Source organism: Manihot esculenta, chromosome 13, assembly GCF_001659605.2.
Source record: "Manihot esculenta cultivar AM560-2 chromosome 13, M.esculenta_v8, whole genome shotgun sequence".
Classification (NCBI taxonomy): domain Eukaryota; kingdom Viridiplantae; phylum Streptophyta; class Magnoliopsida; order Malpighiales; family Euphorbiaceae; genus Manihot; species Manihot esculenta.
The window spans coordinates 8,244,812-8,316,900 of record NC_035173.2 but is presented as its reverse complement, the minus strand read 5'-3'; the positions used below and the strand labels follow the sequence as shown (position 1 = coordinate 8,316,900).

At 29.7% G+C, this 72,089-nt stretch overlaps 4 protein-coding genes across 6 annotated transcripts in view; 1 reads left to right on the top strand and 3 right to left on the bottom strand.

Annotated features, from left to right (window-relative positions):
• The first annotated feature begins 27,817 nt into the window (after positions 1-27,817).
• Positions 27,818-29,414, top strand: LOC110629005 (1-aminocyclopropane-1-carboxylate oxidase). The gene is made up of 4 exons (XM_021775838.2): positions 27,818-27,984; positions 28,141-28,367; positions 28,479-28,812; positions 28,900-29,414. Exons 1-4 carry the CDS (start codon positions 27,883-27,885, stop codon positions 29,191-29,193), a joined length of 957 nt encoding a protein of 318 aa, XP_021631530.1. The 5' UTR covers positions 27,818-27,882; the 3' UTR covers positions 29,194-29,414.
• Positions 29,415-34,970: 5,556 nt separating this feature from the next.
• LOC110629330 (tyrosine-protein phosphatase DSP1) lies at positions 34,971-40,870 on the bottom strand. Of its 2 annotated transcripts, XM_021776244.2 has the most exons (6): positions 40,475-40,870; positions 40,240-40,333; positions 36,077-36,134; positions 35,932-35,975; positions 35,707-35,822; positions 34,971-35,601 (listed from the first exon to the last, which is right to left on the bottom strand). In XM_021776244.2, exons 1-6 carry the CDS (start codon positions 40,723-40,725, stop codon positions 35,586-35,588), a joined length of 579 nt encoding a protein of 192 aa, XP_021631936.2. In that variant the 5' UTR covers positions 40,726-40,870; the 3' UTR covers positions 34,971-35,585. The 2 variants fall into 2 exon arrangements, with proteins under 2 accessions (XP_021631936.2, XP_021631934.2); XM_021776242.2 differs by having other exon boundaries at positions 34,971-35,822.
• A 27,343-nt stretch (positions 40,871-68,213) lies between these two features.
• On the bottom strand, positions 68,214-70,657 carry LOC110629605 (pentatricopeptide repeat-containing protein At5g08305). The gene has a single exon (XM_021776650.2). It carries the CDS (start codon positions 70,396-70,398, stop codon positions 68,782-68,784), a length of 1,617 nt encoding a protein of 538 aa, XP_021632342.1. The 5' UTR covers positions 70,399-70,657; the 3' UTR covers positions 68,214-68,781.
• Positions 70,658-71,051: 394 nt separating this feature from the next.
• The window catches only part of LOC110630154 (zinc finger CCCH domain-containing protein 3), a 6,481-nt gene continuing 5,443 nt past the window's right edge, over positions 71,052-72,089 (bottom strand). For both annotated transcript variants that reach the window (XM_021777500.2, XM_043949706.1), the window contains exons 6-7: positions 72,023-72,089; positions 71,052-71,642 (exon numbers count right to left, since the gene is read on the bottom strand). The exon at positions 72,023-72,089 is cut by the window's right edge and continues 209 nt beyond it. In XM_021777500.2, the coding sequence (XP_021633192.2) occupies positions 71,286-71,642; positions 72,023-72,089 (424 nt within the window). In that variant the 3' untranslated portion in view covers positions 71,052-71,285. The remainder of the gene's footprint in view (positions 71,643-72,022) is intronic.

Here is a 72,089-nt window from a genome sequence, read left to right as displayed (position 1 = left end):
ATTTGAGAACAAAATTGGATTTAAAAATTTTTTTCTTTCGTACTTTATCTCTTTATAACAGAAAAATGATGGACAGACTATTTTGTTAACGAAGAGAAAAGATAAAAACGTTTTAATAGATTTTTAAAAATGTAGAGACTGATTTATTAATAATGACAATATCCAGAGACTAAATAGCAAATCACCCTAATAGAAAAAGAAAAAAAATAATTTTTTTATTCATAAACTTTGAACAACAGCTTATCATTACAATTCTGAATTATCACAACTGAAATTTTAATTCTAATATTGGGTCAACGAAATTGCTTGGAATATCAAAATTGTCTCGTAAGCACTTGGCTAATACGTGTAGTTAAATTAACACATGAAAATTTTGATTTTCAAGTTGTAAGTAACGTCCGGAATCAGCGAATGGAAAAGATGAGTCTGAAGCTTTCATCCATACCGAGAGATTGAAGAGAATAAAGGAGTAACATCCTTATCATCAAAACATTTTTTCATTGCGAGAGATCCAAATAGACTAAATTATCATATAAAACAAGCACATCCAGAACTTGGTCTGAAAATTACCACAAACTAAGGATTTCCCTTCAGCTGGGAGCATTGAAACACAATTCAGAAGGCAAGTGTAAATACCTCACCAGATAAGAAACCAGCTCCAAGCGTTCCATGAAAAATTATAATGGAGAAATAGCACCTTGGGCATACATTAGCATCTTGGTCAATTAAATTAATAGAGGAAAGCCAACTTCTTGTATAGATCCTCCCATGCTAAACAAGCCAAGTAATCAATTTAGAGACCGACGTGCTCCACGTCCATGTCACGGCCGCTGCAGTCAGGCCAGAGTCGTTGGGCGAGCATGTTGCGGTCAGAAGGACCACTCGCACGTCCGCCAGTGGCTGGCACTGATGCTCGCCGCAAGTGGTCTGCGACAGTGTTCTTCATGAACGCTATTAATTTTTTTAAAAAACATATATAATTAAATTTAAAATCAGAAGTCAAAACAATTTTGATTTCAAATTCCACAAATATTCCAATAACACTGACTTTTAGCACACTAAATTTAATAAAATTAATTCAATAATAAATATAATTAATTATTACACATTAATCATTTAAACGGACTATGTTAAATTTTAATTGAATTGATAAAAACGAAAAAAATAAAAGAAAATTTTATCGATATGGACTACATTTAAATAAAAAAAAATAACATTAAAATAAAAATAAATGCTTTTTATTTTCCTACACCAATATTTGATTGTTTTGATTGAGTTATTGGCGGTCTATAACGATGTTCAAACAGAATAGCAATAGAAAAATTCTAGAATTATTCTAAAGGTTTAAAAAGGAAAGAGTTTTTTATTGTTAACTCTCTATCCTTTTTATAATTCTAAGACTTTCAAAACTTTTGAATCATAAAATATCATTTTATATTAAAATATTAGAATTTCAATATAATAATATTTATTTATTTATTAAAATAATTAAATAAATAAATTACAATTCTAGTTTAGAACTTTAATAAATAGACTATATAAATTTTAGACAATTTTAATTAAGTTACTACTTAATTAATTAGATTAAAATAATAATTTTTTTAAAATTATAATTTTATTTCGATATCAATTTATATGCAATTAAGTCCTCCTTGATTTAACTTCTCATCTTATTTTCTCATACAATTCTTTATGTGTATTACTCTTTAGGTTCTAAATATGTTGTAATAAATATAATTAACTAATTAATTAATTTGAAGGTCAAAAACATTGTCTAGCAATGTGGCAAAGACTACTCAAATATTCTGGATGTTAAAAATGGTTTAACTTAACCTTTCAACACATGGTTTCTCAGTATAATTAATATTCGTTCATCACAAATATTTCGATTTAACATTTAATTCTTGAAACATGTCTGTAACGTTAAATCATATTAAATCTCATCTATTTGTCATTCACCGATTATATGAAATTTCGATTCTTATTATTTATTAATTTCATTCTAATTTATACAAAAATTTTATGATCAATACTAGAAGAGAATAAATAGGACATTGTCTAATTTAAGGTAGAGTAATGAATCCATCTCAATCATTTGCTAATTTCATTCCTCCTTATATAAAAATTTTATGATCAATACTAGAATAGAACAAATGGGATAGTATCTAATTTAACCAACGGTGATGAAGAGAATAAATAAGATATTGTCTAATTTAACGGTGATAAATCTTATCTCAATCATTTGCTAATTTCATTTCACCTTAGCAATGATTTTATGATCAATATTAATAGAAAGTAAATGTGACGTTCTCTCATTTAACCTACGGTGATGAATCATATTTCAAAACATAAATAATTTCATATAGTTATTAATATATCCAATTCATCATCGTTCATTAATTGAGTAATGTATAAAATGAATTAAAATATAAAAATGTTTATATAAAATTATTTATTGATTTCAAGTAAAATTCTCCAAAAGCAAAACAACCAAAACCAGAAGAAATCATACCAACAAACGCAAACACATGATAAAACCAGAAACAACAAAGCAAAACACAAATAGACAAGCCAAAAAAAACCCTCTACCAGGCAAAGGAGCCCGATGCCGACACTCAACCCTTTCACACCCTTTCTCTATCTCTCTCCTTCTCTCACTTTGCTCATTTATTATTTCCCTATATTAATATATTGTTGAGTGGATGCTAATGGAGTTTCTGATGTTGCATTAGTTAAGAACGATGCAGGCTCCACTTATGTTGAGTAATTGAGCAGCCCATTTATTGTCTCTTATGTGGAAACTCTAGTTCATTGAATTGGCTCCGTAGCCTTCAGTGATGTGTCAAGCCAGTTCTTAGTTTTCAGTAATTATTTTATCTCATTTATAAATAATAATAATAATAATAATAATAATTTAATTCGATTCGATTCGATATAAATAAATATTTTTATATCCGTCTATCCATAGTCCAAGAGCACGCTGTAACAAATATTAAAATAATAATATTGTTGAAAATAGATTTAAAATGCACCCAATCATATTGTTTAAACAATTTAGAGTTCAATCATCATGACGAAAGGGGACATTTAATTATTATTTTGAGTTTGAATTGATTTATTTATTATAAAAATAATTAATTAAAATAATGTACTCATCATCATTATTACTATGACCTTCATAATTTTGAATTTATTTTACATATGAAGGTTATCGCATAAAGGAAACTAAAATAATGAAATCAAGAAAGTTTTCTCTTTTTCGCCAGCAACACAATAGTTGTACGTCATGGCTGCTAGTGACAGCAAATTTTCTATAATAAATTTAATAACTCTTATAATCGATATAAGCATAAATCCTACGATAGTGGTGTAGTTAAAACTTTAAGAAAAATAACTAAAATAGCCACCACAATAATACGAATACTCCATCATAATTTGGAGTGTCTATCGCTAAAAGTATTACACACAACATCTTAATTATATTCACACATAATAAAAAAAAATTAATTACAAATGCTAAAATAACCGCTACCCGTATAATTTGTGCCTCTCTTATTGAATCAAACAAGCACTAAACTTTTAAATAATTTCATATACCATTTTATCGTCGTCATTTAAATCAACCACCACAATAATACCAAGTAAAAAGAATCTTTTTAGGCTAAAATCACAATTGAACGTGATGCATCCTTTGAAAATAGGAGTCCAAATAATAACATAAAAAGGACTTGATAGTAAAAACTGAGAATCAGCCAAAATATCAATTTAGCTGTAACGACCTCAAATCAACAAAAATATGTTACGATATAGTAATAAAATCAAGTTGTAACGGATTGGAATGATGTTTTTTTCTTTTACAATTTGATAAATTTAAAAAAAATTGAATACATAAATTAATGTATGACTTCTAACAAAAAAAATAGTTCAAAAACACTCTCAACTAGTAAAACTTTCCTTCAATTTTCATGCTACTCAGATAGCAAGCTTCCATTTAATTTTTATTTTCAAAAATTATGTTGTGAGATGAACATCATAATTTCATTGAACTTTTTAAATACATAATAGTTAAACTATTGTTCAGCGATTCAAAAAAACTGAAAACAACATGTAGAATATCCATAAAAATCACTAAGTTTTTACACTCGTATAATATATTTAATATTCAAATCCATCTCAAATTAATCTAATTTAAATTTATTTTAGATTATATGAATCCAGCTAAAACCCAATTTGTATTATTCAAAAATATCCAAATAATTTAATTTTAAAAATTTTAATTAATAATTTACATAAACTACATTTTAAAATTTAATAATTTCATAAAATTTAAATTCTATTTATTTAATATATATAATTTTAGATATTATTATAACAAATATTATATATATAATTGAATATTCGCAAAAATCCGGTCCATTGAATCCGTAGAAGAAGCATAGAAAGAAAAATCTCTTTAGATGTATGGAGTTACCAAAGAAGAGATAGACATGATGAAGTGAAGCAAATCAAACAAGTCAAGTGCATTTGCTTTTTTTCAAAAGTGAAATTGCCAATGTCTCCAGTGAAGTCCACCTGCCCCAATTTACCCACCAAAGAACTTGCCCATCACAATATCCTTTTTTTTCTTGTTGTGTATTGCTATATAAAATAAATAAAGAGAGAGGGCCCTCAGCTATAAAGCTTTCTTACTTAATACCATATCTGCAATGGATCGTGAGATTTACCTAACATAAGTGTTTAATTTGCATTCTTTTATTACTTTTTCATGCAGTGTGTCTGTCATATAAAGAAGGAGAATTACACAATTTGGAAATGAAAATCCTTTTTCCCTTTTATTATTAAGAATGTAAAAATATATACACTAAATTCACATCTGTTTAGGAAAAACTAAAAAATATAAAACTTTCTATTCCGTACAAACTAAATTTCCTATATTGTACAAGACAAAAAAAAAAAAAAGATTTCAAATTAATAGATCGTTGAGACGTCAGACATCAATATATCATAAAAACGTTAGATAAGTCGATAGATCATTAAGAGATAGAATTCTCAAGACATCTGGTTGATACTGATCGATACTGATCGATGGGTTGCTTCCAATATATCATTTTTTATATATACTGATATAGAGTAATTAGTCTTAAACTTTCCAGTAGATTTGGACTGACCCTGACTTTTATTGCCGACGTTCGATAGAGACCCATAATAGTTTTTCGAAAAGGAAGTTTCGAGACGCACGACTTTCAAAAGTGTGACGAGGGTTGCAGAATTTTGTATTTTAATTATTTTTTTTAATATTTTAAATATTTTTATAATTTGACATATTAGAGTTTTTTTTCTATTATAAATAGTCTTCCTTAATTATTAGAAACTCATTTTTTAATTTTTGAAAAATTTTAATAATATTTTTCTTCATTTAACTTATCTTTTCTCTTATTTTATTTTAACCAAACGATATTGATTAAAATTTATAACGGAGTCTAAATAGTCATTATCCATATATATATATATATATATATAATTCATGGTTTCTCATTCTAAATCAGACTTCCTATTTTCTTTTGACTTTGCTTATTCCTAATGAAATCTAGGTTTTCAGTTTTTTTTTTTGCTATAAATAGATTTTTGTAATAGGAATTTCTTAGATTTGGTGAAATAGTTTTTGGAATTCCCCTTAAATGGAGATTTTAAAGAGTTTGGATTGTGAATTTTTTTGGGAAAATTTTATTTTTTCTTTTAATTTTCAGTTATTTTAAAATGAATGCATATCTCACTATATTTTTAAAACTTAAAAGTTTAATTTTTATATTTTGACTATTTTAAATTGAAAGTCCTTACGCTAATTTTTCAATTTATATTAGAAATTACTAAAATGCTATTGAAGATGTGCTACTTTTTCATCTTTGAATTATATTGCATTTAATATTTATATCTTTTAATTTTTGAAGAGTTTTTAGTTTATGCATTTTCAAACTTACAGATTATATTGTTTTTTATTATGAATAAAAGAATCTTTTTATTTTTGACATATTAAAATACAAAGATTAATCCGTTGAATTTTAAAAATATTGGACCATAGGATAATTTTTATTTAAATTAGGTCAACATGAATTTATTGTATAAATATATTAATTTTATATGGACCAAATATATATTTATACCATGTATATAAATATTTTTCTTGGACCATATATTTACTAATTTTGATATAATTTAGAAATAAAAATAAATTACTATTTTTATTTTAAATTAGAAATGTTGAGATACATGTATATATGGGTAATCTCAAATTATGGTTTTCTATATAGTTTAAAAACTAATGATTCTATTAATATATTTTAAGTGTTTGATTAGTATGTAAAATGATTAATAAAAATAAATATTAATTTATTATATTAATAAAATAAATATAAAAATATTAATTTATTATATAATATATAAAATATAATTATTTATTGTACATATACATAATTTTTATTATATAATAATAAAAAGTATAACTATCTTAATTATTATTTATAAAATATTTAATTTATTATTATATTTTTATTTTAAATAATTTGTTAACATAAAAAATAATTAAAAATATTATAACTAATAAATTTTAAAAACATAGTACGGTGTAAATAAAAATTAAAGTTAAAATAGCTTATATATTGTGAAAAATAACTCTATAATTAGAGATGATATATCTCATATGAGTTGTCTATAGCTATCAGCTGAATTTTTAAATATTTATTAAATACTCTGGTTTAGCTAAATACTTCCTTAATAGAGAATATCACTACAACCAAAAATTTTGTTAAAAAATGAAAATTTATTATATATTCCTTATATTATAAAAAAACTTATTAATTAGTCTTTTAATTTTAAAAAATATATCAAAATATTTTCAAACTCTTAAAAATTTATTAATTTGTTCATCCATTCATTTTAACAGTTAAGTATTGTGAAAAAAATTAAAAAATTCTGATTACGAAGAGAATAAATAGTAGAATTTTTTTATGTAATCGAGAGATTAACTAATAAATCTTTTTATATTATATAAATTAAATAATAAAATATTTAATTGTTAAAACTAATAAAATAATTAATTAACATATAAAATTTCAAAAATATTTTAATATATTTTTAAAATTGATGAACCAATTAATAGGTTTTATCGTTAGTAAATATGTAAATTTTTTATAAAAATATAAAATTTATAACTATGAATTTATAATAGTAATATAAAGTTTCTGTTACAAAATTATGATAATGCATATTTTATAATAAAATTATAACTATTAAAAAATAATTATTGAAAATAAAAATATTATCACTTTAAAGAAATTTTTTAATTAATACTTATAATTATAAATACCCACAATTATATAATTTTATATATCATTAACAATAATTATTCATATTATTATTATATATTTATTTTTATAATAAAAAATTAATATCGTTATAAATTTTTTCTGCTAATATTTGTTGTATTTTCCGTTCAAATTCAAAACTAATTGATGATCTGAGATCTAGAGAATAGGGTTTTACAAGAGTCCTGTAGACTTTGCCCCTCCCTTAGGAGACTGTTTCTCCTTTTATCTGTTTTCTTCTGTCTGCTAGTGACGTATAACAAACTGTCTACCATTGGTCCACCTGTCCCTGCCACGTTGATACGAACGTACGAGGAAATCAGATCCATGCCCCATGCGTAACGGTTTTTGATTCTCCCTAAATGCGCATACGGATGGACCCACCGGACAGATGGGTTGGTTTCCTTCCTGGTTCCGGGCCGGGTCGGAAGATAGGATTAAAGCTGAGCCTAGATAGGATTTGTTTAATGGACCGCGTGGACTGGGTCGGCCTGGTTGAGGAAACTAACTGGAGCTCGGTCTTAAAGCCGAGCGGACTGGACCTGGCTCATGCGAGAGACTTGAAGGCTTCCAAATAATGGGCTGGTACCATGGGCCTGACCCCAGACCGAGGTGAAGAGATCTAGCGGTTATCAATTGCCCCTTTACCTTCTCATCGGTTATTGTCCGACTGATGAGGGGGTAAATATCGAGAGTAATAATGACCACGCCGCCCCAAGACAAAACTGCTCAAAACATCTTTTCGGCTTTTCATTGTTTCAAATTTCATTTCCTGTCAGTTTCCTCAGAACGTTTGCTCTTCTCTGCTCTACTGCTCTATTTGCTTTCCTTTGCTCATCCGCCCCAACCGTTTTTTAGGTACGCCTCTCCTTTTACCATGGATAGTTCTAGCCTCCCCGATGTCGTCAACCTAGAGTCTAGCATCACCCCGTCCAACATTAGGAGTTTCATCTCCAGGGAATACCTGGATACCCCTCTTTTTCACATTCGGGCTCCTTACCGGAATGAGAGGATCGTCCTCCCTGATCCTTCTCCTCCTGGCCTAATCGACCCTCAAAGAGACGTAAGTCTAGTCTTCTTTATCAAGCAGAGGGAGTATGGTTTGTCCTTCCCCTTTTCTCCATTTTTTAACGAGGTCTTCCGGTATTTCGAGATCACCCCTCGAATGCTAACTCCTAACTCCGTTCTTTTCATGTCTTGCTTTGAATCTGTGTGTCTGAGCTGGGGGTTCACACCCACGGTTCACCTATTCGTCAGCTTCTTTAGGCTGGTCAAAGCGAGCCAGAAATTTTACTACTTTGCCCCTCGCGGAGGGTTATCTATTTTTACGGGCTATAAGGACTCCATCAAGGGCTGAGTAGAGGGGTTTCTGGTGGTAGAATTGAAGAAGCAGACGGGGTTGGCTTGGGAGCTCGATCTCCCCTGGGAGGATGTCTCTCTGGGTTGCAACGACCTGCCCCAGCTGAGCCTCACTGACCAGGTCGGATATCTTCGACTGACTTATGTGGAGAAGAAGTATGACGTCGAAAAATGCTTGTTCGCGTCCAATCTTCGGGATATTAAGGACGCGGGTATCTTATCCTATTTGCCTGCTTTAGCTTTTGCTTACGTGATCTTTGCTGAGAATTGTACTGACTAGCTCCGATTTTTAATTCTGCAGCCTCCGAGGTGAAGATGGATCAGATCAAGCCTCTCAAGAATCTCATACTGTCCCGGGAGAGCATAGACGCTGCTCTGGATGCCCTCCTGGCTGGACAGTCTGTGAGGGAGGCTACTCAAAGGGTGGCCGAGGTTATTTCTTTTAGATCGGTTACCCAACCTCCTCCTCCTCCGGTCTCCTCACAAGCTCCTAGGCCAAGCTCCCGACGTAGTAAGTCGTCTCAGCCCTCTAGCCGCAGCAGATCCAGCTCGGCTCACCAGTCCTCTCAAGCCCCCCGGCCTCGACGCTCTTCTACTGAGAGGGCGAAAGAGGCTCCAAGAGTTACTTCTGCAGTGATTGAGGACACCGGGCTGACGAGGACGGGTCTTGTCTCTCCTTCCGAGGGAGCTCCTAAAGTGCGACTGGAGGCTCTCGTCGCTGAAGAGGATGCTCCGGAGGAGAGAATGGAGGTCATTCTCATAAGTGAAGGCGCCCAGGAGGCCCCTGTCGGAGTTGCCCCTGCTTCTGAGGGTGTTGGTCCCTGTCCTATTGATAGCGGGAGTATCGGAGAGAAGGTTGGAGATAAGCGTCCTGCCCCCGCCGAAGCGCCTGCCCCGGCTCCTGTCCCAAAGAAGTCCCGGGCTTCTAAGAGGCCGGCTCCGGCTCTCCCTCCTCTTGAGAAGAAGAAAGAAGCTCCCGTGATTCCTCTGTTGTCAGCTCCTGACAACGATATCTTGAATGCAGAGGACATCACCCACCAGTCTCCCGCAAGTGTAGTCGCCGAAATTATCAAGGAGCGAATGTTTGGTGGTGTCACAGAGGCTTCAGACCCGCGCTTGCTTGCTCTTACTGGTCTTCTAGCCAGTTCCACCAAGGAGCAGGCAGCGTTCCGGTCTCGACCTCGGGGGGAGCTGGGAGACACGATCAGGGAGATGCTCCTGATGGTGAGTCGTTCCGATTTCTGCTCGTATTCTAATTTTCTTTGTTTCTTTGTTATGACAGTTTTCTCTTTTTGCACCAGGTGATGGGCCTCTTCATGGAGGTGGACGCTCGTGACCACTCTCTCCGGGAGTCTATGGATCGCCGGGTTGAGGAGGCACATTTGGAGGAAAACCTGTCTGCCACCGGTGAAGCCCGAAGCAATTTAGCCGCGGCCCATGAGCATGCCAAGTCCCTAGAGGTGGAGTTGTCTCATGCCCGGAGGGTTCTCAAAGAATCTGACGAGAGGGCAGCTGCTGCTGAAGTCCACTGTGAAGAAGTCCTGAAGCAGCTGTCCTCCACGGTAGATGCCCTTCGTGAAAGGGACAAGGCTATAAACCAGAGGGACAAGGCCCAGCGTCAATACGAGGCCTTAAAGGCTAATATCAAAGGAGCCCAAGCTCGTCTTAACAAGGTGGAGGTCCAGAAGGAGGGGGCGCTAGCTCGGGTCGAGGTTCTCGAGCAGGAGCTGAGTAAGAGTTCAGATCGCATCAGAGATTTGGCCTCAGCAGTAGAGGAGTCTAGACTTCTCAGTCAAGGGCTCCGCCATGAGGTCACGGCTTTGGAGCATAGATGCTCGGCCCTGCTCGAGGATGCCAAACTGGTCGAAGATAGGATTCAGCTAGAGTGTAAGAGGCGCTTGATGGAGTATAAGGAGTCTTCCAAGCTGAAAAGAGAGATCGAGCAGGCCTATGAAGCTCGCCTCCAGGATTATAAAAGTTCTTCCGAATTTAAAGCCAAGATAGCTGAGGCCTGTGAGAAGCGACTTGCGGAGTTCCGAGGCTCTGATGAAATGAAAACTGCCATATGGAATAAGGTCTTCCGCATGTTCGTCTCTGGGTATAATAGAGGTCTGAGGACAGCTAGATACAATCCCTCCACTCCTTTGGCCGAACTCCGAGGCACTGAAGAAGACTCTGATGGAGAGGAGGTACTTTATGGGGAAGATGACAGACCTCTATCCAAAGGAGCTTCTCGCACTGTAGCTGGGCCTTCTGAGGCAGAACCCGAGCTGGGGAACGACGATGCTGGGCCTCAAGGGCAGGAGATCGTGCCTTTCATGGGCACTGGGGGGTCTGAGCAGGAGGATGCTGGGCCTCCCACGGACAGCAATGTAAACAATGTAAATATAGATAATGTAGACGATAATGTAGATGATAATGCCCCTAGGCATGTAAGTCCTTTAAGGACTGTTTTTCCTTCAATAGAGTAGACCGTAATGTATTTTTCTTTTAATGAAATTTTCATTTTCGAACTGTGTTGGTACTTAGAGTTATTTTGATTGTTATTTATTTCTCTGGCTTCATCAGATAATCTGTCAAAATCTATTGAGTTAATGTATTAAGAGATAGCACTTAAGTCGTATGCCTAGTGATCCCTCTAAGGCCCTCGAGCTAATCAAGACTGACAATTCAGTGAGAGACTTGCTCTTTGACTTATGAATTTCTTTAATCTTGTAAAGGTATTCTTGCCTTTAGCCTTTCTTCGAGCTGGATTTATCTTTCATTTTCTTTCCATTGTTTCATACATACGAGCTTAGGCGTGCATCCTTTATAACCAAAGCGAAATGTATTATGTTCCTTTTAAAGTGGTGAGCGGGGCTGGCCATTTTGTTTTTAGTTCTGTTCTGACAAGAACTGAAGCTGGGGCCTTATCTACTCACGCCATTGAGTTTCCTCTCGGATCACAGGAGGCTTGTTGCCTTTCGTTTGCCTTTGGGCTTTTTGAGCTCGGTTCTCTTTTGCTTTGTTGTCCGAGTTTGTGTTTCCAGGTCGGCAATTTTGGCCTCTTGTTGTCTTTGTCTTCTGATGATTCAGTTCTCGGATATGCCTTGGCGGGGTTCTTTGTTGCTTAGATCTTCCTCTAGGTTAGCCGAGCTGGTTTAGTGCTATCAATCAATCTTTGGGGTCGGTGTCTCACTAGCCTGTAATCCGAGTTCGGATTTAGACTTTTTATATCTGCTTTAGTACATTCTTGAGATCGGCATGGTGCTTTGCCTCTTTTGGTTATCGTGTGAGATCTGAGTCCCTTTCTCTTAGGACCTGAGCTTCTTTGGGAGGTCGGGGTCTAGCTTTGCTCCGGGAGATCTCGGGGATCTTCGCTGGTCTTCTACCTCCCTGAGGTCTCTATGTCTCAGTTCGGTTATGCCAGGAGATCTTGGGGATCCTGAGTTTCCACCTCCCTGAGGTCTTTATGTCTCAGTTCGGTGTTGTTGGTGCCAGGAGATCTTGGGAATCCTGGTCTTTTACCTCCTTGAGGTCTCTATGTCTCAGTTCGGTTATGCCAGGAGATCTTGGGGATCCTGGGCTTCCACCTCCCTGAGGTCTCTATGTCTCAGTTCGGTGTTGTTGGTGCTAGGAGATCTTGGGGATCCTGGTCTTTTACCTCCCTAAGGTCTCTATGTCTCAGTTCGGTTATGCCAGGAGATCTTGGGGATCTTGGGCTTCCACCTCCCTGAGGTCTCTATGTCTCAATTCGGTGTTTTTGGTGCCAGGAGATCTTGGGGATCCTGGTCTTTTACCTCCCTGAGGTCTCTATGTCTCAGTTCGGTTATGCCAGGAGATTTTGGGGATCCTGGGCTTCCACCTCCCTGAGGTCTCTATGTCTCAGTTCGGTGTTGTTGATGCCAGGAGATCTTGGAGATCCTGGTCTTTTACCTCTCTGAGGTCTCTATGTCTCAGTTCGGTTATGCCAGGAGATCTTGGGGATCCTGGGCTTCCACCTCCCTGAGGTCTCTATGTCTCAGTTCGGTTCATGCTGCTCCGGGAGATCTTGGGGATCCTGGTCTTCTACCTCCCTGAGGTCTCTATGTCTCAGGTCGGTTTATGTAACTCCGGGAGATCTTGGGGATCCCGGCCTTGGTCTTGGGCATTTATACCTGTTTCATTTTATTTTTTTTTGTTTCTTTCATGAAAGCAATGTGAGTAGAGACAAATAATGAATTGGGATGATAATCAACGTCTGTTTTATTAACATGCTTTAAAATACAATAGGTCTTTTACATTTGATAATACCTCAGGGGAAGTACCTTTTCAAGTGCTGGATATTCCAGGCATGGGGCTCAGGATTTCCCTGTATATCTTCAATTCGGTATACCCCTGGCTTGACCAATTTTGCTATTCTGAGGGGGCCCTCCCACGATCATGTTGATGGTCCCACTGGACCCATCATTCACTGGCCTCGCTCCCGCTCTCCTGAGTGTTTGCACTGCTAGGTTCGGCTGAGGCCTTTGTTCCTCCGATTTTTTCACAAAGTTCTTGAGATGTCCTCTCTTTATCAGCCTCTCGATCTCAGCAATCAATTGAAAGTAGTTATTGGTATCATGGCCGTGTATGCGGTGATACTGACAGTATTTGTCAGGATTTCGTTGATCTGCTTCAGTTCTCATAGGTCTAGGCCATTGTAGGAACTCTTTGTCCTGGACGGCCATGAGCACTTTGGCTCTGGAGGCATTGAGTGGTCGGCTTCTCTGGAACCCACGGAGGGAGTGGATTCTGTTCTGAGACCCGAGGAAGGAGGGGTCTTTGGTCCCTTCGCTCCCAAGGCTGTCGGTAGGGCTCAAGCCTTTTGCCTTGCTTCTTCTCTTGCCTTTCCGACCTCCTTTCTTCCGGAGCTTTCCCCTTATCGGCTGCTCCCTTGGCGAACCTGCTCGTCACCAAGGCATCATCCTACCTGATGTACTTTTCTGCTCTCTTCATTAACTCTGCTAATGAGGTTGGAGGCTTTTTGCTCAACGAACCGAAGAACTCGGGCGAGGTCATCCCTTTCTGCATTGCCTCCACCGCTCTGCCTTCATCTAGCTCGGGGATCTGCAAGGCCTCCGTATTGAAACGGGCAACGTACTCCCTAAGTGATTCATCTCTTCTCTGCCTGACTGTCTCCAGATAGCTCGTCTTTCTGTCTGCAGGCACCCCGGCAATGAACCGGCTGATGAAACGAGTGGCCAGATCTCCAAAGCTTCTAATACTTTGGGTCTAAGGCTATTAAACCATGCCCGTGCTGGCCCTGAAAGCGTCGTTGGGAACACCTTGCACATCAAGGTATCTGATAAAGTCTACAGCTCCATGAAAGTCTTGTAGTTCAAGACATGCTCCCGGGGGTTCCCAGCTCCGTCATATGCGGCCATGGGCGGCATCATGAATTTTTTAGGGACGGTCTCCTGTTGTATCCACTTCGAGAAGGGTGAAGAGGTGGGCAGGAGAGCTTGATTCTGATCCTTAGTTCCCAGCTCGGCCAAGAGCTGCTCTCTCATCTTTTGCAGCTTCTGGTCTATACTCTCCTCCTCCTGCCTGGGTTTCTTCTCCAGGTGGTACTCCTCCTCTTCTGCTTCGCTTCTCGTCCACCTGGTTGTTCCGGCAGAATAACTGTCGGCCCCATCATTCTCAATCATCTCCCTCACCCTCCTTCCATGGACCCTAGCTTCCGGTTCCTCCTTTTCCACGGCCTTTCACCCCCCATCCCTGGTTTCTCAGCTGACAGTTTGGGGATGGTTGAAGGTAGGTTGGGGTTCATTGGTCCAGAGCTCTTCTACCACTGGCAATACATTTACTGGGGTGCTGAGGCCCTGTTGTTGCATTATCTGCCCCAGCCAGTGGGCGGTGTTTTGTAACTGAAGGGCGATGGTTTGGAGGTCTTGGTTGGACAAGGCAGCGGCGGACATATTCCCCGCCGGGCTTAGCGAGGGGTTGAAAGGGATGGGTAGTTGATTGTCTGGAGTTTTAGGACTGGAAAAAGAGAACTGCTGCCCCTCTTGGGCAGAGCTCAGGTCATTGGGAGTGTTAAGATTGTTGTTTTCATTGTGATTAGCCATCGTGGATCTCAGTGGGTTTTGTAAGAATGGAACTTCCGGTGATGAAAAGATCTCCTTCGGTTCCCACAGACGGCGCCAATTGATGATCTGAGATCCAGAGAATAGGGTTTTACAAGAGTCCTGTAGACTTCGCCCCTCCCTTAGGAGAGTATTTCTCCTTTTATCCGTTTTCTTTTGTCTGCTAGTGACGTATAACAAACTGTCTACCAGTGGTCCACCTGTCCCTACCACGTTGATACGACCGTACGAGGAAATCAGATTCCTGCCCCATGCGTAACGGCCTTTGATTCTCCCTGAATGCGCATGCGGATGGACCCACCGGACAGATGGGTTGGTTTCCTTCTTGGTTCCGGGCCGAGCCGGAAGATAGGATTAAAGCTGAGCCCATATAGGATTTGTTTAATGGACCGCGTGGACTGGGTCGGCCTAGTTGAGGAAGCTAACTGGAGCTCGGTCTTAAAGCCGAGCGAACCAGACCTGACTCATGCGGGAGACTTGAAGGCTTCCAAATAATGGGCTGGTACCATGGGGCTGACCCCAGACCGGGGTGAAGAGATCCAGCGGTCATCACTAATCATTTGGATTAATTTAATTAATTTGAAATTAAACTAAAAATTAAGTTAATAAAAACTAATATTTAATATTTAAAAATTATCATGACTCATAAATTGATTTGAATTAATCCAACATTATTTGTGGACAACAACATGATAAATAACACATCAATCCCACAATTTGAAATTAATACCTTAAAATTAAACGTAAATATGTTTGATTTATTTGTTTATCACCTCTAATTCAAAGATCTAATTTTAGCATTAGAGTTTATTTGATATTATTGTCAAAATGACTGCCAAAAAATATTTTTAAATAAAAAAATTAAAAGGTATTATAAATAATTTAAAATTAAATTTAATAAGTTTTAGACGTAAAAACATTAACATAACAAAACATTAACATAACAATACATTTTTTAAATAGTATTTTTTCAACAAAAGGTTTTTTTTTTTACTGAAAATTACAATGCTTTGATAATATGTTGTTTTTCACGTAAGAAATTGAATAAACGTGTGTGCAAAATACACCAATTAAAGAAATTTGACCGGAGAAAAGTTAAAAAGCAGCCTAGATCTGAGTCACCCTCTGTGTCTTTCTCATATGCAATTTGAGAAAAAAAAAAAAATCCTATTGCTCTGTGATTAGGACATAAAAATAATAAAAGAAAGTATAAATTACAATAAAATAATGGCATTCACACGGTATTTGCAGTCCCCACAACACCCACTAAAGTTATGTCGGCTTTCATAGGTTACACGACTGCCCTTTTTCTTTGTGCCTCAGACTTTTCTACTCATCTTTTCTAATTTCTTTTTCTTTCTCATCTTTTCTAATTTCATGAATTCAGTAATTGTACTTCTTTTTTTTTTTCAGTAATGCTACTAACAATAAAATTTAATTATTAAAATAAAAATATTAATTCTATCAACTAATAAAATTATCAATTTAAACGCAATACACTGGCTTAAAAAAATAGTTACAATAATATAATAATATTAATCTAATACAAAATATAAATAAAAAATATGTATTGGAGTCGAAAATATAAATTCATTCATTTTTCTCCAGGTAGAGGTTATATATAATTATTTTACTTTTTAGCTCTATTTGAGCGTAATCGAATGAGATTCTATACATGTTAGATATGATGATTGGCCGTGTTTTGTAGTCTGGATCAGAAAAATGATAATACAATTTTTGTTGGATATTCTTAGAGTCTTATTGTCTTTTTTTTTTTTAGCTTGTTTCTTAGTTAGCTTTGCATGCAGAAGGAAAATAATCACTAATTACCTATTGATGGAGAATGGAGGCACAACAAGGTATGTAAAGAGAGTGTGATACTCTCATCTAGATTGTTGGATCTATTTTTTCGTGAGTTAAAGATAATATTTGAGTGGTTACGGATTTTGATTAAGCGATGTCCTTATTTATTGTAATAAAAGAGCAATTTTTCTTTTCATCTTTTGAAACAATAATATTTAAAAGATCTTAAAATGATCATTTCTCAGTAGGTTGCCTAGCTAATCTAGGATAATCAAACCAGCATCGACATTCTTCTAAGTGTGCTTGCTCCAAATCTTTGTTCTTTATGCTTTTCTGTCTTAGTTTAGAGTTTCTAATGTATAAATTATGGACTTATTTATAATCTCTTGTAATGAGTTTCGATTTTTCTCTTTTTTAATAAAGTTATTTTTCAATAAAAAATATTCAACTTATTACTTTAAGAAAAAATATATTTAACTTATTTCTCTTAGGATTTCACTAAAAGTAATTATTGATAATAGAGGTGACCAACAATTTCTTTCTAGAAAATTTTTGCACACACTAAATATATGCACTAATCCAATCTAAAGTTGATAAATTATCTAAAATTAAAAAAAATATTATCCAAAATATAGTAGGATCAATATATTAATATAACATTTTAATTTTTAATTGATGGGATATATAAATTGATTTGTATATTGAAATGTATGCAAGAATTTTTTTTTCTCTAATAATGATCCTGAGACTATTACACAACATATTTTAATACCAATCAAAGCTGACAACAATCTAAAAATCTAAATTTGACAACTTGCCTCTATCATATTTTAGACTTTAAATAATTGTATTTTATTAGTGATTATGAAATTATTATTTTAATATTTTAAAATTACAGTTCAACGATAATTTAAAATTGTTGTCAAAAGCAAATCACTTTTATATAATATATAATAATATATTTTAATAAAAATTTATTTTATATTTAATAAAATATAATTTTAATCGTATTTTCTATTTATTATTAAAAAAAATAAATTATTACTTTATATTGAATCGATACAATAAATTTCAAATTATTACTATTAATTTATATTTATAATTTTTTTTAAAATAACAAGAAAACTTCATTAATTCAAAGAGAACAAAGAAACAATATGAGGAGGAGGGATATCAATTCAAACTCCTTGACCTGACTCAGAATGAGCCGATGTTACTAGAATATGAGCGACATCATTCGCAGATCTATGAACAAAAATACACTTTGCTTCCTCATAACTAGATAGAAGCAATTTACAATCTTGAACCAAAATGCCAAAAGACGATAAATCATCTAACAAAACACAATTAACTGACATCACAAGTAGTACATGAACATCCAATTCGAAAAGAACTCGATCCCATCCACACTCTTTAATCCAGCTCAATGCTTCCCGGAATGCTATAGTTTCAGCACACTTTGCATCCATCTGGCTATAAAAAGAGTCTGCTCTAGCAGCCACAAAACTCCCATTATCCTTCCGGATTATACAATCAAAACCTACCGAACCTCGTTGCAAGTTTAAAGAGGCGTCAATGTTCGCCTTGATCCAACCGTGCGGCGGAAAGTATATAAATAACAGTTTAACCAACCGTGCGACGGAAAGTATATAAATAACAGTTTATAACCGTTATTTTGTATCCATATTTGTAGCAGTGTACTTTAATATTCATTACTATAAAAATCTATCAAAAATCTTTCGGTAACACTAACTGATTTACTAATAAATTTTTAAATTTATTACTAATTTTTAATTAAAAAGGGTTTTATTAGATTTACCAATAAATTTTGGCATTCATTGATAACTTGTAAGTGAACAAAGAAAATGAGTTGAAATTTGTTAACAAATTTTGAAATTTATAGGTAAATTATAATAAATTTTAATCTATTAATAAATTTTTTTAAAAAATAAATGTTAAAATTACTAATAAATTTAAAATTTATCGATAAATTGCTAATGGACTACAAATGAATTTAAAAATCCATTTGTAAATTTCACCACCAAATATTTGTATTCTATTATTTTCTCCCATTTTGTCTTTTATATTATTTTTTTACTTCTATTATTTTTTTCTCTACAATTTTCTTTTCCTATCATTTTATCTAATTTTCTTTTTTCTCTTATTTTATTCTCTCTCTTTTCATTTTCTTTCTTTTTATTTTTTTTAATTATTTTCTCTTATATTCCCTTTTATTTCATTTTCTATTTTTCTCATTTCATTTTATTACCTTTTTTTCAAATAAAACATTTCACGTATTATATTAAATTTCTAATAAATATTGAACACAAAATAAAAATATATTTATAATAAGAATATAATTTTAATCTTACTAAATTAATCTAATAATAATAAATTTATTATTTTAATTGAAATAATTTGTATTTATTATTTCTTTAAATTGCCAGTGGATTTTGAACCCATTGGTAATTTACCAGCATATTTCATATTTGCTGGTAAATTTTGCTACTTTCTCTTAAATCTCTTTTCCTTTTTTTTTTTTTCAAAATTTAATAGAATCCATTAAAGGTTTCCTTGCTACCTTTGGCAGAACTACACTCTTGAGGGTTGAAATGTGGGCAATTCTTGAAGGCATTAAGCTTGCCAAACAGCTTGGTTAGCAATTTGACCATTGAGGTTGATTTTCTGGAGGCAGTGGAGATTATTATTGGTAATATGAAGCCCACAAGAGACTTGAACACTGTGGTTCGAGCTATTCAATGAGAAAAGCATGTGAGTGAGCAGATTGAGCGATCAGACACATAATTAGAGAGGCCAACATAAGTGCTAACCGGATTGCTAGATTAACTTATAACACTTTGGATCTCTTTTGTTAGAGGAGCTCCCTAGAGGCCTTTCCGCCCCGCCCGTAGCCTCGTGGCATTGCTTCTGTGCGCTGCTTCTCACCAATGGATTCGTGACGCCTTGCTGCTATGTATGGATGTTGTGCTCAGGCATTCGTGCTTGAGGCGATGTGTTGGCGAAAATGCGAAGTATTGAACATGGTATGAATTCCTGGTGACATAAACTTTTGAGACGTTTAGGTCTGACAATAGGGCTAAAGCTATTGGGGTTGAAGATTTTGCCTGAACCTATCTCGATTCAAAATGTGCTTAATTTTGCTAATTCTTGACATTTTGGATAACAATCTTTAATATTTAGATTAAAACCATATTCCACAACAATATTTAGTAATAATATTTAATTTTGAAGTTTCACCAAAACACTACTTTTTATTATTTATTGTTTGGTGATTTTTTTTTTATAGTAGTGTTTAATAGTTGAAATAATAGTTATTGAAAAATTACTCTTTCCAAAGTTTAGTGTTTAATAACTATTTATCGTATTTTTTCGATACTTATATTTTTTTATTTTTTATTTTTTATAATTTTATAAATCTAAAAGTTTAATATATAAATTCTCCTTATTATCACTTTTCACTGTTCTCTATAATGTATCATCAGATTGTTACATTCGTAATAATATTCCTCATTGTTTGTAACATACTAAAAAATAGAATTAGCTTATTAATTTAAAAATAATTTATATTTTCTATCAATGATTTATTGAGAATATATTGATTTCTATTAGTTTGTGATTTATGTCAATACTTGAGTAATATTTATTTATATATATTTTTATTTTATATCTAATATTTTATATCTAATATCCAATTTAATTTTTATCCTATACTGGATATTTATACATTCTGTCATTATATAAACAATTAACCACTAATAATTAATATCTAACAGTTAACCGTCAATGAAATAATTAACCGTTACTAAAACAACCAATAACTATTCAAACGGCTAAAATACCAAACAGAAGACTGTATTTAGTAATAATTTTAAAATGGTATTTAGTATTTTTACTTGTTCAGACCACTATAACATCTAATATTACCGAATAGGACTCTAGTGGTAATTTTTTAATTTTATGCTCATTTTTATTCTAAAAAAAGTTCATAATCAATAATAAAAATTATGTATTAACCAAAGTTTATGGATAAATTAAATACAGCATACCATGGAACAATTAATAGTTTTTAATTATGTTACAGGTTATATAGGAAATAAATATGTTAATATAGAAAATAAATATTGATAGATGGGTTAGTTACTTAATTTTAGGGATTGTATAATTATAGGTTTAATTTTCCTTTCTGTTTAGATACTATCTCTCATGTATAAATAGGTTGTAATATCTATTGTAAAATATAACAAAATATTATATTTCTACATAGTATCAGAGCTATTCTCATAGAGATTTATTTTTTTGTCTCGTCAAGTTTTAAAATTTTTGGAGACTTAGGACTCTTGTTCTTTTGTGTTACCCATCTAAGGTAATATTTGTTTCTCATCGTCCACCTGGAGAATACGCCGAAGTTGCCTTACAATCCGCTTGTCAGATCTGTGGTTCATTTGCCGTTTAGGTGTTGGGTGGAGGCGTTTAGTTGCCTTGCAACCCGCTTGGCAGATCTGTGGTTCATTTGCTGTTTAGGTGTTGGTTATCTTCCTTTAATTTGTTTGAAGGTAAAGGAATATAGAGTTTTGGTTGAAATGGTTTTTGACAATAAAATCCATATTATTAAAATTATCCCAACGTCTTCAGTAGCAACTGAGTCAGGTAAAACGTGTCTTATTTCCTCTTCACATAAATGGGTCATGGATTCGGGTGCTACAGATCACATGACAGGTAATCCTCATATTTTTACTAGCTTTCAATCTCATAAAACACATTCTCCTATTGTTATAGCTGATAGGTCAATTTATAATGTTGAGAGTTCTGAGACTGTTAAACCTACTCCTTCTATTACCCTATCATCTGTGCTAAGTTTACCTAATCTTACATTTAATTTAATCTCTGTGAGTAAACTTACCAAAGACCTAAATTGTTGTGTTTTCTTTTTTCCTGATCATTGTCTCATTCAGGATCTTGTGACGAAGCAAATTATTGGTAAAGGACATGTATCTGAGAGTCTCTACATTTTGGATGCATGGGTGCCTCAGCCTGTTGCCTGCTCCAGTGTCGTGTCTCCATTTGAAGCACATTGTCGGTTGGGACACCCTTCGTTATCGGTTTTGAAGAAGTTATGCCCTCAATTTCATAAAGTATCTTTACTAGAATGTGAGTCATGTCATTTTGCAAAACATCATCGAATCTCTTTAAGTCCTAGAGTCAATAAACGAGCTGAGTCTGCTTTTGAATTAGTTCATTCAGATGTTTGGGACCTATGTCCAGTTGGATCTAAGACTAGATTAAGATATTTTATCACTTTTGTGGATGATTACTCTAGAATGACTTGAATTTATTTTATAAAGCATCGTTCAGAAGTGTTTTCTCATTTTTCTGCTTTTTGTGCTGAAATCAGGACTCAATTTAATGTTCCTGTGAAAATTTTACGGAGCGATAATGCTAAAGCATATATGTCATAATCATTATAGGCTTATATGACTCAACATGGTATTCTTCACCAATCGTCATGTGTTGATACATCCGCTCAAAATGGGGTAGCTGAAAGGAAGAATCGACATCTTCTTGAGACTGCTAGAGCTCTATTGTTTCAAATGCAAGTTTCTAAACAATTTTGGGCTAATGCTGTCTCTATTGCATGCTTTCTCATTAATCGCATGTCCTCCATAGTACTAAACAGTAATACTCCTTATAATTTCCTCTTTTCTAAGAAGATATTATTTCCTCTCGAACCACGACTGTTTGGCAGTACTTGCTATGTTCGGGATGTCAGACCTCATGTGACTAAACTTGATCCTAAAGTTTTGAAGTGTGTTTTCTTGGGATATTCTCGCCTTCAGAAGGGGTATCGTTGTTACTCTCCAGACCTCAACAAATATCTGGTCTCAATAGATATAGTCTTTTTCGAAAAAGTTCATTTTTATCCTGTTGCACAAATCTCTTCTAATCAAGAGGATGATGATAAGTGGCTCATCTATAGAATCATATCTGATGGTGGGACCTCTTCGAGTATGCCTTCTGCTGCACAATCTGATGGTAATAATTTCCCTAATACTCAGCCTCTTGTTAATCCGTCAGTTGTTCAAGTTTACTCTCAGAGACTAGTACCTGATGGTACATGTCCTGCACCAAAATCTTCTTCACCATTAGATCCACCACCGACTGACCTTGACCTCCCTATTAGTCTTCGTAAAGGTAAATGACAATGTAAATCTATCTATTCTGTTGCTAATTTTCTGTCTTATGATCACCTGTTTCCTTCTTCTACCTCCTTAATTGTCTCTCTAGATTCCATTTCTTTGCCTAAGACAGTTAAAGAGGCCCTGACTCATTCTAGATGGCGTGATGCAATGTTTGAGGAGATCAAGACTCTAGATAAAAATCATACTTGGAAACTAGTTGATTTACCCTCTGGCAAAAAGGCTGTGGGCTGTAAATGGGTTTTTGCCGTCAAAGTCAATCCAGATGGCTCCATAGCGAGGCTTAAGGCCCGTCTTGTCGCCAAAGGTTATGCCCAAACCTATGGCGTTGACTATTCTAATACTTTTTCTCCTGTGGCAAAAATGACCTCAGTTCGCTTGTTCATCTCCCTAGCTGCTTCTCAGCATTGGCCTTTATACCAATTAGATATCAAGAATGCATTTTTACATGGTGACCTCCAAGAGGAGGTGTATATGGAGCAACCACCAGGGTTTGTTGCTCAAGGGGAGTATGGAAAAGTCTGCCATTTGAAGAAATCTTTGTATGGTTTGAAGCAGAGTCCCCGTGAATGGTTTGAAAAGTTCAATGAAGTTGTTCAAAAATTTGGGTTGAAAAAAAGCAAATGTGACCATTCAGTCTTCTATAGAAATTCAGATATTGGTATTATTCTCCTTGTTGTATATGTTGATGATATTGTCATTACAGGAAATGATAGTACAGGGATCTCTTATCTCAAAAACCACTTGCATGTGAGTTTTCATACCAAAGACTTGGGTCAGCTTAAATATTTCTTAGGAGTCGAAGTCTTGAGGAGTAAAAAGGAAATTTTCCTGTCTCAAAGGAAGTATGTCCTTGACTTACTTACAAAAACTGAAAAGATGGGAGCTAAACCATGTAGCACACCAATGATTCCTAATATATGTCTTACAAAAGATAACGGAGACCCTTATGATGATCCAGAGAGGTACATGAGGTTAGTTGAAAAGCTGAACTACCTTATGGTAATGACTCGGCTAGATATTGCTTTTGCAGTAAGTGTTGTAACCCAGTTCATGTCTGCACCTACGGTGAAACATTGGACTGCTCTAGAACAAATTCTATGTTATCTAAAAGGGACTCCTGGGCTTGGTATACTCTATAGAGATCATGGACATACTGCACTTGAGTGTTTTTCTGATGCTGATTGGGCGGGATCCAAAAGTGATAGAAGGTCGACTACAGGCTACTGTGTATTTGTTGGAGGAAACCTAGTGTCTTGAAAAAGTAACAAGCAAAATGTGGTATCCAGATCCAGTGCCGAGTCAGAATATAGGACCATGACTCAATCGACTTGTGAGATTTTGTGGATAAATTATCTACTGAATGAAGTTGGTATGGATGTTGCATTACCCGCAAAACTTTGGTGTGATAATCAGACTGCTCTTCACATTGCTTACAATCCAGTATACCATGAACGGACTAAACATATTGAAGTTGACTGTCATTTCATCCGTGAGAAAATTTAAGAAAATTTAATCTCCATCAGTTATGTGAAGACATGAAAGCAATTGGGTGATCTATTCATTAAAACTTTAAATGGGCCTCAAATAGAATATTTTTCTAACAAGTTGAGCATGATAAATATCTATGATCCAACTTGAGAGGAAATATTACAGGTTATATAGGAAGTAAATATGCTAATATAGGAAATAAATATTGATAGATGGGTTAGTTACTTAAATTATAGACTTGATTTCCCTTCATGTTTAGATATTGTCTCTCATGTATAAATAGATTGTAATATTTATCGTGAAATGTGACAAAATATTATATTTCTACAAATTAAAAATAATTAATAAGTAGAAAAAACTAAGAATCATAAGTAAGAAGTAGTATTGATTAATTGAAGCAATAAGTAAGCAAATTCTGGATCTCATGTTAGCAAATGGCAAAATTACAAAATTTCCACTTTTGAATAAATAATTTATATGTAGAAGTTTATTATTATGAAGAGATTGAATTTGAAAAAAGAAGTTTTCTTTTATTATTATTTTTCTTATTAAGTACGTACGGGGATAAACATTCCACAATAAGTCATAATTTTAGTATACAATTTATTAGAAAATATACGAGAATTTGCTAATTAGAGTAAGGTATAATCTACAATAAAGTGATTTAAATAAAAAAAAATTGATTTGATTTCTTTATTTGTTATCTAATAATACAATTTGAGTAATTTTTGCCTTTCCTTATTTCAAAAACCCACAAATTATAAGTTCTTGAATTTTCTACGGAGTTGACAAGTGAAAAGCATTTGATATTAAATGGATAAAATTACTGGTAATTTAAATTTGATATCCATCTAAATTATTAACCTGATGCCGCAAATTACATGGTTTTATTTAACTATAATTATTTTTTTAATGAGAATTCATTCCATTAAATCAATATTTATCCATTTAAAAAATCAATATTTATTATCGTAATTGATATGATTTTTTTATATTATTTTAAATTAATAAAAATATATTTTTTAAAATAAAAATAAAAATAGATTGTTCAAATACATTAATAATCACTACTACATTTTAAAATTTAAATAAAAATATTTTAAAAATTATTATAAAATTTTTTAATAGTATATAATAATATATTTTAATTAAAAATTTATTTTATATTTAATAAAATTATAATTTTAACTATATTTTTTATTTTTATTTCAAAAAAAAATTATATTTTTTATTCATTATAAAAAATATTATTGTCTTATTAATATAATAATAGAGACAAGATATAATGATTTTTAAATTATTATTATAGACTTATAATAATAATTAAAATATATAAATAATAATAATATATTATTGAGATAATAAATAATTTGATTTTATCAATTTTTCTGATTAAAATTAAATTAAATTAAAATAATAATAAAAAATTAAAAATAAAAATTGAATTTAACTGATAAAATAATAATTAAATTAAAATTTTAAATTAATTTAATTTTATTAATTTTTTTAATTTAAATCGAATATTAGTCGCTAATATGGAATACGAGAGAAATAAAACCAGCAAAAACAATAGCATTCCAATTAGCTTCACACCAAATATGGGTAACCTTCACATAATCAAAATCTTGCGATATCATATAATACAATTTCGTTAGTAAAGCACTTTTAATTCCAATTTTGTTAGTAAAAAGTTAATGATGGAATTGGCTAAAATAAGAATATTAAAAAATAAATTAAAAAATATATAAATAAAAGAAATTTATGAATAATAGATTAAATAAAAAAATTTATACATAAAAATTTTTTAAATAAAATTGAAGAAAAATAAATGTGATAACATACATCAAAATTTTTTTAATTTATCACAATTATAATTAAAAAAAACTAAATTGAATTTATATAGATTAATGATAGGTTACAGTATAGTTTCCAGAGTTCTATTTGAATAATAAAATAATTTTTAAATATATTTATATTTTATAATAATATTATTTTTAATTAATCTCACTATTTACTTTGAGTTTTCACTTTTATCTAATATCATAAATATTAATAAAAACTTAAATATGAAAAAAAATTAAAATTTTACAATTTAAAATATTATTAATAAAAAGTGAAGTTTTTCAAATATAAAAAATATATACATAATTTATAATATTGAGTATAAATATTAGTAAAATATTTTAATATATATATATTATTTATATATGATGTTTTATATAATATAAATTTATTTATAATAAATATTTATTAAATATAATATATTTAATATTACATATAATAAATATAAAATATATTTAAATTATGTGTTAAAATAGTAAATTTCTTAATATTAGGGATTAAGTAGTTATTTTTTTTATTTATTAGAGAGGAGAGATTTGTGCAGGGTGCCGTCAGGATGTCAGAGGTGCAAGAATTTGGTAGCTTCCCATATCGCTTTTAGGTTTTAAATGCATTATCGTCATTTTCTTTTCTTTTCTAATTTTTTATAAAAGAGAAAAAGAAAATAAAAATGGTGCCTGCATGGAAGGTGGTAATATAATTTTTTTTTTTTTTCTGTTTAAATGAAAATAAAGTACAAATCAAGAAAGAGCCATCAGAGTAGGCCCAGTTTGGCTACAAGTGGAAGGCAAAGCGACCTTGGCAATGGATTTGGCCGAACTTATGTCAACAGGTCCACCCTTTAACTCAAATGGTCTTTAATTTTATATATTTTAATTAATTTATTTTTAAAATTAGCATTTCAATTCAAAATCTCATCATCTAAAACTAATAATAAAATCAATTGAATTTCTTTTTTTAATGGTTAGAATTTAAATTAGGAATTATTTTAGTAAATTAAAGAATATATATAATAATTTTTGTGGTGGAAAATGAAAGAAGGTGAATAAATATTATAAACCTTTAGAGTTAGGACCATTAATGTTGTCAATTTTTCCTGGTCCAAAGATGATGACATTGTAATTTTATTTTGAAATTTTAAATAAATATCGAAAAAAAAAGCAACAAAATTTTCAATTTCCACTAAGAAAATGCATCACAATTAGGCAAGGAATAACTTTTAAGAAGAATATTCTAATATAACAAACCTGAATTTTTCATATTCTTAATTTTACTAAATTAATTATTTCATAAATTATCATTTTTTATTTATATAATAAATGGAAAATGCAAATGTTCTTTTTTTTTAAACATGGGAAAATTCATTTTTTATTTGATATTAATCTATTAAACTGGTAATTTCATGATCACTGAATGCAAGACACTTCTCATTGAAAATGGGCAGATCTATATACGGGGAAAATTTTATTGCCTGAAAAGTCGTCGGCGGTGGCCGGATAAGTAAAAGGGTAAATTAGGAATAGAAATATGAGTTGCATTTGTTTAGGTATGATGACATTTTACATAATAATATCTTATGGACCCACATACTCATTTCTCAAATTACAGCTATTTGTGTCCTCTTATGCTTATAGCCCCTATAAATATCATTCCCCAAGCTTCACTTTTGTCTCAACAATCGCAAAGCCGATTCCTTTCAAAGAGAGAGAGAGAGACAGAGAGAGAATGGAGTTTCCAATCATTAACTTTGAGAAGCTTAATGGTGAGGAGAGAGCTGCCACTATGGCTAAGATCAAAGATGCTTGTGAGAATTGGGGATTCTTTGAGGTACATATCTTCAAAAAAAATTTCATCATCCTTTTTTTTTACAAATTGGATTCAATGGGAGCTCGAATTTGTGACTTTTTAGTCTGAAAACGACTCGTTCATTGACAATGGGAGTTTAATATTTCTCGGTTTATTGTTGTTTTTTTGTTTTTAAAGCTGTTGAACCATGGAATAGAACCTGAGTTATTGGATGAAGTAGAAAGAAAGACAAAGGGTCACTATAAAAAATGCATGGAGCAGAGGTTCAAGGAAATGGTGGCAAGCAAAGGCCTTGAGGGTGTCCAAACTGAGATCAAGGACTTGGACTGGGAGAGCACCTTCTTCCTCCGCCACCTCCCTGAGTCAAACATCGCTCAAGTCCCTGATCTCGACGATGAGTACAGGTAAAAAAAAAAAAGAAAAAAAAAAAAACTCTTTTCTTTGAAAATTATTGTTAGTTTATGAAAGTTGCTTGTGGGTTTTATTTTATCATATTAAAAAGTGATTATATACAGGAAGGTGATGAAGGAATTTGCAGCAAAGTTGGAGAAACTGGCAGAGGAGCTTCTGGACCTGTTATGTGAGAATCTTGGTCTTGAGAAAGGTTACCTCAAGAAGGCCTTCTATGGGTCAAGGGGACCAACCTTTGGAACCAAGGTCAGCAACTACCCACCATGTCCCAAGCCAGATCTCATCAAGGGGCTCAGAGCCCACACAGACGCTGGTGGCATTATCTTGTTGTTTCAAGATGATAAGGTCAGTGGTCTTCAGCTTCTCAAAGATGACCAGTGGATTGATGTGCCACCTATGCGCCACTCCATTGTTGTTAACATTGGAGACCAGCTTGAGGTAATACCCATTAATTATCTTATTAATTTGATTAATCACAATTAATTTATTGCTAATTATAATACCAAAAAAAATGAAAATATATAGGTTATTACCAATGGCAAGTACAAGAGCGTTGAGCACAGAGTTGTGGCTCAGACAGATGGTACAAGGATGTCTCTAGCTTCCTTCTATAATCCTGGAAGTGATGCAGTGATCTACCCAGCTCCAGCTTTGGTGGAGAAAGAAGCAGAAGAGAAGAAGCAAGTTTACCCAAAATTTGTTTTTGAAGACTACATGAAGCTTTATATTGGGTTAAAATTCGAAGCCAAGGAGCCAAGATTTGAAGCCATGAAAGCTGTGGAAAATAATGTCAATTTGGGTCCAATTGCAACAGTTTAAGTAATTAATTATAGGTTGTTTTTAGAGGAAATTAAAGAGAGGATTGAGAGTATTTTATTTATTATAATTATTATTATTATTAGGGTGAGTTATTGAAAGAGAAAAATAAAATAAAATGAAAGAAAAGAATGGCATGTGCTTGCTTGATATAGTCTAAGTCATCAGTTTGTTCTCTGTAGAAAATTATATAATAATAAGATTTTTTTTTTTTCTAAGAAAAAGCTTTGTCTCACTGTGCAAGTTGTTAGTTCTAAGAAAAAAATTCTAAAAAGTAGGAATTAAATGATTGAAGTGTTTATTTTATAATATTAAGATTAATTAGAAAATAAATTATATTTCCTGTGTATTCTATTGTTTTTTCAATTTTTCCATAGACAAATCTTGTATCTGGCTAGAAGAAAATCTCCATAAAAAGTTTACTTTACCGAAAGTAGACCAAAATCATTCGTCACTTGCAAATATAATATTCAGATTAAAAAGTTTTAAAAAAATATAAAATTAATCTTAGCATACTAACTTATAAATTTAAACTTTTAAATCAAAGTAGTTTCTTGATAAATTTATTTATTTTAATTCTTATATATTCTGGTGATAAATAAACCAAACCTAAGTGTTCTAAGTAGCATTATAGACAATGATTGAATTTTTTTAATTGCTTTCCTAATCATATGAGGGGGTTATATGAAGATCCGTAATCAATTTTTCATTCCAATATTATATAAAACTGTCTTATTTTAAGACTAATCAATTTATCAAACAATAAATAAAAGTGTATCTTGAATTTTTTATGAATTAGGGTTTTGTTGGTGTGGATGAGAGAGAGATTCGATTTTAGATTTTCATTTTCATTATGCAATATATAATTTTGCCTCTTCTTTTATTGATTGGTGTTGTTTAGAGACTTTTTGAATTTGAATTTATTCTTTTTGTATGATTTTGATTTTTTTTTTATCATTTTGTTCCTGCTTGAGGAAAGGGCTACTGTTGGTTAAAAATGACATTTCGCGAACTGCGCTACTACCACTTTTGTTGGTCCTTGAGAGACTATAAGCTCTATCATGTCCTCTTCTTGTGAATGTGTTTGATATGCCGATACTTCAACTTCTTATCTGCCGTGGTTTTTTAGATGTTTGGTTTGATGATCGAAGGTTTTGCATGGTAGTTTTTTGTTTGTTTGTAATTTCTGACTTTACTCTTTTGGGTGTTAGGTTGTGTATATCTCTATTTTAATATTTTTTTATTTTTTATTATTTTAAACATATCGATCGGTCAAATTTTTTATACTTCTTTCTCTTTAGTTGGAGCATAAATAAAAATAGTGATGATATTGATGGTGTTAGTTATAGGCCGCATCGATCTAGAGTTGTTAGTCTATGTAGGGATATTGATGATGTTAATTATAGGCCGCACCGATTTAGAGTTTTTGATTAATGTAAGGGTTGAACTTTGAGATTAGATATATATTTCTGTTTTGAACTTAAAATTTTTTAATTGTATACTTAGCTCACTGGACTAATAAAATTTGCATTTTAAAATAAAAACTTTCTATAATCATTCAAATCTTAGAATATTATAGTAAGAGTGTATTTTAATTATTATTAATTACTAGACATATTCAATACGTCTTATTTGGTTGAGTTAGTAGACTAAAAAAGCTGAAACTTTTAAGAAATGCATAAAACCCTTATTTATTTTATATTTTCAAATTAATTTTTAAGAAGTAAAACCATTTTTCTCTTATCTCAAAAAAAAAAATTTACCTAATAGCGACTTAATTAGTAATATAATTTGTAAATTTTATTCTTTAATTTATTAAATTTTAAATATTATTCTTTTTATAAGTACAAAATAAATTTACTGAGAAATTTATTTTTATATTCAATACAATATAATTAATCATTTATTTTAATATTAAATTTATTTATAATAGTAAGAAATAAATTAAATTTATTTATAATAGTAAGAAGTGGTCATTATTACAATGATCAGTGATGGTAATAATGGTAATGGTGGCGGCTGCGGTGGTGACAGCGGCGATGGACGATAGCCATTAGAGTCTCTAACAGTAGTGATGGCAATTTCTAAGAGACATTCATTATCTCTTTCCTAACTGAGTAATCACTGCCACAAAAATTTTAAATATATTTTAATTAATTAATTAATTAAATATAAATGAGTAATTCTAAAGAAAATTGCAATTTTTTAAAAATTAAATTGATACATCTAAAGAAAACATCACACAAAATCTGAGCCACAAGTTTTGTAAGGTGCTGCGTAGGAGACAATTGAATAGGCAAGACATCAAGATTTAAATTATTTGTTTAAACAATCATTTGATATGGTGGGTGTTGCAGATGAATTGACACTTGGCATAATCATTGGCTTTAAGAGTGAGTGTGTGTGTGTATGTGAATATACTGAGCTTCACCAATACATAGAGAGGGGTGGGATATTAGGTTGCATTGCACCATCTCATAATGAATTAGTAGATTCTAATAATTAATTTTTTATTAAAATAACACAAAATCAAAATATTATATATTTTCTATGTTTAATTATTTATAATAATTTATAATTATATCCGACATTTTAAATGTTAGATATAATTATTGATAAAATAATTAAATTGAATTTGTATAAATGAATGGTAAATTATAATATAGTTTTTAAAATTTTATTTTAATAATAAAATAATTTTTAAATATATATTTTTATTATAACAATATCAATTTTTATTAATCTTATTATTCATTGGAAATAGAAAATATTAATAAAAACTTAAAATATAAAAAAGAATTATAATTTAAAATATATAATATTTTATTTTATTTAAAATATTATTTATAGAAAGTAAAGTTTTTCAAATATAAAAAATATACACATAAGTCAGTGAAATATTTATATATATGTTATTCATATGTGATGTTTTATATAATAAAAATTTATTTATAATAAATATTTATTCAATATAATATATTTAATATTATATATAATAAATACAAATTATGTTTATTTTCAATACAAAATTTAAATTAATGAATTATATATTTTATTAATAACATAAATTTTAAGAATTATATTATAATTTATCATTAATTTTTCATATTCAATTTAATTTTTTTGTAATTATGGTAAATTGGAAAGGTTTGATGTTATACTTTCAAATTTAAAGAATTGAATATAAATATGAATAAATGTAAATATTTAAATTTTTTTATCCAATCCTACTTCTTTTTATTATTTGGAGTACAATCATCTCCTTTTTGAGAATAATCGTCCCCTCCCCTACCTGATATTATATTTCAATTAAATCTGTAAAAAAGTTTTATAATTTACTATTTCACAAAAATGGTATATTTTTGCATAATATCATCGTAGAAGTTGTTAAATTACGTTAAATAATTAAATTTTTTGCAATACTTTAAAATGTGATATAAAATTTACAAATTTATTTAATAAATTTAAATGAATACATGACAATATTTTATTTAGGATTAATCTAATTTAATATTTCCTAATATTTATAATAAACCTATGTATTTTTTAATTTACCTAAATAAATATTATTTTATTATTAAATTTGTAACTTTTTTTTTAATTTGCTACTTTCACCATAAAAAAAAGGCATATTACCAGCGATGCCTTTAGCGACAAAAATTATTTCCATCAAAAATAAATATTAGCAATGGAATCAGCAACGACTTAACAATGATATATTTTCGATAGATTTTTAAAAAATTAGCTTTCGTTGCTAACTCGTCAAAAAAGTTAAAGAATACATAAACAAAAAGAACCCTAACACATCTCTTTCATTTTTAAAATTTTCAGCCGCACTCGCTTTCCTCTCCTCTCCTCTCCCAAGCTTCTGTCGTTGGATATTATCATTGCAACTGCTGGCCGCTGCAATGTTGCTACTGTTGGATGTTGCGATGCTATTAGATGTTGTTGATCGATACTGCCGCTGCTATGTCAAGAGCATAGAGTTTTCAGGGATTAAAACTGTAATTTTTCAACATTAGAGTTTTGGAAAAAAATATTATGATAAATTAGTAGGAAATTAAGGATCGGGACAATTTGTTGTAATTCATTTTTATGTATTTATTAGGGTGGTGTCACTTCAAACATATTAATGTCTCCTCTTACCACAATTCATTTTATTCCTAAAACTCTTTAGGGGAAGTGACTAGTTGACCACTAGCAAGAACTGTGCCCAGTTGGCTACTATAGGCCTATGGAGTTTCTGAGTTGTACTTTTATTCCTTATAGACCGTCCTCCTGTCTACGAGGGAGGTAAATTATTGTAACGATTATGTTGATGATAATATAAGTATTATTTTGCCCCTAGAATAAAATAAGTAGCATGTTCATGAATTCTTTTGTTCACTTCTTTTATTTGGTATCAAGTGTCACGGGCTCATATTTTGGCACTCATTTGGGATCGTGTGACACTTGATTTGAACGTTTTCAAGCCAAGTCAGTTTTAAAAATCGCTCGATACTAGGGTATATCATTTGAGACATGTTGATGTCTCCTCCTGCCATAAATCTATTTGTTTCTAAGACCTAATTGGCTACCAGCAAGAGTTTGGTCCAGTTCACTACCGTAGGCATACGGAGTTTTTGAGTTGTCCTTCACTCCTTGTAGACCATTCCACGGCCTACAAGAGAGATAAGGATTATTGTAATGATTGTGTGGATGATAATGTATAGTTATTATTTTGTCCATAGAATAAAATAAGTATCATGTTCATGAATTCTCAAATCCAATTGTTTCTCTGAAACCTCTTATGAGGTTTATGAGTATATGTTGCTTGTTAATTTCGTTATTTGCTAATATAATCTCAGCTAACATGATTGCTTATTATTACATATTACTAAGTGATTTTTCAGGCCGACTTAATTTGAAAAAAATTCAAATCAAGTGCGGCATAATTTCAAATAAGTGCTAAAATCTCAAGCCGTGACACTATGACACTGCCACTGCCGCTGTTGGATGGCCGCTGTTGGATGCTCCCCTCCACAACGCGACGCCGCGTTTGTCACCGTGGATATAGATATATATGTTTGTGGAAAATCTTTGATGTTTTGAGTGGGAGGCTCAAATTTTTATGTTGGCTATCGAGTTTTTATTGTAAAATGTGGTGCTCATTGATTTAATGATGTGGGGAAGGAATAGTGATCTTAGGAAGAGTTTGAGATAAGGATAAAACTACATTCTGCCAAATTAAGATGCTATTCATTTAGGACATCTTCCTCAATTAAGAAACAAATGAGTTTTAGATTAGTGGTACTGGAGTTATCTTGAAGGCTATAAGTTCTTGGTTTGAGAACCAGTCAGATCAAAATAAACTTAAAAAAAAAAAAAAAAGCTTCTATGGGTTACTAATAATACATTAACTGGTTTAGTTTTAAATTTCTTCAGCTGTACTCATTTGCTCGAGTATTGTTATTTGACACAGAATAAGCCTTGTAATTCCATTTACTCTATTTATTACATGATGGTGAATTTGTATTTGTTGTGCTATGATTTCTGATATCAGCTAGCTAACGGTTGGAACTTCTTCTAGAAGATCTTTCCTGTGAACATGATCCATGGGATTACTATAAAACAACAGAGCAATTATTAGAACCATTGCTTTTATGTTACGAGTCTCTAATAATATTTTAAGCATTCTTTATATGTATGAACATAAATTATAATGATTATAAATAATATTTGATTTATATTGAATATATTTTTTAGTTATAAATTATTTAATTATATAAAAAATGTTCAAATAAAAATAAAAAATTATTTTATTGATAATAATAAATATTATTGAAAATATAAAGTAGCTTTTCGATAAACCTCCGATGATGTCAAAGAAGAAGTACTGATGAAACCTTAGCCTCAAGCTTGGTTACAAAGAACCCACAATCCAGTTTCTGCCAAGTTGAATTTCAAGAGCATCATTGTTTGATTTCCCAGCCAAGCGTGCAATTAAGGCAACCTCTAATGGCGATTTATCAACAACTTGACAGCACTGAACACTGTAGCTTCCCAAAGAATGCCTGGAACACGTGCCTTTCAGAAAGTTCCCATAAGTTAATCATCTACCAGCATCCACCTAGTTTTTCATGCAACCTAATTGCTTCAAGATTTCTTTGATTACTTGTCATAATGCACAAAAAAGTCCTTGTAATAGCTGGCCAGAGCAGCTATGGAATAAAAGAGAAGCAAGTCATCTTGAAACAATTAATTATAATTTTGACGAAGAAATCAGGAATGATCTACAACACTAGTTGCATGCGTAGGACATGCCAATTTTTTTAGAAAAAGAAGTATTCCTTTTTGCCGCAGTAATGCAATCCAGGAACTCATCCACCTTTTCCTATTTATTCTGAAGCAGTACCTTAAGATTCCCTTTCACTAACAAAGAAAACCAAAAGCCATTTAGTCTGTGTTTATCTCTACCAGCATGAAAATGACATTGGGATATGCTTTAAGGTAGAAACTTCAAATAACTCTATGAACCTTTGATCTGAAACCCTAGCCTTAGCAGCTGCAAACCTCTGGTACTCGTTGAAGATGGATGATAAGCACCACTTTTGCGATTTTCTCAAGCAACCCACAACAACCCCAGTTCGATGCTGGAGAAAAAACAAAAACAAAAACAAGTGTCATCATATAACTGGGGAGGTGTTGAACTAGAATCAGCCGATCAGTTGATGAACTCTAAGAAACCAATGACACACATACCTTCCCTCGTTTGCAATGTATCAAAACTGGGTGATTCCTCACATCTACATTACAAATAATTAAGAATGAGCACGTGAAATTCTCTCTAAATAGCAACTTAAACTTAGCTAGAATAGAGTAAGACAATCTTATGCACTCGTATTACCAAGGACAACTTTTAGTGCTTCACGAATGGTATCCTCGGGGATGTTTACAAAAGGCTCCTGGATATATAAATAATTAAACTATCAGTTGGAAACTGTTGAAAATTTTCCAAAAATCATTAAAATCGAAACATTAAATATAATGACCTTTCAAATATTAATATTCTACTCTCAATATAATCAAAATATCGAAACTATGGCTATCCCAAATAAATCTTCCAGAATTACATATTTGAAACAAATCTTCTAGTATTACATATTTGAAAGTAACATGCAAATGATGCAAAATTATCTCATCAATATTCATGCTCCCATCAACTTATTGTCTATATATATTATTCAGCCAAGTGTATGTCCAACAAACCTTGTCATTGTTTTTGTCTCACATTAGCCAGCTCAATAGCATGCTGATATTAATAAATTGAAGCTTGGCATAGCCTTATGCTTATTGCTTACTCCATCTATAACTGTCTCCATATATACTGCAGTATAATCATTCTAATAAAAATTCTTGCTACAGTTGCTCTCGGCCAAGTCAATTATGATGCCTACTACACCATCTCCAGCTGTCTTACGAATACTCTCTGTCCTCCCCCAAGACATCTATCTACTGGCACAATTGGGTTATATCAATTTACTCAAAATTATGCTTAAGACGACTTTTACCCAGGTTGAAAGTTGCCTCAAGCAGTAATAGAGCTTAAGCAATATTCACTCGTCTGTCCACTTGATCATATATTATTATTCATCGCCAGTTGAGTGGCCATTTGTTTTGGTCCTAGTTGGACAGCATATGGGACTTAAAATCCCACATTAAAAGTATGGTATTTTAATAGGAGTTTTAAATGGACTTGGACTCTCCCACATAAATAGATAGCTTCCGAAGGTGGCTCTCCAAAGTCCAAAACAGTTGATATCAGCGCTGATCCATGAGTGTGAGGCTACAGCCCAGATTAAAATTACTGGCCGCTTTGTGAGACTCAAAAAGGGGTACCCTGCAAACCGGATTAAAATACTGGTAGAATCACGAAAAAAATAACTCAAAACATGTCCAGTGTCGGTAGGAGTACGAGATGCAAAGGACATCAGGCCGTGTATAACGACGGGGAACATTATAATTCTAGTTGTGCAAGGTCTTCACATAGTACGAGATTCCAATGTAGGGTTTAAATGGACTTGGTCTCTCCCACCTCAATAGCTAGCTTTTGAGATGTTCTCCTAAGTCCATGATAACATTATTCATATAATCTATTCTCCTGCAACTACTTGATTACAATATATATCCACCAGTACATCGTGGGAAGCAAGGGTAAAAGTCAGAATGACCGCATACTTGGTAGACTTTGACAATGTGTCTATGACAATTGCTGAGCATTTGACTGGGACTTGAGGACTAAAAAGCAGTTAACGGCTAACTGCATTAAATGTTGAATGTGAACTCTCGTTAGAGTTGAGCTATTCTTTGTGATTGGATAATAAAAATGCAGGTTAAAGCTAAGACATGTCCTTGGCACATAAGGTATACCAACCAAGCAAGGAGCAAATTAGCAAATTCATGATAGCACTTAAATTTCCACCTAAGCATAAAATGAAAAGTGTAAAGTTAAAACTAATAAAAAGATACAGAGAAAAAAACAAACGAGTATATGTGATGAAGAAAAAACAAGGAATAACTAGAATTCTTGAAGACAAAGGAGATGAAAAAATTATAGCGAGCATTCAAGTTTCATTAATAGCATCATAGGAAAGTAAAAGACAACTTAAATAGCAAATGCAATGAAAAGGACACAAATAGAAACAGCAGTTAAAATGAGGCAATTAAACTAAATTGTACATAACAATCCCATGTGAGTGCATTAAGAGAACATGGAGCAAACAAAAAATTACAATTTCTCATTTCATAAGAATATCCTTTTAGGCATAGAGGACCCTGCATGACTTTGTAAATGAGTACAAATGCTAAGCATTTTTCCCCCTTTCTAAAATCACAAACTTCACAAGTGAAAACTATATTTTTCTAATTTTCCACTTTAAGTGATGATAAATCCACACTAATCTACATGGACGTTCAATAGTTCAGTTTTCTTCCGGCTATAGAACTACATAATTCCATCAGAATCAACTACTGAAGTACAAAGTTATGTTGACATGAAAGTTGTGCCATTTAATGAGTTGGCTAAGCTAGTGTTACAGATAAACCTACTAACTCAACTAATCTAGCTATTTCAACTGGAGAAATGAATCTAACTATTTAGTGTAAAAAAGGAAAATATTAGATCGTGCATTTAATTTTCCAATCTGAAAGCAAGATGACTTAAATCGGGAGGCATATAATATGAAAGGTGATAGAACTTTGAAGACTTTTCCTATCAACTGATGAAACTGTCATCCTTTTTACCAGACACCAGATGAAAACACACAATGTATAGATGGTCATTTCTTATTGCATATCCAGTTCAGGTAGACACAAACTATAATCTGTTGCAAACAAAATTGCAAATCTAGTAAAAAGTAAGGCCAACAGTCGACTGAAAGGACATTGTACATTTATGCAGAGTACGAGCTATGAGCAAAAGCATCATAATAATAAACCTAGATCTAGCTAGATAAAATTCTGTAAATGGTTTGGATTTAACCTATTCAAACATTTTCCAAGACAATTGTCATGATTTTTGGTTTCTGTGACAAGACAACATCTCCATTTCTGGGTCCTGGATGTGGGTACTTAATTTTCATTTGTCTCAACCTTAAATACCTAGATTGTTAAGAGACTAACTTGTGCCTTGTCCTAGTAATAAAGTTAAGTTTTACTAAATGTAAGTGCTAGAGATTTAAATCTAACTAATAATAATTTTCACCTTACAAGATTGCAGGGGAAAAAAAGAAAAAATATATATTGTTAGGGCACTCAAATTGAAAGAAATCAAGAGCAAGTGCCAAAACGAGTTAGTGGAATGCTTCAAGATTTTTTCCAAGTTCAATGCAAGTGAACTAGAGTCACAAACAAGAAACGAAAAAAACCTTTGGCAATTCGATTAAAAACTAAACTTGGTTTAAAGAAATGAAAAGAGAAGAAAAAAACACAAGTTTTCTTTTTTAAGTTTAAATTTCAAATATCAAGACAAATAAATAAAAAGAAACTATAACGGACAATAAGCATATATTTTACAAAAGAAATCCCACACAATTTACTTATGGGCATCCACCGGATTTCGACAATTCCATTGCATGTTTTTAATTAGATAATACAGACATCAAAAACTAAAACAAAGAACCAAATTTGAGAATATTATTGAGGAAAGAAACAACTTCACATGTCAGGTGTCTCAAAAGTATTCTATCTGTCATGTTTTATCTCTTTTTTTCCCCTTTCGCCCACTACCATGGTTTCTGATTATGAATGCTTAGTATATGGCGCTTTTTCTGAGATGCTTACCACTTGTATCCAACAAGGAAAAGTGAGAGGAAAAGAAAAAGATGTATAAAGAAAGATTACAGTACAAGTAAGAAACGAAAACTGCATATGCGAAACTGAGGTGCACGAAGAAGCCAGTATTAGCAGCAAAACCCACAACGAGAAAGAAGGGAGAAAGAAAAACAACAGCGATAAAGAAGAAGGTAGGATAATAAAATCTTGCGCCTGAATTGAAGAGCACTGATGAGTATTGAAGAATGCAATACGGTAGGTCACAAACATTCACATAGTCATGATGAGTATTGTAATCTTTTTTTTTTTTTTTTGAATGGGAGTATTGTAATCTTTTTAACTATGAAAAATAAGAAAATAATAATAAGTACGAAAACTTTAAAATAACAATAATGCACATGACATCATCAAAACCTTTGTTTGACAAATTCTATGGCCCCCGCAATAAATCAGATAGGCTTTTCTTAGCATCCAAAAAATAAAAGAAAAAGAAAAACCCCTTAAAGCTCCAAGGGATAAAAGAACGAAAAATAGATTAATTATTTCATAGCTCCTAAGAGCTCAAAGGAGCTAATCAATTTGCCTTTTGATATATTATTAATTAAAAAACTTTGAGATAGGCTCATTACGTGAACTCAAAAGCCACTACTACTTTCAGATTCAAAGTGAATAAGCATACAACGAAGTAGCCGGGCAAAAACGAAAATTCAGCAAAAAGAAAGAAGTAAGCTAGCTGACCTTATAACCTTCGATCCCTAACTGAAAAAGCCTAATTCCATTGGCCATAAGGAAATCAGTGTTTGCCTCCGGATATGGCTCAGGGCACAGACATCTACACCACCGTAACCAAAAACCTAAAATTCATGAATCTGCATAATCCATACTTACAGCTATATATGCTTTTATTCAGATGCATGAAGCACAGCCAAAGTAACAATAACAATGATATTTAAAAAAGAAAAAAAAGGCTTACATGATGGAGCGAAGTCCAAGGGTCTGAAGGAAGGAGAAGTTAGCAGAGTCTGGAAAGCCGGACCTGAAGATGCCATTATCAACCATGGCGAAATTTAAAGGTGGAGTAAAAGTGAGGTCATCTCCGACGATGGGAGATGGCAAAACGGTAGGAGACGGCGGAGAGAGATCGCGATGGTCGACAAGCGCCACTTCGATGGTCTTGCACATCTCACCTTCGGAAGTGGCGGTGGTATTATGGTCTAGTTTCATGAGAGAATTTTTTTTAGAGAAGAAAGGGGTTGGGAATCACGAGGGATGTTCTGTTGCGGCTTTTAGCTTTTTGACAGTTAAAAGCAAAGAAAAAGCCTGGGGCTCTTAAAACCTGGTGGCGCCGGTGGTTACTTATGTGGTGGTCCTGGCCTTCCCTATTTATAGACACATTTTGGACAGGGGAGACGGCGTGGAATACACTACTCGCTAGTGCGTGTGCGGGTCTCTTTGGACCTTTTCTTTAATTAAAAATTGTCAAAATATTTATAAAAAAAAAATAGTAGAGAGTTGGAGTGCCCTTAGGGGAGAATAAAGAAGGAGACGAGCTTTTGAAGTATTGAAGAGCAAAAAACTTCGTTATTATTATCTTTTTATTTTTTTAATTATTTTAAAATTATTAATTATTTTATAAATTATAATAATATATAAATTAACTAATATTATTTTATTTTATTTTTAAAAAATCTCTTAATATTTAATATATTTAAAATAAATATAATTATAAAATTCAGTAAAGGAGTTGGGCCAATTGCACACGCGTGTTTATACGCGTGTGGCCTTTCTCGATGGTACAAATCGAAGAGATATTTTCAGTTTTCACCACCTATCCTGTTAAATATTTACTAATTATATATGACAAAAAATTTATAGATGAATGGTGGCATTTAAGTAATTTTTCGGTATGTCTTCATAATATTATCTTTTTGAATTCTTTTAAATAATATATTTATTATAAAAATATGTAGAGTAAAAATGGATCAATTTAGTTTTTTAATTAATATCCAATAAAAATATATAAAAGAAATTAATAATATTCAAATAAATTATCCCTAGTTAAGACAGAATTGATTAGGATGTCATTTTTAAAAAATCATGAAATATTGAAATGTGTATATATTTGGTTAATAAATAAAATATAATTAAATATAAAATACATAAATTAAACCTATATTAATAAATTTTAAATTAAATTACTGCGTGGATAAACTATATTCATTTTGGCGCGTTAACAAAGCCTACTCCCGATCCCCCTAAAACGAGCGTGTTGGGCTTTTGTACCATTCCCAACAGGGGAAGACTATTATGGCCACTACACCATCACACACTATGCACACTCAACGCAAAATATCGTGGAGTAGATCCCGTGATGACAAGGGCTCCGATTTCTAATGCGCCAGAGAGACTGACCCGAAATCAATCAAGCAGTGAGCGGGCAGTCGCATGATCAATTAAGAAACTCTGACTACTCGTGCGTTTAAAGGGTTCTGTTTTTTTTTTGGGGGGGGAGAGTAGATTCTGAAGAATATGCGGGGAGAGAGTGATAGAAGGAAGTGGGCAAGTGGAAGCGAAGCCCGTGCGCCACGTCCTTCTTTATTGTCACTTTCTTGGGAAAATCCAAAGCTCTCTCTGACAAGTGTACTTTTTTAATGAAAAGAAGTTGAACGCATTTCTCCTTTTTGTCAGTAAAATTCCAAAAATTACCGTGTGTTTTTTATCTGCACTGAAAATAAATTTTTTAAGAATACAATAATTCTTTTTAGATTTTACCAATGCGCCTCGCTCTATTTATCTTTTACAAAATTAACCAACGATAAAATTATAATGTATCGAATTCAAATTTTAATTAAAAATTAATTATATAAAAAGATCAACTTTAATTATTTTTCTATGATTTTATTTAATTATATAATTATAAACTCTCAAATTTAAGTTCTTGAAAGCCAACAGTATAAAGAAATTAGATTTTAATTGATATATTTTTTTAATCAAATTTTAATTGATATTTTTATAAAAATAATTGTATTGTATGTATGAGCTAAAGGTTTAACATTATTATTATATTTTGGCAAATTTATTTTTATCCAAATACTTTTTTTTTTAATTAATGATTTCTAAATTAAAAGATATTTGAGTCCTAAATTATATTTTCTTTAACAAGTTTAAATTTAAATTTTTAATAAGATTAATTTTTTTTCTTAAAATAAAAATCAAAAATTAAAATAATAAAATCTGAAAATTCTCATATTTATTTAAATACACTTATTATCATACTCAATCTGTGATTGTTTAATAAAATTAATCAAGTACGACTTTTTAAAGAAAATATCAAATATTTTTCATTTTATTAATTTTTTTCTTGTCAAAGTTCAACTTATTAATTAAAAAATATAATAATTAATTGAAATATAAAAATAATAATTAATACAATAAATATTTTTCCATCTAATAAAATGAAATTTATCTATACAATATCTTTAAAAAAAAACAATTATCGCTGATATTTCTCACGCTAAATTTACCGAAGCTACAAAATCAAACTATTAGCAGTCAAATTATTTATACAGCAAACAGATTTTTTTTTTAATGTTATTTTCGCCGTTGCTGACATTTTTACTCGTTCGAATCACATAAATTATTAATTTTTATCTTTTATTTGAATTTTTTATAACCTAAATTGTTAACATTTTAAATCATAACTATTTTTTAATGAGGATGATAATTTTAATATTGTTATCTTCGATTATAAACACTATAATAAATTTTGAGAATATAAACATAGTATTTTAACATAAACATAGGATTATCAAAATGGAAGAAATCAATCGATATAATCGAATCGACAAAAATTATGAAATGGAAGCAAAAAATTTTATAAATAAGAGATTATGTTGATTTTCTTATTTCGATTTTACTTGAGTTATCTTTTTCGATGAGTTTATGTTTGTTTTAGTAGTTGTTGAAATCGAAAAAATAAGAGATTTGGTTCATGCATAATGAGAATGATCATGATTGTGATATGGAATTGCACTTAATTTATAATAATAATTAGAGGTTAGTGAGTCATTTAGAATCTTAAACAAAGTAAGATGCTGTCGATTCATGCTAATTTTAGAATTATAAATTGAATTAAATTAAAAAGACAGATCTTAAATGTCGTTCCACGACCACGAAAATATATATAAAAAAATAGTAAAAGGTGACAAGTTGTCCATTTTCTCGTAACGTCATACATTAGGTTATCCATCCTATAATTCAATCCTTTTCCATGAAAAGATTCCGTCTAAACTTTGTCCAACCGCTAAAATAATTTGTCAATCTTTTCATTTTTCTCTGTTTTTTTTTTTTGACTTTCATTATTATTTTATTAATGTAGTTTAATAAATCTATTTACTTGATTCATTAATTTTTTTCAAAAGCACGTTAGTTTGTTTATGTCTTTTCAAAATATTAATTATTATCCACCTAGAAAATTATATTTTATTATTTAAAAATTTAATATTTTAATATAATGTGATCTATTTAGTCTTTAATATAAAATTACAACACTAAAATGATAGGTTAATTCTTCTAAAATATTTCAATTTATAATAAGTATTATAAAAAAAGAGAAAATTACATTTTAGTCTCTGAGATTTAACGTAATTAATACTTCTGTCCCTCTATTTTGGAGATCCAACACTTAAATCCCTCACTTTCTTTTCTGTCCAACTTCGTAGTCCTTCCGTAAAAAATAGCCATTTGGGACACGTGAATTGATAAAATTAACTCTCACTAAAAATTCCGCTATTTCAAAATCACAAAACCCAAATTCAAATGCTTCTTTTTCTTTTTCTTCTCCAAATGCTTCTTTTTCTCCAAATGCTTCTTCGGTTTAAATTGACGGAATGACTACGAATTTGGACGGAAGAAAAAGTGGGGGACTTAAATGTTGGGTCGCCAAAATAGAGAGACAGAAGTGTTAATTACGTTAAACTTCAGAGACTAAGAAGTAATTTTCTCTAAATAAAATTATAAACTTTATTTTCTTAATAATTTTTTTTAAAATATTTATTTTATAAGTTAAAATATAAAAATTACCTAATAAATTTTATTATACTATGAAACTAAATAATTAATTTTCTTTGAAAAAAAAGAAGCAATTATTGGATTGCAGCACACGTTACTGTGTAGGAAAATTAATCAAAACAAGTGGAGATGGCGTGTTAGGACAAGCTGGTGCATGTCTCTACTCCAACGACAATTAATATTTATCCTTTGCAAGTCAATTTTTGAGTTTTTCAAATCATATGAAACACAAAGTCCACATTATTGACCTTAACCCAATTTTTTTAGGTTTAATTAATTATTATTTAACATTCCTAATTTTTGAAATTAATTTCCATAAATATTTTAATTCAATATATTAATTATGAAAATTTTGAGTCTAAAATTGACCTCATATTTTAAATTGCAGATTATAGGTAGCCAATAAAAAAACAATTATAATTATATTTTTGATAAAAAAATTATATATATTATTGATAAATTATTCAATATTTTTAAATCTAAAATATAAAATAAATAAATGATAAAACTATCTCGTGAGTTTAATCCAATAATAAATATTAGAGTAAATATAAAAATTCTCAAATTCAACTCCTTTAAATCTCGTTTTCGTTCTTTTTTGTAACTTTGGTTTAAAAAATAAATAATAAGTATTCATAATTCATTTAAGAATATTAAAATAACTTTATTTATTTTAGGAAATTTTTATCATATATATTAATTAAAAACAATTAGGTTTAAAAATTAGATATCTAATTTTCATTAGGAAACCTAAATTAAAAGGTTAAAAATTAAGTAAAAATAGTACGAATTAATCCTAATTAAAACGTTAAAATTTAAATAAAATCTAAGTAAAAATAGTACCAAAATTGGAAATTTCATATAAATTCATAAAAGATTACAAATTAACAATTAGGTTTAAGAAAATTCATAAATAGGGTTATGAATTTCAAAAATTCATAAATCGATCCATTAAAAAAATCAGATATATGAAATTAACTTGCATAACCTATAGAGTTCATGTAATTAGGTTTACTAATTATATAATTAAGATATACGATTTCGTGTGAAAATGGTTCATTTAAAAAAAATTATAAAAGTACACGTGATTTTAACTTCCATTTGAAATAATTATTTTTAAATAAAAGAAAAAATTGAATGCTTCTCTTACAAATAAAACTTAATAAAAAAAGTCAATTGAAATTCAATTAAATTATTGTGAAATTATTAATTTAAATCACACTTATAACATGTGATCAAATAAATGGCTAATTAAAAGAAAATTTTACAATATATTATTTTTTATGAAATATATTCAGTTATCTTTTTGATATTTATATGTCAAAAATCATAAACGATATAATTATATTTAGAGGTGAGTATTGAGTCAGTTCGATTTAAAATCGAACCGAATCGAATAAATTAAAAATTGAAATTTTAAAAATTGAAATTTTAATATGATAAAAATCAAATTAAATTAATTTTAAATAAAAATCGATTCAAATCGAATTGGTCTGATTTGATTTATTTCAATTCGATTTAATCGGTTAAATTTTTTAATAGATTTTTTTTAATTCTTACATTTTATTTTTATATTATAAAATTTAATTAAAATATTTTAATTTTAGTTATGATCTAATTTTTTATATCATAAAAATAATATACTAGTGTTATTAATAGGTTCAGTTCGATTTGACAAATTTTTTCTGATTAAAATTGAATCAAATTAAAATAATTAAAATTTTTAAAAATAAAAATTAAACTGAATTAAAAAATAAAAAATCAGATTAAATTTCTAAATTAATTTAATTCGAACAATCTAATTTTTTGAACTGAATTTTAATCCCTAATTATATTTAAGGTAATTTTTACTGTCACACTATAGACATATGTAATTGATGACGTTGAGATGAAATATATCTCAAGACTTTTGAAGAGAATCAACATTTTATGATTATTGAGCTTTTACAAAATTAAATTATATTTTCACGCCTTAAATATATTTTATGACATCATTTTTTTATAATAATATGAAAATTTTTAAAAGAATATATAATAATTCAATATAAAAATTCAAAAAAATGAAATATGTAGACAGTAGCTTAAAATTTTATCATAGCAATCGATTCCGAGTGTGATTCAAACTCTCAAATTTTCAAATCCTACAAATGAATCTAATACCAATTAGTTAAAATTCATGGGTAACTCTTTATTATTTTTAATTAAAAACTTCATACAAATATTTGAAATAAATCATTACAAAAAAAAAAAGAATTTAATGAAATTATATATAATATACGTTCATCTAAAAGAAAATTCTTGAGTTGAATTTTTTCCAGTCCAAAACACAAAAATCAATAAACAAAATATAAATAAAATTAATTTATAAAATTTTTTTATATCAAAATAACGAAAACTTAAATAAGCGTATAAAATTAAAAATTTTATAAGAATTCAATTAAATTAATTTTTAATTATTTTATTTTTTTAATTAAAAAATATTACATTTAAAAAAAATTAAAATTATATTTATCTATTTTATAATTTTTATCCACTTTATTTTATATATATATATATTAAAAAATATATTTTTTTATAACTTTTAAATTATACTTGTATTAAATATATTAATTTTATTAAATATTAAAAAATATTTTAAATATTTATTTAAAATAATAATAATTAATGATACATTATTTTTTAAAGTAAAATAAAATAAAATAGAATTATAATAATAAGTTTATATCTTACTATAATGTAAAAAATATAGTGATAAAAATTTTAAGATAATTAAAAAAATAGATAAAAAATTATAAAAAAGAGAGTATATAATCATACATAATAGTATTTTTTATATTCTCACCGTTCCGTAATTTTTATCAATTTTTTTAGTTATTTCAAAATTATTATTTATTTTTTTATATTAATAATATATAAATTTATTATTATAACTCTATTTAATTTTATTTTATTTCTAAAAAATTTTTCAAAATATCTTTTATAATTAATAAAATTTAAAAATTTAAAAATAAATATAATTAAAAATTAATAAAATAATATTTGTTTAATATATATAATAAAATAAAATAAGGTTGTCTAAATGAAAAAGATGGCATAGTTGGGAAGCCGCTATGTTTGATAATAAAGAAAGGAAATTATTTTGGAGAAGATACCAATAACGTACCAATAATAAAGACTTGAAGGGAAATTGAACTACTTCATTAACTTAACCAAACTACCTTTGACTTGTTTATTATACTACATAAATTACTTCTTTTTCCTTCTCATTTTTAAAATTAAATATTTAAAATTATAAACACAAAAATATAATTTTTTAATAAAAAATATATTTCTTTCATCACATAAATAAAAAATTATATTTATTTTTTATTTCCTTTAAATTTCATGGTACTTGTAAAAATAGTGATTCAATTCTTATATTTTAAAAAATTACACTAAAATTTATCTAATTTCGTCTATTATAATTTAAATATTATTTTTTATTTGAAAAAATATATAAGTCTCCGTTAACTTTTAATTATAATATTTTATTTAATTAATTTTTAATATTTTTTATTTTTTAATTTTTATTTATTAAAATATTTCAATACTTATAACTTTAATATTTTTAAAAAATATTTACAATTTCAATTATTTTTAAATGATACCAAATAACATTAAATAGATTTTAAAATTTTATAAAAAAATATTTTTAAAAAAAAATTATACTTTCAGAAAAAATTTAACTATACACTAATTTTAAACTAATATTTATAATTGATGGCTAAAATTTAGGAATTCAAATATAATTTATATAATATAAAATTTTTAAAAAAAATTTAAGTGTTGCTGAGAGTATAAATATTTAAAATATTTTTTTAATTAATTAACTAATAAAATTATGCACGTTAGATTTTTAATTTAAACTAATTAATTATATAAAAATTTAAATATTTAATTTTGAAAATATAAAAATTAATTTATTAATTATGTTAAAATTTAAAAATTAATGTGTAATTTACTTTAAAAATGTATAAAAGAAAATCTTCTTCTACACTCTCCTATTCTATAAAGCATTTCTGAGTAACTGGGCAAAACGCTGCGTGAAATGAATTTTACAAAACGTTTTTGAGTAATTGAGCAAAACGCTGCATTTAACTCATTCCAATCGCACTATTTTGCCTAATTGCTTTTAACACCTTTATTCCTCTTTATTTTAGCAGAAGGCAATTGAGACAAAATTAAAATTAGGTTGTCTCTTTTGGATAAAATGCTTGCGCCACTTTTTTTTATACAAAAATATTAAATTTATTCCTAAAGTATATAATGGAGGTTAATACTGTCAAAATTTATCTTTAAATTATAATTAAGATGTAAAAAAAAAAATTAAAATTTCAATGACTTTATTCAGTACTTTAATAATAGTTTATAAATAAATTTAAATTAAAAAATAATTTGATATTTTTAATTTCGGTATATAATTCAAGTATAAATTTAGATTTTTAATTTTTTTAATAGAAAATAAATAATTAATTAATTAACTAATATGCTCCAATAATATGTATAAAAAATAAAATTTATTTATTTTAAGCATAATTTATTGAGGTATATTAGATAAACCTAGATATATTTAATTTATTGAGGGAGTATTATATTATAAATTGATTTTTATACTATATTATTATTTTTTAATTTAATTAAAGAGCCATCATTTATATTTGAAATTATATATATATTTTTTTTTAAATAAATAAAAATTTATTATTCCTCCATCTTATAGTTTTTATACACTTTATTTTTTATAATATTAAAAAATATAATTTTTTTTATTAACTTTCAAATTATATTCATTTTAAATACATTGAATTTTATTAAATATTAAAAAATATTTTAAAATATTTCTTAAAATAAAATAAAATTAAATAGTATTATAATTGTTAATTTATATATTATTATAGTTTAAAAAAAGAAAATAAATAATAATTTTAAAATAATAAAAAAATAAAGAAAAATTATGAGATAGAAATTATAAAATAATTTCATTGAGTGAATTATTTTTTTTTTATTATGTATCTGTTTTTTTCTCTGCATTTACTCGTGTATGTCAGTTATATATACGGGTGAGTAGTATTCGGTTCAAATTAAAAAAATCGACTGAATCGAATTGATTTAAAAATTTAATTTTATTTTTTATATATTTTGGTTCGATTCGGTTTTTAATTTCAGAAATTTTAGTTATTTCGATTCGGTTCAGTTTTGATCAGAAAAAATCGAACCGAACCGATTAGTGATAATAATATGTTTTTTCAATAATATAGAGAAATTAAATCATATTAAAATTAAAATATTTTAATTAAATTTTAAAATATTAAGTGTAAAAAATAAAAAAATTATTAAAATTTGAAACCGATCAAATCGAACCGAATCAGACCGGTTCAATTTGATTCGATTTTTGACTAAAATCAATTCGATTCGGTTTTCATAAATAATAAAATTTTAGTTTCCGATTTATTCAGTTCGATTTGATTTTAAACCGAACCGACCGAATGCTTATCCCTAGTTATATAGATATAGTCTCTTACTAGTAGATTGTGTGTGGTAGGCGTTTTTATTTATTTTGAATTTAATATTTTAATTATAATTTAAATTTTATTTCATATCTAATTTAAATTTAAACTATAAAATTATCATTATCAAATTATTTTTATTTAAATTTTCTTAATTAATTTAATTTTCATAGTTTTTCACCTATTCTAGTAATAGTTTTTAATTAATTTGTGATATAGGAAATTAAAAATATATTATTTTATTCTTATTTTTATGTAAATTAATAGTAGTGTTCATAATTATTTTCTTTAAAAAGATAATAAAAATGCCTTTTTTTAAAGAAAAACACAATTTAGTTTTTACTTATTGAAAACGTTATATCAATTGAATCATATCATATTATTTATTATATAATAAGATTATAAATTTCAATTATTTTGAAATTTAATCTATCAATTCAGCTAAATAATCGAAATTTAATAACAATAATTTTTAGAATTATTACTAATATATTTTTCTTTAAAATATATATATTTGCAGGAGAAAATTACTTTTATGAGATTTTTCTACAATAGTATTTTTTTACAAGCTAATTTAGAAATTTTATTTCTTTGGAATATTTGTGAGAAAGTTTTTTTTAAATTTTTGTTTGGCTAAAAGACTTCATGAAAAAATTTAAAAAAATTGGGGAAAATTTTAAAAACAAGTATTAAAAAAATTAAAATTTTTTATTAAAATTTTTCTTCATTTATGAAGTTTTTTTTTTGTTAGATTGCAGGTGTATCTTAAAGGTTTAACTATTTAATTTATAACTTATGGAGTAAATAATAAAGAGGCGAAATTATTAATATTATATTATTAAGTATTAAATATTAATTAATTTTTAAATAGTATACTATTCATTAACATTACATATTTTTCAGTCACAAATTATGACAAAAAAATTATTTTTATTAATCAAGACACAAAATAATTAGTTAACGATGATTAAGTCTAAATTAAAACTGAAAATATTTATGAAGTGTTGAAAATTATTTAAACTAAATTAATTAAATAATAGTATTAAATTATTATTTTTTTAATTTTAAATGACAATAATAGTCGTATAATGGGATATAATCGATATCATGCCAAAACTTTTTTATTAATTAATTTCATATACTAAAATATTAATTAAAATTAACTACGATATAAATGATCAAATAAAAATAAGCTACTGATATAATAATAAATCAATTATTTTATTAATTAACTAATTAACAAGCCGTAATTAACTATAAATAAAAATGGAGAAATTACAAGTAGGTGAATATTTTTTTTTTATAAAATTAGTATTAAATGTTATTACGGCTTAAACGGGACTGTGTTGCAATTGATCAATCTGTAAGAAAGAGAGTGTAAAATGGTTGACACCTACGATAATCACTCTAAAATTTAAGTGAGTAAATTAAAGGAAAAAACGAGTGTAATAAAATATTTTAAACTCATGTAAAAATTACATATCTATTTATATACTTTTATATTATAAAAAGATGGAGTTAGTTATCATATTTTTTAAAAATTCGACAAGGTTAATGAATACGGAATTCTGCCATCATAGGTGTAATGAAAATCTGCTGGATTGTATTTTCTAATGGTAGCTAATCTCGAACTGTAGTTGAGAGGACGAGTATTGACAAAGAATTGATATATACAGTGTTCATTTTTTTTTTGTAATGCGATTGAAAATCATCTGATCGAATTTTTATTATATAATCTTATTTTCTAATACTAGCTTATATCCTATTTTGAGCTATATCATTTATAAATATTAAACTAATTTTATTATTTTTATTGATAACGACTGTGATAATTATATTTTTTTACATTATTGTTTTTACTACGCTTACTCCTTATTAGAGATGAAAAGTGTTACGTGGCAAATTAAGGGAGCGTTTAGATATATATGATTGATGTTTTTTGGGTTGAATGAATATTTTGTTAAAGAAAATTCACCCAAAAAGAAGTGCATAATACAAAAATAGAATGAAATAGCCATAAATTAAGGGTATCCGTTGAAGGTGTTGCAAATTAAAGTTTCACAATGGACGGTTCATTTAATTGGGAAGTGGGCATTTTGCATTTGCATACTAGAGTCCTTTAATCCCGTAATTATTATACCTTAATAATTACTTTTATTTTATGATAAAAACATCTCAACCATATAAAATAATATACCCATTACATTTATAATTGAAAAAATTACAAAAACGTATTATATAATTTTATTGATTTTTTACTTCTAATTCTGTGATTTAATTTATATTAAAATAATAATTATCACATTACATAATTAATAAAAAGTATGTCATCAGACGTGTTAATATAAAAATTATATATAAAAATTAAATTATAAATCCAAAAATAAAAATGAGTAAAACTATATTATATTTTTTATATTTTTATTTTTTAATTAATAATTATATTTTAATTATCATATTAGCATTTATTGACGAGGTCAGAAAATTACCGCTATTTATTAATAGTATAATACCACATATACTATTTTGATCCAAATTAAACTATTGATTTTGAAGTGAAAATAAATAAAATTACAAAATATTTTGTTATTTTTTAAAAATATTTTGTTATTTTTTAATTTATAATACAATGATAAAAGTGTCGATATAATTATCAATTAAGAATAATCTGATTGATTTTTCTTCACTTAAAAATTAAAGTGAATAAGATTTTGAATTTGAGTATTTTTATATATTCATTATGAGGTATTCACCTTATACTCACTATTTCTTTTGAATTAAAAAAAATGTCAACGTAACTGCTAGATTGAATTTAGATGATAAATCACTATTTAAGCTCTGTCAAAATTTTTAACAAATATCATTTAATTAAGACGAAATAAGAAAAAAAAAACTAAAAAACGAAAAATTCTATTGAAATTTCTCAAAAATTGAAAAGTGAGTTTCTAAAATAAAATTCTAGTATGCAAAATTATATAAATATTTAAAATATCCAAAAAAATAATTAAAATATAAAATTGATCCCTAAACGATTCCATATCTAATTTTATAACAGACCTGTAGCCCTCGTCACACTTTTGAAAGTAATGCGTCTCAAAATTTTCTTTTCGAAAAATTATCGTAGGTTTTTATCGAATGTCGGCAACAAAAATTATATCTGTTCCAAATTTACTGTAAAGTTCAAGACTATTAATTTAAAAAAAATTAGAAAGTTAAATTTATGAGAGAAATAATGCAATTAATTATTAGATAAAATAAAATAAATTTTTAAAAATTATAATTAAAATCTTTACGCGTTTAATTCATATTAAAATCACTTATAATAGAATAATTTAGTCGGTCCTTTTCACTTTTACTTATTCACTTCTCATACTTCACCTTTATTAAAATGCCATTTTTGAACACATTGATTTCCAGTAAGCATAACACTTATTCTGACGCGTTCATAAGCGAGTTGAGGTTATTGAATATAATTATATAGAAATAAACAAAAGAAAACAATACTGTTAATTAATTTTGCCTATAGATAGTAAGGGATTCAAAATCTCTAAAACCTTCTCTATTTCTAATTTCTCATTCTCTCCTTCTCTCCTCCCTCTTTTTATCTATTCTGTCAGAGTATCATTTAACGTTTGTTAAATGAATCACGAACGTGCCGGAGATCAATGAAAGGAGATTCATTTGAGTTTAACATCTCGATTTGCAAATATGAAGAAACTTTTATTCTTAAGCATTCTGAGACGAATTTGAACGCTGAAGGAGGTTTTTTTGGGTATAGCAAATATGGAACAAGTTTGTCTTATTGTATATTTCTTATTTTAATATTTAAATTGTTTGCATTGATATCTCAAATTTATTTAAAAATACAAAATATTGGTGCACATGGTTTTTTTGTGGTTGGACCCACCGGTGCCTACTCATACTAAGCAAGTGATTATCGATTTGCTCTTTAGAGTAAGGGTTTATGAAGCAAAGAGGAACAAAGCAAGGAGAGGATTGCATAAGTGGAAGTTCATTTCGGTTACTCCTTGTGTACCATGTGTGATACTGCTATATCAATCTCCAGTTATGAAGACATGATAATTTTGGGAAACAAAAGACTAATACAATGTTAATTTGTATTAGTTTGAAGTAATTGATTAGATGTATGCTTAATACATGTTGGCCATTGTGAAGTTACAAATATTATGAACCTGTATTTTGAGTGATATAGGAATATGTAGTAGTAACTTGCAAAATTGCATTGCTTATAATTTACTTGCAGTACTGCTGACACAAAATCTACATCCCATACATTCACTTTGGTATATTAGGCATATTCACACTAGACTAAGAAGCATTAAATTTTTTGTTGGTCTGTGATGCTTGGTGTGACATGTGCTGGAGCTGCCTTGAAGTAATTGTATTTTTTCCCTTCCATCTCAAAACTCTTGATTGGAATTTTAAATCTCTAGTAGCCTCTCAAGCATGCTTTTATATTTGAACCATTAGTTATGATTCTCTTAGATTTTCTACCAAGCTATAATATAAATATTGATCACATTCAATAGCTATTAAGTGAGTGCAATTATTATAATTGTTTTAACAACTATTAGATAAATGCAACTATTGGTTAAAGTTAACACAGACTTATATTTTCACTAGTCTGTCCAGTATATTCATTAGTGTACACTCTGTGATCAGGTATTTTAATCATTTTTGCTTGACTTGAATATGTTGAATTACTATACCCTTGCTTTTTGCCTCTCCCAACAGAAGATCCACTAGTCATACCTATACCTCTACCAGCATTTGCATTCCTATTAGGCCCAACATCCACACATGTACTAACAGTATTTGCACCCCTACCACTCCCTCTACCTATAATAATAGTATTTGCACTCTTACTCCTCCCTCTATTTGAAATACTAGTTGCACTCTTGCCTCTCCCTCTCTACCTGAAACTATAGTGCAGAGCCACGCGGACCTGCATGCTCCGGAAAGCCACCACCATCTCCTTCTTTTTCCAAATTTTCATTCTTCCTCTCCAGCTCTTCTTCTCCCTCTCCAGCTCTTCTTCTCCTTCTCCAGCTCTTCATTCTTCCTCTCCGGTTCTTCTTCTCCTTCTCCAGCTCTTCACTTCACTCTCTCCACACTTTGCCATAGACCATCACCTGTACACCTTCACTTTCAAGACGCTGAAATACTCTTCTTCATCCGGTATTTCTAAATTTTTTTTTATTATGAAATATATATATAATTTTTTTACGTTATATATAAAAATGAAATAATAAATTAAAATATTAAATCTTAATTAAAAAAATATAAGATATTTCATATTAAATGATATTATTAATATAATTTTTTATGTAATTTTTATAAATTTAGAAATATTATTAAATGAAGTTTAAAATTTATAAACTAATGTCTGAAGAAACATTTTAAATCATATTTGAAAAATATTTTTTTTAAAAGAATAGAATATTTTAAATTCAAATATATAAATTGATTAGTATTAATTATATTATATATTTAATTTTTTGTAATTATTTTTTGTATTATAATAAAATTAATTTTTTGAAATTATTTTTTGTATTATAATAAAATTAATACGATTAATAAAATATTTAATTTTTGTTTATAATAAAATTAATAAAATTAAAATAAAATATTTAAAATTAATTTTTGTATTATACTAAAATTAATTTTTTGAAAATAATAAAATTAATTTTTTGAAATTATTTTTGTATTATAATAAAATTAATTCGATTAATAAAATATTTAATTTTTGTATTATAATAAAATTAATAAAATTATAACAAAATATTTAAAATTAATTTTTGTATTATACTGAAATTAATTTTTTGAAATTATTTATTGTATTACAATAAAATTAATAAAATTAATAAAATATTTAATAAAATCTGTAAAATTAATTTTTGTATTATACTGAAATTAATTTTTTGAAAATAATACAATTAATTTTTTGAAATTATTTTTTGTATTACAATAAAATTAATAAAATTATAATAAAATATTTAAAATTAATTTTTTTTATTATACTAAAATTAATTTTTTGAAAATAATAAAATTAATTTTTTGAGATTATTTTTTGTATTATAATAAAATTAATACGATTAATAAAATATCTAATTTTTGTATTATAATAAAATTAATAAAATTATAATAAAATATTTAAAATTAATTTTTGTATTATACTAATATTAATTTTTTGAAAATAATAAAATTATTTTTTTGAAATTATTTTTTTGTATTACAATAAAATTACTAAAATTAATAAAATATTTAATGTTTGTATTATAATAAAATAAATAAAATTATAATAAAATATTTAAAATTAATTTTTGTATTATTGGATAGAATATTTGTTGTGATAGAATATTTATTGTGATTTTTAATAAAATATTTGGTTGAATTATTGGATAGAATAATTTTGAAGTACGTAGTATTTATTGTGATTTATGGATATAATCTTTTTTTTTTTTGAATCAAATGGATATAATCTTTTTGTAATATGTATATTATTGTAGTGTTAAATTATGTACTGTTATTTAGTAAATAAATGATGTTTGAATATTGTTAGTTATTATGAATATAATAAAGTTTGTGAATGTGTATTTGTATAACATATGATATTGTATATTATTTTGAATAATTAGATATGGAGGGAAAATGCAATCATCGTGATTACATTTTACCGGGTCCCAATGATCCATCGTTGCTGTATGGACAAGCCGAACATTGGTCTGAGACTATATGGCAACAAACTATAGAAAGTAGGGCGATAGGTTGCAAAAACACAGGTATAATTTTACATTTTGACGATATTTCAGATCAATTAATACCTCACCTGCGTCGTACAGGTTTCTATGGTGTAATACGGCTTGGTTTTTTTGCTCTGGATTGGCATTTAATTACGGCTCTGGAGGTTTCCACCAATCTTTCTGCATTGCCTTAATAATTCCAGCATGACGATATGAAATTATACACAAATCTTCTCGATTGGTCATAAAGATCCCTAAACAATCCATAAACCACGACCAATTGTCACCGTCCTCTTTATCAATAATGGTAAAAGCTAATGAAAATAGTTGATTATTTCCATCGAGTGTGGTTGCACACAGTATACACCCGGTGTATTTTCCATATAGAAATGTCCCATCGATTGAGATTACAGGTCGGCAATGTTTAAATCTCTCAATCGATTGCTTAAAAGACCAAAACATACGGTCAAATACACGACACATCGGATTTAATCGCTCATTTATCCAATGTGGATTATTTTCAATAATGTATACTGTTTCTGGATTAAAATGATGAAGAGCGGTCATGAATCTACGCAAACGACTGTATGATTCATTCCAACCCCCATAAAGTCTTGCAATTGCCTTCTGCTTTGCTTTCCATGTTTTTTTATAAGACGGCTAGTACCCAAATTTATCCCTCATTTCGGCTTGTAGGGCAGTAATTTTTATATCGGGCTGTTGTTTAATTAATGTAAATATGAATGAACAAATGAAATTTTCATCCAATTGGCTATGATTTTTCGTCAACTGAGGATTTGTGCATGTGTGCGGCCCACTATATCTCGTAATTTTCCATATATCCTCCCTTTCTTTCTTGGATGCTCGAAGCCTCCATGCACACCTACTGTCTTTGTCTTTACACTTTATTGAATAAGTCTTCTCTCTTGTTTCATGATAACAAAATTGGTGATGATGTCTTAGGTGATATTCTTTTGCAGCCGCAGCCACTGCATCTCTCGAAGAAAATATCATCCCAACTGAAAACTCTTTAGAAGGATCCCAAAATGAACGACCTTCTGGCCTATCATACGGATCCACCCTAAGCAAATTGAAATCTATTTTTGCGTATGGGGGAGGATGAACAACATGCACAATAGAATTACGAGATTGGGTGTTATAATATCGAGACTCACTCCTACTATCCTCCTGACCATTATCACCATCATCATCATCCTCAGTTGACATCCATGAATCATCATCATCGTCCTCGTCATCCTCATCCTCGTCCTCATCCTCCACTCTATCAGATAAATTATTTGACGGCCCTCCAAGACTATCAGATAAACCATAATCATCCACTACATTTTGCTCTTCACATTGCTCAATATTTGATTCCACAGCAGTTCCAGATGGACCTACATCAGCATGCTCATTCGTCGCATCAACACAACGAAGTATCTTAACATATATCTCTATACCAGGTAGACCACCAATTTGATATAAGTAATTAAACATGCTAAATACATCATTTTCACCCCATATCTCCATGCATTTAAATTTTAAGAATCCATCCACAATTGTAGGCTTTCTAAAACTAATTGTCTCTATATATTCATTATTCTCGGATAATCCAATGGCACGAGCAATTTTTCCGACCAATTGATTAAAACTTATCCGTTTACCCATGAGAACAATTTTTGAAAAATCTCCATCGTAATAGTATCCATGAGAACAATTTATAATATTTCCATCCCAATGAATATTAGCATATGCAAGAACTACCATTTTTCTGATAAAAATTTTTTAAAAAAAATCTGTAAATTTAATATTTCCATAATTGCTAAAAAATATTTTTTCATTTTTTAAAATTATAATAAATCAAAATTACACACAATAAAAATGATATACTTATTTAAAAAAATTGAGAATTTTTATGTACGTACCTTTCAAATATGAATCACTTAATCACGTTTGGATCGATATGACTAATGAAGTTAAATGTTTTAATTCCTGCAAAAAAAAATTATATTAATAATTTATTTTTCATTATAAATTTATAATAAAAATAAAAAAAAATAAATTTACAATAAAAAATATCTAAAACTTACCGTTAAATTTTTTTGAAAGTCGAGTTGAAACAAATAGATATGATAATTTTATAAAATCTATAGAAAAAAAAAGACAGAATTGTATCGAAAATTAAATAAAAATTATGCAAATTTATAAAAGTGAGAGGCAATAATAGACGAGAGAGAGAATAAGCTTGATAATAGAGAGAATAAGCTTGATAATAGGGATAAGAAGGTAACAAATAAGGTAGCAATTGAGGTGTATTTATAGGCGGGTTGGAGTATTAGTTCGGCAGTTTTACTTCCGAATTATTTTAAATGCAGACCGTTGGGCGGTGGGAAGCAAATGTGGAGGACATGTTCGGCACTCCACGTGATATTTCAGCAGGTGCAGAGATTTCTGCACCCTGTGACATTTGCATGCATGTCACAAGGGGTACAGAAATCTCTGCACCCCTTATTTGCATGCATGTCACAAGGAGTGCAGAATTCTCTGCACCCCTTACATCACAGGCGTGTTCGGCACCAGGAAACAGCTTGTTCGACACCAGGAAACAGCTTGTTCGACACAGCAGAATTCTCTGCACCCCTTACATCACAGGCGTGTTCGGCACCAGGAAACAGCTTGTTCGACACCATTGGTGTCGAACAAACTGATCCGCGTGGCAGTTCGACACCCATGGTGTCGAACACGCTGGGCTGACACACAGAATCCGAAATTATTTTTGGATTTCACATGAATTGATAAATATTTTTTCTTTTATGTATGGATTGAAAAAATGCTCCTCTTTCCCCTCCGCAGTATTCATATCATTTTGTACTTCTCTTTGTACAACTCCCACAGCTGAAGTATTATTTGGAGCACTTCTTTCCTTGCTTGCAATCATATTGTCAATAAAAGTTGATTTAGTAGCATTAGTGCTAGCTGACGTATCTCTGCCGGCTTGAGTATTCCCAAAATCAGTTGTAATATATTAAATGTAGTAAATAAAATAAAATTACTTGAAAGTCATTGAAAATACCTCTGTTCCTTGTGACATTCTCCTGGAACATATCTTCTTATTATGCTCTACTTGATTACATAATCTAGAAGTCATATGTATCCCAGTCTTTTCACATTTTCCATACTTTTTTCTAGGTTCATCTTTGTCCTTCTCTCTATTCTTTTTGGATTTTCCTGATAAAGTGGTTACTTTAGGAGGCTTTAATTGTTGATTATCAGAATCTAGCCACAATTTCATACCTCTAACAGACTGTATGAAATGGTCATATGCCTTTAAAAAAGGTCTCTTTTGAATACCAATTGCTTATATAGCCTTCTGAATTCATATCCATGTGATACATTGCACATATAACATGTGCACAAAGTATTCCTCTCAATTGTCAATCTCTCCAAGTATATGTTTGCATCCTAGTATCAAATGTGTGGTCATATTCTCTCTCTTATACCTCAAAACCATATTCACCATTCCATTTAATATGTCAAACCATTGACCTCAACTTAGTTTTCTCTAATCTCTCCATTACCATATGTGAAATGTCATTTATCCATATTTCCATAAATTCCCTCTTTTTTTTCTATCCTTTCCATTACTTGGACCCTAATTTCTTCTAACATAGTAATGATAGATTTAAATTTTGTTTGCAAAATTCAACCATTAAAAGTTTTCACCCAATCTAAAGAATGACCTACAAAATGTTAAGTGATCCAACTCTAAAAAGTCTTCAATAATACATGTGCCTAGCTTGTCAAGTTCCTTCAATCTATCCTTCAATTCCTCCTTTCAAGTGGCCTAAATACATACTCGAAATTTCTTTTCTTCTTTCATCTTCTCTCTATTACTTTTCCTAATTAGCCCATATATGTTTTGCACACATCTTGTATTCTATTTCAAGCATATTTCATAAATAGTAAGAATCAAACCCCGTTAATGCATTGCAAAGCATCAATAAGTAATGTAAAGTTTAAGAGGATATAAATTAAGTTCAGGATATTTAATCTTAATCGCAACCGAAGCTAGAGGAAACATTTGGTTATTTCCATCCTTTGATACAACAACTAATAATTGCCCTTTATAAACACCTTTCAAAAATACACCATCTAGCCCTATAACTCTCTTGCAACCTTCCAGAAAACCATCCTTCAATGCCTTAAAACAAACATAAAACCCTGTGAACAGTTGTTTCCCACCTACTGTCTCCTTACTATTAACAAAGAATGTGGTATTAGGATTGCTTTTTTTAATTTCATCCACATAGTCTAGTATTCTTCCAAACTCAACTTTATAATTCTCTAATGGGTCAATTAAACCTTAGAAAGCCAAACGTTTACCCGTTTTGAAGATTTTATCCAAATGTTTTAATTCTAGCAATTTAATCTAAAATTAAAATATCTCGTATAAATTTTAGAGAGATTTACAATTTAGTCCCTAGATATTGCCATTATTAACAAGTCAGTCCCTGCATTTTCAGAAACCTATTAAAACGTCCTTATCTTTTCTCTCCGTCAACAAAATAGTTCTTCCGTCTATTTTTGCAGTTAAAAATATAGTAAAAGACCAAATTACCCCCTTCTTTTTCTCCTCCTCCTTCTTTGATTCTTTCTCTTCTTCTTCTTTGGTTCTTCTTTTTCTTCTTCTTCTTCTTTGATTATTCTTCGATTTTTTCTTTTTATTCTTCTTTAAGGAGGAGGAGGAGGAGGAGGAGGAGGAGGAGATTCTTCTTCTTCTTCTTTTTCTTCTTCATCATCATCACCATCTTCTTCTTCTTCTCCTTCTTCTTTTTCCTTCATCATCATCATCATCATCATCTTTTTCTCCCTCTTCTTCTTCTCCTGCATCATCATCATCATCTTCTTCTTCTTCTTCTTCTTTTTTAAGGAGGAGGAGAGACAATTTCATTGACGGAAAGAAATGATAAGGACGTTTTAATAGATATCAGAAAAGATAAGGATATTTTAATAGATATGAGAAAAGATAAGGACATTTTAATAGATTTCTGAAAATATAGGGACTGAATTGTTAATAATAGCAATATCCAAGGACTAAATAAGGAGTTTTATTTGAGGGCAAAATTGGATTTTAAAAGTTTTCTCTCTCGTCCTTTATCAATTTTTAACGGAAAAGATGACAGAATGATTATTTTATTAATGGAGAGAAGAGATAAGGACGTTTTAATAGGTTTCTGAAAATATAAGGACTGACTTGTTAATAATGACAATATCTAGAGACTAAATTGTAAATTTTTCTAAATTTTAATATCTCGTATAAATTTTATCCTAATTTGAAATTGAAGTCAAGAGAGTGTGCTTTTAATGACATGTACTGCAAGTGACATCTTTTATTATTAATTGTGGATTACATTTGATACAGATACAAGATAATTGATATTAAAAAATTAAATATTTATGCATTTTAAAAATTTTATCCAAATATTTTAATTTTGATAATTTATTCTAAAATTGAAAATTTTGTACAAATTTTATTCAAATTTAAAATCACATTTAAGGAATGTATTTTTATTATGTGACAATATATCTGGTTTTTTAATTATTAAATATGAACTCATTTTACATTTAAAAAAATATTATCAACATACAATATTAACTAAAATTACTTTAATTAATTAAAATATATTTTTAATTTGTCTCCCTCATTTCTTACTCTCTAATCTCATGATTTTCTTACATTTTCATAAATTCTAAATTCTCAAATATAAAGATTATTATTTCAATGAAATGAAGTGAGAATGAGGTTGATTGAGTTTCGATTATCCTTATCAATTATTTCGTGTATTAAGAAGGAAGAAAAAGAGAAATAGTGGTGCAAATGAAAAAAATAAAAAAAAAGAGGGCGGATAAGGAATGAGTTAAATGTTAAAAACATTTTTAATTGATTAAAATAATTTTCATTTACTAAGTTTGCATATGTATCCAATAGATTGCACGTTTAATAATAAAATAACCAAATATAATGCCACATAATAAAAAATATATTCTCTTACATGTGATTTTAAATTTGAATAAAATTGTTACATATATTTTAGTTTTGAAAGAAATTATTAAAATTAAAAGATTTAGATAAAATTTTTAAACTATGTAAATGTTTGGCTTTCTAATATCAATTATCTTTTATCTATGTGTGTCAAATGGAATCCACGTTTAATAGTAAAAAATACTATTTTTACTACCATGTCACTAAGAGTCACTCTCTTGACCCCAATTTTAAATTAGAATAAAATTTATATAAAATATTTTATTTTGAACTAAATTGCTAAAATTGAAGCGTTGGGATAAAATACCAATACGCGTAAACGTTTGACTCTAATGCTTTTGATAAAACCTTCATTTTGGCCTCTTACAAATAGTTCTATTCATATATACCTTCAAATCCTCTCCACACAGTATCTAAATTTCTTGAATTTTAATACCTGATTGTGAAATTATTCTCCTTTTCAAAACACTTACAACATAATATGAGTTTACTAGCTTATTTCTATTTGTTTTATAATATCTATGAATGAAATGATATGTCTTAATCACAAAATTTTTAGAATTATTTTTAATACCACCAAATAAAAGTCCATGGATATCCCTCTTTGAATTTAACTCTAACTCTATGATACTCATTTGGTCTAATAGTTAACATTTTCAAAAATCATACTAAGTTCCTATTGTGGAAATTCACAGTTTGGATCATAGTACATCTTCTTTCTACTCTTCCTTTGACTTATTTCACCCTCATCATCACCATGTAATTCACTGCATGCTCTACTATATGGGTCATCACTGTTTAGATAATATTTAGGACCTCTAGTTTTGACTCTATGTCTACAAGTATTTCTATCATAGTCCTCAAATACAGCCTCATCTTCAATTGGCTTTAGTAGGACTTCGAATAGATCTCTATCTATTTTTCCTTTAGAATTATTCTGTTTATAATGTCTAATATTTTCTCTTGTAGCTCTTAACTCTTCATCTACATCACTATTATCTGATGCATTTGGCTCAAGGTCTTTCTTACTTGATTCTTCACCACTAAACCCTTCATCCTCATTACTTTCATTATGTTCTTCCTCATTCAGTTCTTCAATATCAACATCATCATCATTAACTACTTCCCCACTTACAACATCATCCCTTACATTTCCACCCTTATCAACTTGTGAACTAACACCTATATTTGCTACTAATTCTTCCTTGCTAGCTTAATCTGCTTCATCATTTGCATGCACGTTTCGACCTTCTTCATTACATCCCTCAATAGGTACATTATCCTCAATAATCAAAAGTGTATATATATTACATGCTACAAATAGTTGATGTATCACTTGATTTAATCCCATAACAAAACAGAATCTTAGCTTCCTATGATAAACTCCCTCTACATATTCATATCCCAAGTCTTCCATATATGATATAAGGTCCTAAATAGAAAACTTATTAGAGTCAACTCGCAATACAATAGTGATCCATCTCCCTACATACTGAGCGTTGGATTCATTTATAAAAACGCAACCATGTTGAAACCTTAATCTAAGCAAACAAGTTGACATTCTACTAGAAAACAAAACACAAAAAAGTGTAAAGTGTTAATGTAATGCACAATGAACCTTAACTCTTTAGGACCACGAGATATAAAGTAAAAAAAAAAAAAAGAGAGAATACAGATGTTTTTTCAGTCATGCAGCTTAAGCAGAACAATAACGAATAAACCACATAAACCAACACATGATTTGTGCAAAAAAATTGGGCATTTTGGTCAACAATGCACATACCTTTTAACACATCTTCACAGTAATCAAATGGAACTTCTTTTGCAATAACGGTGATCTTGATTCTCGATTCACAAGAAGTCGAGTCTAAATTAGAAAGTTTTATTATATTAGGATGAATTTGCAATTAAGTTTCATTATTTTTCTTCTAAAAAATTATATTTCATTATTTGTTATTATTAATCCACGTGGTTATACCATAAAAGTGACCTTTTAATAAAGGTGAAGTGCTAAAAGTGGATAAGTAAAATGTGAGGAGGCAAACTGACTTTTTTTAGAAGGTTAAGTGCCCAAAGATGTATTATGCCTTTAATAAACCTATTCCACTAAATCATGAACCCAAATTATTACTGTGCCATATTTCCATCTAATTCCAACTATTTTTTTAAATATTTCATAATTAATTAAATTAATGAATTATAAAATATTGATATATGATGTAAATTTATTTGATTAATTATAAATTATAAACTGTTTAATTATTTATAATTATAATATAAGTAAAAAATAATTATATTTTGAAAAAATTAGAATGAAGAAACCAATACAATTAGTCTAAATATGAAAAATAATTTATAATTAAAAGAAGAAATAAACCAAATAATATAAATATAATAAATTAACATAATAAAAAAGGAATAAATTAGACCATTTAAATACAAAAAATAGCAAAATTGGAAAAAGAAAATAAAGAAAAACAATATAATTAAGCAAAGCAAAGAAAATTAACATAATTAAAAAAGGAAAATAAACGAATTATAGAAAATTGACGTAATTGAAAATGAAAAACGTGTAGCTCCAACTTTAATATTTATTGTTTGTACAGCTCAAGTTGGGGTAGTGCCTATTTGGGCCCGTCCCAAAACCTACCCATTGATAAAAGACAAGCTATTTTTAATTTCTCTTATTTTTTCTCTTTTATTTTATTTTCTTAAAGAAAAAAAAAAAGAATTGAAGTATAAAAAGTGTAAAGTTGAGTTTAAAAAGTGAGTGATATGCTTTTTGCTATTGAACTAAGTCGGGTTTGAATAATTTATTTTCTTTTAAAATCTGAATAAATACATTTTAATTTCTCCATTGCAGTTTATGGTCATAAGATGAAAATTGCTCAATATATTCATATTTTTTTTTAGTTAGTATCACAAAGTAAAATTATAACCAATGAAGAAAGGAGCCAGCATGATTTTGGAACTTCTAGTTAGCATTTTATCTGTGGTAGGCAAATTAAGGATCTTTGTCATGCTTTAAAGGGCTGCCTAGTAGTATTACAGATTTGGAAACATGTATGGGATGACCTTTCTCTTGCGAAGTTCCTTAAACTCTCACCTCATGAATGGTTCATGCATTGCTTTGAATTTGGGTCTAGCAAAGCTTAGAAGAGAGAGGCAAGAGAGGTGAATTCAGTTAATGAAAGTAGAAAACACTCATCAAGTATAATATCAGTCTCAGTATCAATTGCTCTCTGGAAGCCGAATGATTTCTATTCATTACTGTTATAGAGAGGTGAATATGGTGGCAGGCAGAATGACCAGTTGGGCAATTGATCATACAATTATATCAATTATTGTTTATGCTAAAGTATTAAGGTTGATGGATATAGAAGGGTTTAGGGTCAATACTCTCTTTCTCTCTCTCTCTAAGTGTTTAATAAGAAACTCTTCTCTCAAATTGGTTGAGCTTTCTTTTGTTTTTCCTGCAAAGAGTTAGAAAGTTTTAGTGTGAGGCTCTTTTACACTATGAGGTAGAAGGAGATTAACCTGGCTAGTAGAAAGTTTGGCTTCACTTCAGTGACTTTTCTTGCTATGGGTTGTATGATTTTGTTGTCTTTTGCAAATTTGATGATTTCTACTATGAGTTGATCTTTACAGATTTGTTCTTGCATATACATATGGCCTATGGAGATATCTACTTTAGTCAATGTCTAGTAGAATTTGGTAAAGGTTAGTGGATAGAGCTAGACTACAATAGGTCTCAAATCAACCCCTCTATAACTATAAAAAAAAGTCTTTACAGATCTCACATAAATTATGGATGAATGCGTGTGTAGACTTATATACCATCAAGAATCTTATCAAAATTGCTATGATTTTAACTTGAATTCAGTGGTTGTAATTCATGTGTGTCCTAATTCTAACAAAAAAACATTGCGATAAAGGATGAGTTGATATGCGTGCATATTGTGGCATCCATCTTTCGTTAAGATTTTTTGAAAAATATGTCTACCGGTCCTTTAGAATTCTAAAATAATTGTGGATAGGTGCCTGTAAAAACATATATATTACCAAAGAGTTTTATCAAAATTATCATGATTTTAACTTTAAATCCATTAATTAGTCTCCATCCTAAATCTGATAAAAAAAAAAAAAAAACTATAAAAGACTCAAAGTGCTATAGAGGTAGTGCTTTTTTCTAGTAGCCGTCAGAGATGAGCCTTGAAAGTTAGAAAGGAGCTCTATGCTTTGTATGTTCTCCGCTGCGAGATGGGTGAGCAGTCTTGTGAGAATAAGAAAGGCTCATTCTTATTTTAAAATTATTTAATTAAATTATTATTATATTTTATAAAATTAAACTCTTTAATCTATTTATTAAAATTTTTTTACTATTTAATTCCTCATTTTCTCTATTATTTTTCAATTTAAAAATTTGCTTTCCATTCTCAAAATTTCAAATCTAAATCTCTATTTAAATTTTTTTAGATTATTCACTCATTATTTAATTTAATTTTATATACTATTTTTATTATTAAGTGATATTTTTTTTATTTATCTCACTTAATTACTTATATATTTATATGATTGAAAGTATATAAAAATAAATTTTGATGGGTTAGAATATTTATTTTTTTAAAAAAATTAAATTTCAATACGTTGTATTAAAATATTATATTATTTTAATAATATTAATTTTTAATGAATTTGCGCATTACGACCATAATGAAAAGAGATTTTTTTATAATAAATTTTATTAAAAATCAATTATATAATAAAATTGATGATAAATCATGAATAATTGATCATAACTTATATTAAAAAATACATTTACAAATACATATCATTAAGAATATTTACCACACTGATTATAATTTAATTATAATAGTGTATTCACTTTTTATAAGAATTTATTTTTTAAATATATATTTATTTTATACTCTTTTAATAATTTTTGTTATTTTAATTTTTTTATATATATTAAAAAAGACAATTTATTTTATTGATTTTTTAATTATATTCGTCTTAAAAATATTAAATTTTATTAATTATTAAAATAAAATTTTGAATACTTAATTAGAAAAATAATAATTAATATAAATTAATTTAAAAATAATATAAAATTAAATAAGATTAAAATAATCCATTAATATATTACAATAATAACAAAAATGAGAAAAAAAACAAAAATAATGAAATGAAAGAGAATATGTATTATTTTAATTATTTATGTATATTGAAATCTTGAACTAAAATTTTGGATCCACTGCTGTTTGGGTTATGTATGGAGCATGCATGGAGTCTGGGTTCTCTATGGAGCATGCATGGAGTCTGGGTTCTCTATGGAGCATGCATGGAGTCCTGGAGCTCCTATCATCTCCTCTCTGCTCACTGCAAGTAGTTGTCGGCAATGGTAGTGTGACACGGAGGTTTCCAAGAAAGTTGTGGGGTTAAATGGGTTTTCTGGGTTTCTCATTGGATGGGCTTTCCTATTGTGGACTTGTGTTTTGGCCTTTCGGGCCGGTATTCTTTGCCATGGATGGGACTGAGCTTTGTAATGCTTTTAATGCAAATGTTCTTTGCAGGTGAAAAAAAATAGGGGTGATGGATATCTAGATTCAGGAGCACCGCGCAGCCTTAAAGCGTAGGAAGGGAACAACAATAGAAGCAAATACGGTGTATTGGTTTGTGGATTTTGCAGAATTATCAGATAATTCAGAGAAGGTCTTCAAAGACCCAACTCTCGGGGATAAAACTATCTGAACATATCTGAGATTTACTAGATGATTTGCCACTGAAGTTTTATGTAAAGAGAAGATGAGTTTGAAAACTTCAATCTGCAGAAAGGAATTAATAATTAATCTCCTCCTTATCGTGCAAAAAAATATTCTTGATTTTCATAATCAACAGTATGTTTCATTTGGCTTACAACAAAATTTAAAATCCTATATATTTGCTCTGAACTAGGATGTGTTTTATCATGTGCAATGAAAGTGTGCAGAGCTCCATAAATCTCCACAAAACTATAACCAGGAGATTTTTTCACCCCCATCCTCTCCATGGCCTCTCTCATGCTTCTTGCTTTGTCCCAGCGTCTCACAATAGCATAAATATTTGATAAGCCAATATATCGACCATCATGGTGAGGCTCTAGCTCAATAAGTTTCCTTCCTATTATTTCTGCAAGATCAAACTTTCTGTGGTTCATGCATCCACTTAGCAGAGCTCCCAACATTGAAGCTGTTGGCTGAATGGGCATTTGACATAGAAATTGGTATGCCTCTGCAATTTGACCAGCACGGGCCATAGCATCAATCATACAAGCATAATGCTCACTCTTAAGAGCCATGCCATGTTTACCAAGATACTCAAAGAAATACCAAGCCTCCTTTACTAACCCACCATGAGCACAAGCACTCAACAAGTTCAAGTATGTGATCTCATCTGGCTTAACCCCTACTATAAGCATTTCTGTAAACAAATCAAGTGATTCTTTAACCAAACCATGAGTTGCAAGTCCTCCAATCATTGCATTCCAAATTAACACATCACCTGGCTCCTTGGAAACCCCACGAAACACATTGAAAGCCTCTTGTATTGCCCCGCACTTGGCGTACATGTCGACAAGAGAGGTGCGCAAAACCAAGGTCAATGGTAACCCATTATCAATAACGTAACGATGCATCGTCCTTCCTTTATCAAGGGCACCCAAGTGAGCACAAGCACACAATACACTCACCATAGTCACCTCATTGGGATTGGGACCCAAGACTCGCATTTTCTCAAAAACTGCTAAAGCATCCCCGCAAGCCCCACTCTTAACATACCCATCAATCAAACAACTCCAAGACAAGACGTCCCGTTGAGGCATTGAATCAAACAATTCGCATGCTAAACCCATGTCTCCACATTTTGCGTAACCATCTATCATGGAATTCCATGAAACCGAATTTTTCATAAGTATTCCATCGAACACCTTTCGCGCATGCAGAATTTCTCCAAAAGATGCATACATATGAATCAAAGAATTCGAAACAAACCTATCAGATGCATACCCAGCTTTTGTAATATGGGCATGAAACGCCATACCCAGTTCTCGATTCAAAAGGCGAGCTGATGCCTTAGCAAGAAAAGGGAATGTTAAATAGTCAGGCAAGATTCCAACCCGCAACATTTTAATAAAAACTGAGACTGATTTATTTGGATTTTTGCTCTTTGAGTATCCTCTTATGACTGTGTTCCAATTGAAGATTGTTGGATTTGAGAGAGACAAAAGAACCAAGAGGGAGTAATGGACGTTTCCTGAATCAGATAGTGCAGAGAAGGAAAGAATTCTAGATACAAAAGATTCATCTTGGGAGAGACCTAAAGTAATCACCAGAGCATGAACTTGCTTCAACTCTAACATTGATTTGCATTTATCGAGAATGGTGATTAGGGTCGAGCTTAGAACAGCATTCCCACGAAGTAACGATGCATTCACCATTTACAGCTGCTCAGCACCTGAAGACGAGAAAATAAAAAGAATTATACAAATAGAGAGAAAGACCAGAGGTTCGGAGTTGGCGTATTCGATCCCCTTGGAGACATCAATTGGCAATTCGGTCCCAAAACCTTTTTCGAATAAAATTTTCCAATTGTCGGTTCGGGTTTATAACTATACTTTTTTTTTTCCCAATAAATTACAATTTAATCTCTAAATTTTAATATAATTAATAAATCTACCACTATATTTTAAAATTCTAACACTTATTTTTATTTTTTATTTAAATTTATTTATAAATCATCATTAAAGGTTAAATAAAATAGTATTTATTAAAATTTAAAAACTACACTCTACTTAATTTATTTAACTTTATTTATATTTTTATCTAATTATATAATTAAAAGGCAAATCTCACCAGATACCTTTAAAAAATAGATGGAAACACTAAATTGTCAAAAAAAAAAAAATCATCCGATGGAAGTAACTAAAACTTCATACAGCCAACATTTTCAGCTATAGCGATATCTTATATAAGACAAAAAGCTTAAGCACTCCTCCTGTCAGCAATATAAATCATTACATTGTAGTAAGATCTTTTTATCATGACCAACCGATATCATTCAAGCAAAGAGAAATCATCCGAGGAAGAAATATGACAAATTTTCACCTGCATTTTATTCACAACAAAAAATGCCTTCCAATGACCCCAGATTTTGCTCATCGTATTTCATTTCAAGACAACCTATCACACACTCTGCAGAACCACAGGTGAAAAAGGGGGGCCAGGAGGTGTACATGTCACAAAAATCTCCTTTAAAAGTACAAAATATATAAAGAAAAAAAAAGTATCAATAAAACAAAAAGAAGAAATTTCAACCAACTCAAAATTAATCATGTGATGGTTCTGAAGATGAGTGAGAGGAGCGTAGCGGTGGAGAACCGGCCTGCTCAGGGTGATCATCAGAAATCTTTGTATTTTTATCTGAATTTTGATGTTTGTTGCTTGCAGTATCCGGATTTCGGACCCAATCGGGGAATTTCGGTGATAGAGAGACAGGACTTTCAGATGAAAGAGCTGGTGGTGACATTCTTGGATAAGTAAAGAGAGAGGAATCAAATATAGATACAGGCTGCAGGTTCAAACTGTAGCTATACGGATATCCAGGGAAAGGATGATCAAATCTGCAAGTTGGACCAAATTTGCATAGTCCATACATACTGTAGTTTGAACATACAGGTTGTGCCTGCATTAACAGAGCAGCAAATCATAGCAAAATCATTCATTAAATTCCAATCAAGTGTAGATATATTTTGAATATTTAAATAGTTGAAAAAGAGGCAATGCATGCTAATGTAATCTTAATAGGAGCAGAATTACATAAAACAGCAATGTTTACCCTTTCCCTATGATCACCTGAAGTGATGCCCATGGGCATTTGAGACACCTGGCCCATATGTGCACTGCATGCACAATGGCCTAGCATGTCATGCACAATCCAATTCCAAGACTTGCACTCTGGCAATTGCCATTAGCGATTCTTTCATCATTTATGTTCAAGTAAATTTCAAAACTTATATCCGAAACAGGGCACATCATGGAACACAAAATAAATGTGAAACTTACGGGCCTTGAGGGAAGACCAGGTGAGCCAACAGAACTCGTTGCTAGTTGTGCAATTCTTTCTTTTGGA

What these genes read in the sequence shown, in the direction of transcription:
- LOC110629330 (XM_021776242.2), bottom strand. Translation starts at nt 40,725, where the DNA reads ATGAAACTAGACCATAATACCACCGCCACTTCCGAAGGTGAGATGTGC. An exon ending in AGCACTAAAAGTTGTCCTTG is followed by an intron (nt 35,976 to 36,076) that starts GTAATACGAGTG and finishes TTTGTAATGTAG; the next exon opens with ATGTGAGGAATCACCCAGTT. An exon ending in TACATTGCAAACGAGGGAAG is followed by an intron (nt 35,823 to 35,931) that starts GTATGTGTGTCA and finishes TTTTTTCTCCAG; the next exon opens with CATCGAACTGGGGTTGTTGT.
- LOC110629605 (XM_021776650.2), bottom strand. Translation starts at nt 70,398, where the DNA reads ATGGTGAATGCATCGTTACTTCGTGGGAATGCTGTTCTAAGCTCGACC.
- LOC110629005 (XM_021775838.2), top strand. Translation starts at nt 27,883, where the DNA reads ATGGAGTTTCCAATCATTAACTTTGAGAAGCTTAATGGTGAGGAGAGA. An exon ending in GATCTCGACGATGAGTACAG is followed by an intron (nt 28,368 to 28,478) that starts GTAAAAAAAAAA and finishes GATTATATACAG; the next exon opens with GAAGGTGATGAAGGAATTTG. An exon ending in ACATTGGAGACCAGCTTGAG is followed by an intron (nt 28,813 to 28,899) that starts GTAATACCCATT and finishes GAAAATATATAG; the next exon opens with GTTATTACCAATGGCAAGTA.